The 72,089-nt window shown below is 35.5% G+C and overlaps 1 protein-coding gene, 1 long non-coding RNA gene, 1 other non-coding gene and 1 pseudogene across 6 annotated transcripts; 3 read left to right on the forward strand and 1 right to left on the reverse strand.

Annotated features, from left to right (window-relative positions):
* Positions 1–14,974: 14,974 nt before the first annotated feature.
* Positions 14,975–19,198, forward strand: LOC139847198 (probable serine/threonine-protein kinase At1g54610). The gene is made up of 8 exons (XM_071836835.1): positions 14,975–15,905; positions 15,989–16,273; positions 16,372–16,689; positions 16,875–17,102; positions 17,187–17,287; positions 17,451–17,565; positions 17,792–18,184; positions 18,681–19,198. The coding sequence occupies exons 1-8, from the start codon at positions 15,522–15,524 to the stop codon at positions 18,822–18,824; spliced, it is 1,968 nt and encodes a 655-aa protein (XP_071692936.1). The 5' UTR covers positions 14,975–15,521; the 3' UTR covers positions 18,825–19,198.
* Positions 19,199–20,823: 1,625 nt separating this feature from the next.
* On the forward strand, positions 20,824–23,362 carry LOC139849836 (heat shock cognate 70 kDa protein-like; annotated as a pseudogene).
* A 34-nt stretch (positions 23,363–23,396) lies between these two features.
* LOC139847347 (uncharacterized) lies at positions 23,397–28,371 on the forward strand. Of its 4 annotated transcripts, none has more exons than XR_011759460.1 (8): positions 23,397–24,150; positions 24,774–24,945; positions 25,738–25,901; positions 26,220–26,277; positions 26,458–26,649; positions 27,046–27,180; positions 27,418–27,498; positions 27,942–28,371. It is a non-coding gene; the product is annotated as an uncharacterized lncRNA (long non-coding RNA). The 4 variants fall into 4 exon arrangements; XR_011759457.1 differs by having other exon boundaries at positions 26,593–26,649; XR_011759459.1 differs by having other exon boundaries at positions 25,804–25,901; positions 26,593–26,649.
* A 3,049-nt stretch (positions 28,372–31,420) lies between these two features.
* Positions 31,421–31,518, reverse strand: LOC139850964 (small nucleolar RNA snoR31/Z110/Z27). The gene has a single exon (XR_011760335.1). It is a non-coding gene; the product is annotated as a small nucleolar RNA snoR31/Z110/Z27 (small nucleolar RNA).
* Between the last annotated feature and the right edge of the window lie 40,571 nt (positions 31,519–72,089).

A 72,089-nucleotide genomic window follows, 5' to 3' on the forward strand; every position in this document is an offset into this window, starting at 1 on the left:
TCGCACTTTATATTTATAACTGATGGACTGTTATGGACAAAAACCAGACAGAAATATTGAATAATCCAGGACAAAGGACAATTAACCCATGGTAATAAACTAAAATCAACACGTCAAACATCATGATTACGGAAGTTTAAATACGCATAATTCCTTTATTTCATATTTAATTGCACTTTTAATTATCGCACTTTTATTTACTGTCATTTTATTTAAATGCACTTTTAATTATCGTACTTTTTAATTATCGCAATTTTATTTATCGTCATTTTATTTATCGCATTTTTATTTATCGCAATTTCATTATCGTTATTTACTTTACGCTTAAAATTAAGTTATATTTATTTTTAATATTTTACATTAGGTTTTAACTGCGACTAAAGTTTTAAAAATCGACAAACCGGTCATTAAACGGTAAAATCCCCCTTTTATAATAATAATACTACTTATATATATATTTATATTTATACAAATATAGTTTTAAAAATATAGAGTTAAACTTGGCTAAGATCCCTGTGGAACGAACCGGACTTACTAAAAACTACACTACTGTACGATTAGCTACACTGCCTATAAGTGTTGTAGCAAGGTTTAGGTATAACCACTCTATAAATAAATAAATAACTTGTGTAAAATTTTATCGTATTTAATAGTAATTCCTAGTAAAAATTAATACTATTTCGTATACACCTCGCATAACATCATTGACCTCTATATGATACATTTTACAAATATTGCATTCGTTTTTAAAAGACAAACTTTCATTACATCGAAAGTTAACGGCATGCATACCATTTCATAATATATCCAACTATAATTGACTTAATAATAATCTTGATGAACTCGACGACTCGAATGCAACGTCTTTTGAAATATGTCATGAATGACTCCAAGTAATATCTCTAAAATGAGCAAATGCACAGCGGAAGATTTCTTTAATACCTGAGAATAAACATGCTTTAAAGTGTCAACCAAAAGGTTGGTGAGTTCATTAGTTTATCATAATCGATCATTTCTATCATTTTAATAGACCACAAGATTTCATATTTTCATAAACATCATTCTCATATCAGGCATTTCGCAAACTGCATAGAGATAAAAATCATTCATATGGTGAACACCTGGTAACCGACCTTAACAAGATGCATATAGAATATCCCCATCATTCCGGGACTCCCTTTGGACATGATAAATTCGAAGTACTAAAGCATCCGGTACTTTGGATGGGGCTTGTTGGGCCCAATAGATCTATCTTTAGGATTCGCGTCAATTAGGGTGTCTGTTTCTTAATTCTTAGATTACCAGACTAAAAAGGGGCATATTCGGTTTAATAATCCAGCCATAGAATGTAGTTTTAAGTACTTGTGTCTATTTCGTCAAACATTTATAAAACAGCGCATGTATTCTCAGTCCCAAAAATATATATTGCAAAAGCATTTAAAAAGGGAGCAAATGAAACTCGCAATACTGTATTTTGTAGTAAAAATACATATGACGATATTGAACAATGCAGGGTTGGCCTCGGATTCACGAACCTATATCATTTGTGTATATATATTAATTCACATAATCATTATCGAAAGTTTATATATATAACCTATTAATGATATTATTTTTATATTAATAATATATTTATATTTCGTATATTCTTTTTATATAATAAAATATTTTGTTATGTTAAGTGTTAAATATATATATTTATGTATTTCATTTGTTTATCAAAATAGTCATTCTAATTATACTAAGTTAATATTAGTAAAATAATGATAATAACATTAATATTATACTTATGTTAATAATAACTCTATTAATGATAATAACAATGATATTAATAATCATACTTTGTAAAATATTACTTTTACTGTTAATGATAGTTATGATACTTATTTTAGTAATTACATAATAATAATACTCGTGATAATATAAATAATAATACTTATGTTGATATTAACAATTCTATTATTTAAAAAAAAATTACTAATACTAATATTTACGAAAATAATAATAATTTATATTATTTTCATAATGATAATAAACCTTTTCATAATAATAATAATAATATTAAAGTTTTAAAATTAATAATAATATCATAGATAATACTTATAGTAGTAATAATAATAGATATAGTACTTAATTCTTAATAAATATAATATTTATAAAAATATATATTTTGTTAATGATGATAATCAGTTTAATTATAACCATACTAATAATCATATTAACGATAATAACGAATTATTACTAATACTTTTGTTGATAATAACAATAATAATACTTACAATTTATAAAATTATACTAATGATAATATTTATAATAATAAGTTGTATTATGTTCATAATAATGATAATAATAATAATGATCATAATTATAATAATAATAATAATACATATATTAATATTAGCAATAATAATAATAATAATAATACTAATTAATGATAATAATATTAATAATAATAACAATTATAACAATAATATTTAATACTAGCAATAACAATAACAATCATAATCATAATAATAATAATAATAATAATAATAATAATAATAATAATAATAATAATAATAATAATAATAATAATAATAATAATAATAATAATAATAATAATAATAATAATAAAAATAAAAATTGACTTCCTTCAAAAACAAGCTTTAAAAAAATAACCGGCATCGCCTAGACTCGAACTCGAGACCTCCCGTTATGACAAACACCCACACAACCGTCTGATCTGTCACTCTTTTCTGAATTAATACATCACAGAAATATATATACCCCGGATTAAAATGTTTTATTTTCTTCTCCTTCTTTACTCAATTCACAAGTCGATCAAAGACTTATATATCACCAAAGCATTAAGGTTTTAATTAAGACTGAAGATTATTTATAACAGACCTTTATCGAATACATATGTTCAACAGATAAAAAAAAATTAAAAATTGCTGTAACAGTGTTCGAAGAACACCTTTTAACTCAAATCTTGATTTTAAGTTTAAGATCGTTTCAGAAAATACTTACTACATAAAATATGTTATAAATCGTTTCCATAAACTTTCCGAACCTTCAATTTAATAGGAAACACAAAAACGAATCCGAATTTTAAAGATGAACATTCAGTTGACTTTTTGATTTATAATTTTGACTTCAAAATTCGAGCTTGATACGATGAATTGGAAGTTGGAATTTTTCAGAAAGTTTGTTTGAGGGATTCCTAACAAGACTACATTGTTAGATTTTTAAATTCGATTCGTAATCGAGCTTTTTGACAAAAAGTTACAAGAACAGAGTTACTGTTCTGTGTTCTTCAGTTTTTAATTAAATTTTTCTGTTTTATTTTTAAATCCTCAGACATAATTGGATATAGTAATGGTATTGAATACTTCTCATTTTATAAAGCGAGCTAACTAATAGTTTTATGGCTAATTGGCCTCGACAGCAAAATCACCTAAGCAGACAAGCATAAAAGAAACGAATAAAAAAAAGTTTGATACTGATTAGTAACTGATTTTGTCTGTCTGCTTAGTATAATCCATCGAATTTCAAAAGGAATAGAGATTGATAACGAAATGTATAACTTGAGTCCGTGATTATCTGCCTTTTCCTATATTAATAATTATAGATTTATTAATAATAATGATAACTATAAATATAATAAGGATTTTAATAAATATAATAATAATTTCTAATGATAATGGTAACTATAAAAATAATAATACAAAAAATGGTAGTTGTATTAATATCTAATAATAATATAACAATTTACATGTACTTAATTTCTTATTTATGTATATTAATAATACTGATTTTAATAATAATAATAATAATAATAATAATAATAATAATAATAATAATAATAATAATAATAATAATTAAGGTAATAATAATATTACCAATACGTCTATATTTACAATTTATAATTTACATTTAATATATTAACATTATATATTATAACTATACAATATATATTATATGATAACATTTGTTGAATATTTAATATTTATACATTTAGATATAAACACATTATATAATATGTGTTTGAGTATTAAGTATGAAAATATAATCGTCTTATATATATATATATATATATATATATATATATATATATATATATATATTAAATTAAAATATTATATTATTTCATCATAGAAAAATTTCAACATATAATATTTATAACTTATATATATATATATATTCTAATATACATATAATAATAATTATGTATATAAATCATATATAGATATAGATTCGTTTTAATAACAACTTACTTATTTTGTATATTATTTCACATTCCCAATTCTGATGATTTAATTGTATTCTAAAATTTTCAAATTATTATATATACTTATATTTATATATACTTATATATATACATATTTATTTATAAACAATTGTTCGTGAGTCGTTCGGGAGTAGTCAAGGTCAAATGATATTATGAATATAGTTTACAAACTTTATTACTCAACATAACAGGCTTTGCTCATTATGTCGAAATTAAATAAGAATTAAGTTTAAATTTGATCGGAAATTTCCGGGTCGTCACATCATACAAACTTACTGAAATTAAATCACACTAATAACGACAAGCATATGAATTATTTGGAAAACTTATTAATGAAACACTACTACGACAACGAGGATGACTACGAGCATCTGACCTAGCGGACGAATATTCAGAACCTCAGCTCGATGCTGTCGATGTTTCGGCAACAAAGGACCTGTCGATAGGTAACGTAGTTATCGGATGTCGTCTCGACCTTCAACCACACCAATATTAGTAAATACATGATTCAGGAAAGGTTCTGTACGAAATATGAGGTCTTGTTTCTGCATAACGAAGCTGATTCATACGGGAAGCGACCAAATGAGCAATATTTACTTTAACGAACAATATTTGCTTTAATGTTTGTGAGTCTTATTTATGCGAATATCTGATGAAGTATAGTTGAATGCTGAGGTAAAAGCAAGTTTGACTAAGGAAGTCACGGAAAGTTCACAAAAGTCCGTCACACAAACCATGAAACAAACGACGCAAAATGTGATGAAAAGGTTCTTAAATATATGGTGGTGGAAGTTCTAGTGGGTCAAAGAAAAAGAAGGATAAGGGTAAAGGAAGACAACCCATGTTGGTGGATGAAGAGTCGGATGATCCGGGACTTCATGAGTTGGATGACAATAATAATGATGATGCATGGATGGACGAAATTTGAAAAGGGCGGATAGTTTGTGTAGCTTGCTTAGTGTTTATTGTTGTTATAGCTGCTATAAAATGGTATGAGACAGGTTTCGGAAAAACGCCCAGAATTTCGGGTGGAATGCTGCAAATACAGCAGTATCCTGCTTCCTGGTGCGGGTAGCTTTTGCGGCGAAGGTCGCCGCAAAAGAAACCTGACAGTTTAGCCTGTCAGATACACTTACTTGCCGCAAATTAGTCGATGCATTTGTTTTGCCGGAAAATCTTGGCGCCACCATCTCGTCGCAAAAGAATCGCCACAATAAATAATTTCACTTTTCTTTTTTCTTTTTCTTAATAAATGTGGGTGCCACTTTCCTTCGCAGTAAAACCTCGACGCAAAAGACTTAAGGCAGCGAACCTACGGTGACGAGGTATAATGCGGCGAGACCTCGCCGCAAATGACCTACAGCGGCGAGGTACCCGATTTAATGCGGCAAGTTTCCTCGCCACAAAAGAGGGATTTTTTTGTAGTGAGTTACTTTTGGTTGAAAAGGGCAACATCAAAGACGTAGCCTTATTTTTATAGAAGCTACTTGATCTGAAATGGGGGAGAAAGGAAGAAGTAGTAGATTCATTGGAGTTAGATTTACTTAAATTTACTCTAGAGATCACTAAAATTTAATTTAGATAAAGATTATGGTGTCATAATCAAATACGAGGGGTATTGCATATGGCTCAAGTTGAAGATTTTCTTTTACTAGAAAATAAAATGTAGCATTGAGATAGCTACAATGGGGAGCCACAAACACAGACCCAGACCCAGCTTTGAGATGGTGAGATTTTATATCCTTTAAATAAGTAAAGTGGTTAATTTCTTATACGATATCTTCTTTTTTATCATTTTCTGTTTGTATTTGGCCAACAATAATATTTCTAGACTTGCCTAAATTATGTCTTCCATACTTCTTATACGGAGTACTATATACTATTTTTCTTAACATAAATTCTTATCTAAAGAAACATGTTAAAATACAGAGACTTGAATTAAGAAGTCTTTTTAGAATGCAAGTAGGTTGCTAAGATTAATGTTAGGGTAACTATTGAAGATATGTTTTTAAGTTGTGTATACGCATTTTTAAATTACTTTTATTTTTGTTCTCATTCCTTCCAAATTTCAGTAGTTTTGACTTTTGACAGCTTGATTGTATTTTGCAGGGGTTAAATATTAATGTTTTTACCATCTTTAATCGTTGTAGATAAAAAACTGGTAATTAATGTTGAAATTATCACAAATCAGTTTCTTTCTTTTATTATGTGTTTATGTTTATTCTTTTTGATTAATTTTTCTTCGCTAGCGTTGTAATATTTAATTTCTCAATCAACACTTACGTGTGAAGTTTAATATTTTTATAGGTTTGAAAGTTTTCATGGTTGATTTTTATATAATTTGCTCAAGTGGATAAGGCCACTTGCAATGGTGCCGTGAGCAGCTCTGCCAGAATCCGCCACCCACTCACCGCCATCACCAGCAATCCGCCATTGAAGTCGCTAGTGGAGCTTGCAACGACCTTGGCGGAATATATGTGGGTCCCACATGTTGGGTTTTGGCTTTTTAATTCATTCCATTGCCTACGGAGATAACTTAGGGACCAAGTATCTTGATGAACTTGAAGAGCAAGTTTATGAGTAAATATTGTATAGATATAATTACCATATATTGTTGTATTTAACTTATTCTCCAAGTTATGTATGTATTATAAATATGAATGAAATCTATCCCACAATGTGTGGGATTTTAACCCTAATATGGTATCAGCCTAAATATCGATCCTTCTAAATTCTTTTTCTCATCCATTCGTTTTATCCTATATTTTCAACCCGAACAGTTGGTCACAAACCTATCAATTACCTTGTCTATGTTTTTGTTGCTTCTTTCCGAACATTCAAATCTCTCAAATATCAATAGTTTAATCAATTGCCACTCAATGCAACATGTTTGTTTCAGATTTTGGAGGTCTTTTACCTTGTTTCAGGTTTGAAGATTAATTTGGTCAAATCTCATGTTTTTGGTATAGGGGTGGACGATATTGAGGTTACTTCATTTGCTAATGAGGTAGGTTGTCGTGCGGGGTCGTTTCCTTCTACTTATCTTGGAGTTCCGATTGGTGCAAAGATGAAGTTGGTAAGAAATTGGAACACTTTAGTTGATAAGTATAGAGCTAGACTTTCGTCTTGGAAAGCTAGTTTGATTTCATCGGGTGGGAGATTGACTCTTATCAAATCGGTAATGGGTAGCCTTGGTATTTATTTCTTGTCCTTGTTTAAATGTCCCGAAACTATTCTGAAGCGATTGGAGGCCATCCGGTCTAGATTTTTTTGGGGAGGTAACACATCTACTAGAAAAATGGCGTGGGTTAAGTGGAGTTTAATCTTGGCACCTTTCGATAAGGGTGGGTTGAATGTTGGTAGCCTTAAAGCTTTCAACCTAGCTTTGCTTAACAAATGGAGATGGAGATATCTTGTTAACCCGGGTGATCTTTGGGTTTCGATAATCAAAGCTATTCATGGGGTTCGGTTTGACATGTGTTCAGGAAGTTCGAGCAGCCCTTGGGCTGCAATTGTTTCGGCCTGTAATGATGCATCGTCTACTTCTTTACTTCCGAATGATTCGTTCCGCATGGAAGTCGGTAATGGTAGAGTGGTTAGTTTTTGGTTTGATACATGGTGCGGAAACTCCTGTTTTTTCTCTCGTTTCAATCGTTTATTCCATCTTGATTTAAATAAAAATGATACTATAGCCGATAAATGGAGTAATGGTGAGTGGGTTTGGACCTGGTCCAGAGCCGATTTAGGTGCACGAAATCGTCAACTTCTTGAAGAAATGCAAGTTCTGTTAAGTTCGTACCAGGTTAGTGATCGTGAAGATTTTTGGAAGTTTAGTCTCTCTTCGGATGGTTTGTATTCAGTTAAGGTGGCGAGGGAGTACATGGATCGCAACCTGTTGTCATCATCAAATGTGGATACGTTATGGTTCAAGTTCATTCCGAGAAAGGTAAATATTTTTTTGTGGCGATTGAGATTAGACACGCTTCCTATTCGTTGGAATCTTTCCGCAAAAGGAATAGATATTAGCTCCATTGTGTGCCCGATTTGTCGTAATGGGACGGAGACTAATGACCATCTTTTCTTTCATTGTTCGTTTGCAAAGGAGATTTGGGTCAAGATTCGAGTTTGGTTAAATTGCAATATGCCTACCTTTGTTTCTTGGGAGTCTTTTTTAAGCTGGATAGAAGGATTTCAGATTGGGAAGGGCAAGAAGGAGCGGATTATTGGGATCGTCGCTACGTTGTTATGGGCTCTTTGGTATTTTCGGAACGGTATTGTTTTTAATGATTCTTTTTGTACTAGAAGTAGCCTGTTTGATGTAATTAGATCTTTTTCTTTTCGTTGGATTAATAGTAGAGGCCATTTAGTTTCTAATTGGAACTTATGGTTATCTACGCCGTTGTAATATCCTTTAGCGCCTTGCTAAGGATCGTTTTTTAATGTTATTCAGCTGTTTGCCGTTAAAAAAAAAAATGCAACATGTTTGTTTTTCCGCCCACTCTTAACTAAGTCTCTAACACACAATTGCTTTATGGCTTCCGAAATTTAATTGTTAGTTCTTCTTCTTGTCCGTCGTCAAGTACATTAATTAGGAGGCCACGGCTGGAATTTATTTTTTTAGGAAGTCGACTTTATTTAAAATTGGTTGATCACAATTTAATTTTTATATATTCTCCACCCGATCATTGAGTAATTATAATCATGATCGTAAACTTAATACCTTTGTCGAGCAAGTTTTTATCCAGAGATTGAGTCAGGCCTGTAACGACCCTGGATTTTCCAACGTTTAATTATTAATAATTTATTATTAATGCTTGCGTTTTAATAAACGTGTTCTTATACGTGTTACTTGTTACCGTATTTAACTTTACATGCCCGATTTGTCTTTGTGACACACGTACTTTACACGAATAATATTTTCGAATATTATTTACATTCATGATTATTTATTATTAATCATTTTTAATTAACTAAGATTACAAGTTAATTACTTGGGCTTTATTTGATTAATTGTTACATACTTGGACTTGGGCCTTTTATTATTTGAACATGGACTTGGAAGCCCACCCTACACACTTAATGGACTAGTTAGCCCATCATTAAGCTAATGAACTATTAAGATTAAGAACAAGGATTAATTAGTCATGAGGAATCTAGTTACAAGTATACTTACACCTTATTCCAACACCATTTAGCTTTATTACTTCTTCAAGCTCACACCATTCTCCAACACAAGAAAGTAGATTTGAACCCTTCCTCTTTGGTCCCTATGACCGTCGACTTTGGGAGATGGGAGGGGGAGTTCAATTTTTTTTTGTATACTTATTATCAAGTATTATTTTCTCATTTCTTCACACACAAAAATACTTACAACTTTCTCTCATCTTTTCTCTCCTTTCTTGTAAGTAACATGAATTATTTCTTCTTCTTTCTTTTCTTTAAAAACCGAAACATAAACCTAAACATCATCATCATTTGCTTGTTTTGTTACTTGTTCTTTTGTTGTTGTTGTTGTTACTTACTAGTTATAAGAATCAAACTCTCTAGTTTATTCTTCATATTATCTTGTTATTTCAAGAACAAACAAGAACCAAGTGAGGATCAAGTTTATAGTTTGATTCCTCCATAACACTTGTTAAAAAGAAAGTTCATGAGTTTTAAAATCATACTTGTGTTCATGTTTGTAAACTTAAGGTTTACTTTCTTAAAGATCAAAGCCTTGGATTGAATCTTTCTAAGTATGAACAACCATGAACTTATTACTTGTAGATTTAATTTATTTCTTCATTTTATGTACTTTAAAGTTGTGATATTGTTAAATTGGTCAGGTATTACTAGTTAATCTTGATCTCATTTTTCTTGAACTAAAGTTAACTTTATAAGTTCAAGAACATGGAAGTATAACTTTCTAGTTATAACTTCAAATACTTATGTTGGATCTAAGTTTATATAACTTATGGTCTCCTAATTTTGTTGTAAATAATAGTTTACAAGCTTACATACATTATTCAAGTTGAAAATCTAAGTTTCATAACTTATGGTTTCATTAAAGTGTAGATCAAGTTTTGTAACTTAGGATCTAACTTAAGAACACTAGATTTAGACTTTCTAGTCTAGGATCTTTAAGATCTAGCTAAGATCTAAGTTCTACAACTTATGATCTTGATTATTTAGTTTACTTTCAAGTTTATAGCTTAATATTACTTTTGTAACTCATGTATGTGTCGGATCTAAGATCTTGATGTAACTTTGGTTCATCAAACTACTTACAACTCTTAAGTGAGTTGTTCTACTTATCTTAGACTTACACTAGTGTTATGATGGTCACACCTTGGTTAAGATGATGCAAACCCATCAACGAGTTGTACACTTGAAGCTATACGCATCAAGGATGAGAACCGTGATGAGCATCAAGCACCAAGAACCCATCGGAACACCTTTATTACTGTTTCTGGAACTGATCAGACTACCTGGGCTACTGGAAAGTTGATTTTCAGTTAGTTCGGTTTGAGTAGATGATTTTCTGTTTAGACCTCGTCTTAAGTCGAGTTACGGTTTAGGATCTATGGCCTCCCGAAAGTCACTACACCCTATTAACGTTGTGCTGAAATTTCTGACCTACTCGCACTTAAACCGTCACCACGGTCAAACAAAGAGGAGTTTGGTTCTAGAAATTGGTCAGTACCTAGGGAACTCATATACGGAGCCATGGCCACTGGTCTCACCTCATTTAAGTTTGTATAGAGGTCGTGGCGACTGAGAGAAGTCAGCCTTTATTTCAAACCCTAGTCTTGACTTAAAACTTACTTTACACTTTTGTTTAATGATGAATGATGATGCTACTTAAGACCTAATTTACATACATTTGAACCTTTGAGAACGATTTACTGACTTAATAACTTTTGACTTAGGTTGAGGACCTTTCGGACCAACCACTTGCTTACTTTTCCCGCGTATCGACTTTTACTACGGTTGAGGACCTTTCGGACCAACCACTTGCTTACTTTTCCCGCGTATCGACTTTTACTACTTTCCACTGTGAGTTATAGCATCCCTTTTTACTTTAACTATTTTGGGAACTGAGAATACATGCGCATTTTACGTTTTACATACTAGGCATGCGTACTTAAACTTTATATATGTGTGGGTTATACAACGGCATAAACTTTCCCCTTAGCTCGGTAAGGTTTAGTCATTGGTCTTTGAACCGGTGAACGCGAATCTCAGATATGGATCCATAGGGTTTTACATCCCCACTCGGGCTAGTAGCGCTAGCATTTAACGGGTGTTTAATACTTCGTAAACATACGCACTCGCCAAGTGTTTTTTTAGGGGGTGTTATTTACGTTAAGTTAGTTACCAAGTGCCCACGGTTATACATATACTTTTCATACTGTTTCGAAACGCTGTTTGAAGCACTGAAATCTCGTGGCCTACCTTACATTACTGTTATACTTAAACTATAGCTCACCAACCTTTGTGTTGACGTTTTTAAGCATGTTTTTCTCAGGTGCTTAAGGTTTGCTTGCTTCCGCTGTACTAGTCATGCTTTGTAGACACCCGATGCGCTTAATAGAGATGTCACCGCATGAAACGTTTATTTTGCATTCAAACAATATTACTTTTGAAACGATGTATTTTGTAACGACCTATGGGTCACGTACTATTATTGCTTGCTATTCGTAGAAGCATACTTTTGGTTGTTAAACATTTGACGTTGGTTAAAACGTCACTTCATTTTATGAATGCAACTTATTTTGAAACAACATATATTATTTGACCTTGTAATGACCCTGTTGTTGATGATTCGTACACGATGGTTTTGTACGGGGCATCACAAGGCCCCTATGTGTGCGCCGCCATCTCTACAGCGAGTCCGAGTCAGACCCCCATATATGTGCCGTCGTCGCTACATTGAGACCGATTCAGGCTATCTCTTGCCGCCGTCTCTTTACACCGCCAACACATCTAACTTCTTTTTCTCTCTTCTTCTTTTTCTTGAATCTCAACTTTCTTCAATTTCTTTTGTAAAAAAAAAAAAAAAAAAAAAAAACCTTCTACATATATATATATATATATATATATATATATATATATATATATATATATATATATATATTTTTTTTTTTGTCATGCTCGTTTTGTCCACCACAGTGTCGTTAGGATAACCTTGGAAGAAGCACCGTCTGAAATGCTCGGTTTGCACATCACTCGTGAAGTTAGGACAACCTTAAAAGAAGCATTTTCAAGAGCTTGTATTGTTCGCTGTTCAAGTCTTTCCACACCAAGTTCGAGTTGGTTTCCCACCTCTTCGCTTAAGGGGGGGTATTAGAGGTATTAGAGATAACTTAGGGACCAAGTATCTTGATGAACTTGGAGAGCAAGTTTATGAGTAAATATTGTATAGATATAGTTACCATATATTGTTGTATTTATCTTATTCTCCAAGTTATGTATGTATTATAAATATGAATGAAATCTATCCCACAATGTGTGGAGAATTATTTTCTAATAATATTATTATTTAAATATTAATTTAATAATAATTTAAATGGTTTAAAGTTTGTGTTGAGGTGTAAGACTAATACTAACTCAGCGTCACTTTTTCCCCGTCATCCCACATGGCAAGCTGTTTGACGCCCTTGACGCTCCTAACGCGGCGTCAAAATTTGACGCCCGGGGCGTCACTTTAGTTTCAGCCAATCAGATTTTTTCGAATATTTTTATATATTATTAATTAATATATTTTATACCCAACTACCAATAATATTTTACCACATCACCCATTCACACATTTAACCCTCAAATTTGACACTCCCCTTTATTTAACTTCATCTCTTGACCTTGCCACATCACCAAAAAGTACATCACTTGACTTTGATGTCACCGCCACGTTTAGAAACAGTCTAAGGGTTTAGTGAAAGGAATGTGAAAGAAATGTTAAAGTGTTTGTGCTGATGCGGCGGTGACGTGGAGGGTAAATGTTGTGTTAAAATTTAGTACCATTGCATGTGGCCTAAGTGGTAATATAGTTGCAATTCACTACATCAAGCTGATAAGTTCTAATGATATAAATAAATGTTAAATGTACCATTAAAAGTGTTGTAATTCACTAGTCACTACATCAAGATAAGTGGATTGTGATAATATATTATTCTCCATTGTAACTCAAGATGTTTTTACTTGTAATTCTTTCGCTTTAACGAAAATAATGTACTCCGTATTGATGTATGTATTTGTTATATACTTATGTATAAAAGGTTTTGTTACATCGTAACTATCCATATGTAATTGGATTTGGTATCTAGTGCAAGTCATGTTAATGTTGAGGTGCTATGCCGACAGCGGCGGAACTTGAACTCGGATACATGTGGGGCGGGTGTAAATTTTTTTTTAAATCTTTCATATTCAGCAAGGACGAACACTAAAAAAAACCTTATTTTTTAGTAATTTTTTTTTAGTGTAAAAATTTTTGTTCCGTAAAATTCAGGGTGGACGAATACCCACCTTGGGTTACTCTATGTTCCGCCTCTGTATGCCGATATTATTCTTGGATTAAAATTTAGTTTTTTTATGTTGGTTTTTGTAGTAATTCTATTTGGTAGCCACAATGCAACTAGGAAACAGGACAAGGAACAGAGAAGAAGCTTCTATTCACTTTTGTTTAGAAAAATTTCATTCATGGTTGAGATATTATCAATATAAAAGTGAATAATGATCATTGTTTACGTTGATTTAGCAAGTCTAAATAATAATGAAATGCAGTAAATCAGTTATTGATTGTGAAATGCAATAAAATTATAAGAAGCCTATAGTTTTGAGTATTTAACAATAATAACAAGAATTTTTTTTTTTTTTTTTTTTACATAGTTGAAGTTTATTTGTGAGTGAGATCATACAAACTAATTGACCAAAAACATATTTTTTACTTTGTGTTTGCATCAATGTTAGGAACTAGAGACTTACCCATTCTCAAGGAAAGCTTGATGTTTTTGGGTGGAGGAGAGACAAAATTCATGCTTTTTATTTATTTATTTTTTAATTTTCTATAGCTATAGCCTATAGCTATACCGAAATATTTACTTTAGAATATTTAATCACTATAATAAGTTTAATATTATATAGTGTAAAATAAGATTGAAATTATATCGCAAATTTTCTTCCTCAAACCCGTAAATTCACGGCTCATTAACTAGTTTATATTCTCAAAACATATCTTATCTTATATTGAAACAATAATTATATAATATGAATATATAAAAAATTTAGGGACTATCACAATATATATGCAATATCAACAACTCCCAATTCATAACCTTTACCTAATCTGATTAGAGTTGGACAGCATACCTAATTAAGTGTAGTTGATGAACTAACTTTTTATGAGTCAAACACATATAATCATACTGTCTTCATCACATAGGCAAAGTTAGCTTCCAAACCAAGTTACTTATATTAGTTTAAGGAAATTGGGAAAAAGAATAATTCAAAAATCGTTTCAAAATCCAATTCAATAGATGCATGCATGCATGCGTGCTTACATGTTTATAGTAGTTCAAAAACATTCTTAAAAAGAATATTCACAAAAAAAGAAAAGTTATAATTTTTGATAATTTTTAATATTTTTTTAATAAAGGGTTGTGGAGTAGATTCTTTTTTTACAACATGCCAAGAAAGTATCTTGGTTTTTATAACAAAACAGTCATAATTGATTCCAGAGAGTGACACTGGCCCTGTTCCAACATCATCATCAACATATAAATCCCCTGTTCTTTAGGGTTTCATTTCCATTTCATTATTTCTATTTTTTATTCTGATTGCTTCTGTTTAGTGATTTTTCATCAATTCATATCTTCAATTTATAAACCCGTACGTTAATTTTTCAAATTTTAATTTCAACTTATACGGTTTAATTCTCTTTGATTGAGTTCCGCCGGCAAATTCGTCTCTGTATTGTATTTAATCTTATATATTTCTTGTCTTGTATGTATATACCGTGCGTATAGTACAATAAATTGTTGAATTATTTGAAGAATTTTAGGGTTCTGATCGTAATTTGCTTCCGCCGTCCAAACCCTAATTTTGGGCTTTAGGGATGTTTTTATTCAATTAATTTCAAGGCATACTACATAAGTTCCTTCAAATTCATATCAATTAGCATCTAATTTGGTAGTTATATTAGTTAAAAGTTACCAATTTTGATTATTACTGTTAAGAGTGTAGTGTAGTGTAGTTGTTTGTTGGTAAATTAATGGGTGGGATTTGTGTTAAGCCTTCTGGTGGTAGTCCATGGGAGATTAGGTCTAGTAAGTTTTCATCGGACTCGCGTGTTTCGCGATCGAGAAGGGCCGAAAGTTTTAGGGTTAAAAATCGAACCGAAGTTAGAACGGGTTCGATTGATAGGAGATTGAATTCGTCTAGACGTGTAGGTGATGATAATGATCATTTCGAAAAGATCCATAGAGAAGGTTCTAGAATCATTCTATCGAATAGTTTGAGTATTGGTAGTATACCGAAATCTATACAAGGGGAGCAAGTTGTTGCAGGTTGGCCTTCGTGGCTTGCTGATGTCGCCGGTGAAGCGATTAATGGATGGTTACCTCGCCGTGCAGATACGTTTGAAAAATTAGATAAGGTTTGTTTTTTTTTTTTTTTTTTTCTAATATTTTGTTGAAGTTTGATAAGTTAACTGTCTTATGATGCCTTAAATTGGTGTAGATTGGTCAAGGAACGTATAGCAATGTATATAAAGCTCGTGATCTCACGAACGATAAAATTGTTGCGTTGAAAAGAGTGCGATTTGATAATAAGGATAGCGAAAGCGTTATTTTTATGGCAAGGGAAATAGTTATTTTGAGAAGGCTTAATCATCCAAATATTATTAAACTGGAAGGATTAATTACCTCAAGGACTTCATGTAGTTTATACCTTGTTTTTGAGTATATGGAACATGATTTAACTGGACTTATATCACTACCTGGGGTTAAGTTTACAGAACAACAGGTAAGTATTGGAAAATATTATTGATCTTATTAAAGTAAAGTATTATATATTATATATATCTTTCATAATTAAAATATTTTACCATTCTTTATATTCAGGTGAAATGTTACATGAAGCAGCTGTTAAGTGGACTTGATCATTGTCACAGTAATGGTGTATTGCATAGGGACATAAAGGGGTCAAATCTTTTGATTGATAATTGTGGAAATTTAAAAATTGCAGATTTTGGTCTGGCGAATTTTTTTAACCGTGGTCGAAGTGTGCAATTGACGAGTCGGGTTGTGACACTTTGGTATCGACCACCGGAACTTTTACTCGGAGCAACTCGATACGGAGTTGCTGTCGATATGTGGAGTGCGGGTTGCATTCTCGGAGAATTATATGCCGGCAAACCTATCATGCCTGGTCGAACGGAGGTACTATAATAACGACAACACGTTTTCTGATTTTTCAAATTTTAGGACCTCTTTGAGAAAAATGTTTACTAAAATGTGATTGCTCAAATTATAGAGACTTAAATACTCTTCGGGAAACTTTAGAATTGTTTGAGGTATTTCTTTTTTTAAGCAAATCTAATTATTCAGTGAAATGTATTTTGTAGGTTGAGCAACTGCATAGAATATTTAAGCTTTGTGGCTCACCAACCGAAAGTTATTGGATGAAATCAAAATTACCCCACTCCACGGTGTTTAAACCGGCCGAGCCTTATAAACGACGAATTGCGGAAGTTTTTAAAGAATTCCCGTCACCTGCTATTGCCCTTATGGAGAAATTGCTTGCGATAGATCCCGAACAAAGGGGAACCGCAGCGCTAGCTCTCAAGAGTGAGGTAACTTTTGTTATCAGTATCGAATACTACCTATATTGTTTAGTACTATGAACATTTTATGTAACTACTTTATTTTCCCCTCAGTTATTTACGACCGAACCATGTGCTTGTGATCCTTCAAGTTTGCCAAAATATCCCCCGAGCAAAGAGATTGATGCGAAAATGAGAGACGATGAAGCAAAAAAGTATGTGCATATTTGGCTAGATAATCAATCACTTGTTTCTCAATCTTTTCAAATTAAAGTTCCGTATTGTCGTTGTTCATATAGTAATATTATTTTGAATACTACACAACTTCTTGATTACTCAAATTGAACCTATGTTTGTCGTATCTATTTTCGTGTGTAGAAAAAGAGCAGCGAGAATGACGGGTCAAGAGTTTGACAAAGAAAGCAGGAGACCGAAAGAAACTCGTGCAGTGCCAGCTCCCGATGCTAATGCCGAGTTGGTCACATCAATGCAGGTACTATTACTATTCTAATAACCCTCACATGTTTGGCACATGATAAGACTTAATGGAAAAAATGAACGGTCGTCATCTGGAGGGACGAGCCGTGCAAAAAAATGAAACCATGAGCACGAATAATGTCAAAAAGTTTAATGACTCAGAATGCAATATCATACAAAGCACAGGGACGAGCTGTGTAATTTTGACCTTTAAATTTTGATGTAACTCGTTTGTTTTACAGAGAAGGCGAGACCATCGAAGTTCACACAGTAGAAGTGAGTTTTTCAATAAGCAAGACGATGCTTCCAGTTTTCCTATTGACCAACCTACGACGCAAAAAACTTCAAAAGACGATGTCAAAAGTGTCAAACGTTCTCCTTTGAAGGGAGGTTATTCAGGCCCATTAACGGCAGGTAGTGAATGGACACAAGTGCGGAAGAAATACAGTGAGATGTCGTATGATAAAGATGACGTTCCTGCATCCAAACAAACAAAATATCAAGTTGGTAGGTCGTCCGAATCAACTGAAGAATATGTGCGTACAAGAACGCATGAGCGGAGGGATGTTCCTCGAAACATCGGTGGACCTTTCCGTACAGTAAGCGGAAGAGATAGTAACAAGGAACCAGTTTTGGTGAGCCTCCAACTCCTTTATTATTTTTAGAGTAAATTACTAAATTATACCGATAGTCCTTGTGGTTTACATGAAATTACACCAACCGTCCTTATCTTTCAAAAATTAAAGTCAAAAATTAAAGCGGTCGTTCCCGTGGTCTTAATAAAATTACACTAGTCATCTTTATCTTTTAAAACTTACGGTGATTGTTCCTGACTTATATAATATAATAGTGTACGTTGATGCGCTCATGACTTATTCAAAATGTGCGTTAATAGGAGGGACCAATAACGTACACTTGTAGGTAAATCGGGGACGATTAGTGTAATTTTAAAATGATTAGGACGATTGGTGTAATTTCATGAAAAGTAGAGGGGCTGTTGCTGTAGTTTTTAATAAATAAGGTCGATTGGTGTAATTTCATGTAAACAGCTATTGGTATAATATATACTCTCTTATTTTTATATACATGGCTTCTATAAATAAAACGTTAAATGGTGTATTCTGGTTTTAGAATGGTCAAGGATACATGGGAAACAAGATCCAGTTCTCGGGCCCCTTGGCTTCATCGAATGTGGATCAGATGCTAAAAGATCATGATCGGCATATTCAAGAAGCTGCAAGGAGAGCGCGTCTTGAGAAGACGAGGGTTCGATGAGTTATGTCTGCAAATAATGATAAATGCATGTGACTACCTCTTCCATGTGACCAAATGGCTTTGTGTATAGCAATTTGTTGACTTTATTATTTCATTTTCTCTTTGGAATTTGAGAAAATGAAATTTGTTAGAAAAGTACAGCACAAGTAATAGGATGATTTTTGAAGCAGGAACTGGTATTTGTTTAGTATTTCAAGTTTTGATAAATGCTAAATAATGCTGAAAAAAGCTACGTGAAGTTACCAATCGTGTGTTTAATAGTTGTAGATGATGTTGAAGGCTTCATTAACGTGAGAGCGCATTTTCAAGATCTGATTCGACAAATTCAGCACGCAACAATTTATACTATGTTACTGTATAAAATTAAGAAAATTGGTGGATATAAATGCATTGGTTGGTGATCAAATATATACAAACTTAAGTTATAAAATATCAGGATGTTTTTAATTAGCTATGATGTATTGATAAGTGACATCAATTAAATTCAAAACCCATGGAAACCCATTAAACGACTCTATTGAGTCGACATCAATCGTCGATTTATTGGCGACTTGACTTGACCGACTTTTAGAGTCTAAATTAAATTCCTGACAGGATTTAAAACCTATGGAAATTTGATTCTACCATTTTCATGGCGTTTATTATTATATTTTTTTATAGTATTTTTATTTTTTATTTTTAACTTTTTCCTACTTAAAGGCCGGAGGTCCTCTCGGAAGCAATATCTTAATCCGTCGAATAAATAAAGGGATACTCTTGATAGTGTTTCACTCTGGGAGGAGAAATGACTTGTCTTTATTCTCGGATAGGGGAATGATTGTCTACATATCACCTCCCCATACACCACTCATGTGGTATTGGGTTTTGTTGTTGTTGTTGTATTGATAAGTTGCGATGAAGTCCGGTCTGGCTGTCCCGCCTAGTTTCGACTTTCGAGCGACCGACCTTATGTTGCTGTTTCTACATTGTCTATTCCCGACACTTAGGGTTACGACTGTCGTGTGATCACTACCCTTGGACTCGGTTACTTGTGTATCTTCATGTAAAGGAAGGTGTGTGAAGCCGAGTGTGAATGGTATGATAGAACACTGGACAACTTGACTGTTTCTAATAATGGCCAAGTTGGATTGTCATATCCAAGATATCTAAGATAAAGCTGGTGCATTGGATAGTGAGGTTGCTACTGTTGTGGGACGTTTAGTGATTTCATGGATGACGTAGAGGCGTTTGATTCTGCAAAATGGCGTCCCGTTTTTTCGGAGTATTCCTTTGTGTCTAGCTAGCATTCCTCTTGTAACATTCCTCCTTACCACGATCACAATATTATTCGCTTTGTCTGTAGGCGCACGAATTTTTCTTTAACTCCTCACAAGCTAAAGAAATGGACTAACCGGGTATCTCCAGGTTTCAACTAAAAACCACGTTGAGAGAAACTCCCTCCGTCCCAAATCTATTGTCTCAAGACAAAAAACACACAGTTTAAGAAAAAGTTCGACACATGTACTTTTCTCTTAACTTTTCAGTTTTACCCCTTACTTTTTACCTATCTTTTTATCTTATTATTCTTTATCACATTATTCTTTTTCATTTATAAAAGTAGACAATTAATTTGGGACACTCAAATAATGGAACAGTGGACAATAGATATAGGACGGAGGGAGTATTAATTAATCAAAACTGTGGAACGGGTTGTTATAAACTACCCCATTTAAATTCTTGGCGTCCTCTCAGGTCGAAACATAATCAATACCCAGGATTAGTCATGTACTCATGTCCACAAGTCAATGTGGGCTTCCCTTATAACTTTTTAACAGTGGAACTGCCCAATAGTGAACAAGCCCAAAGGCCGAAGCCTATTTAGAGATTCTCGGAGTTTATTGTTGGCCCACCATAGACCCCGGATTCCATTTAACTCAGAAGTTACCCTAAACTTATTCAGTAAGTTTAACATCAATAGAGAAAAAAAAAAAAAAAACCTAACATTTCAGGAGTTGATAAAATGGCGGGAAAAAGTGATTGTTTGCCGATTGGAATCGATTTAGGGACAACGTACTCGTGTGTTGCAATTTGGCAACACGAACGAGTAGAAATAATCGCAAATGAACAACAGGACCACACCTTCTTGTGTTTCTTTCACTGATACTGAGCGTTTGATAGGCGACGCTGCTAAAAACCAAGCGGCAATGAACCCTCCCAATACGGTTTTTGGTATATTATCTTATATATATATATATATATATATATATATATATATATATATATATATATATATATATATATATATATATATATATATATATATATATATTCATTCTATATCTTTAGTATCTCAGTCTAATGGTTTCATATTTCAGATTTTGCCGATGATGATAAAACATAGATTATTGCATTCTTTGAGACTTTAGTTTGACTAATTTGGACTTGACCTGGCAATCGATTTACAACGATGATATTGATCGATCAGCACAAGGGTTTAACCTCAAATTATACTCCGTACTAATTATTTATTTTTTATTTTAAGCTAAAAACAAGAACTTATATAAAAACACGTAGACTATCATCGAAAAGATGAAGCCACGTAACGATTACAAAGGCACCAAAGCCGCACAACGAAACCAACTCTAACATCAAAGCTACTACAAAGAACCAACCAATAAACGGGACCAAACTAACCAAAACAACACAATATTCGACAACTCAAGAATAAACACCACCACCTCGCGACACAAAAACGTATCTGATTTTTCATAACTGAGAAAGTTATAGTATTATTTATCTACTTTTTATTCTAATCCTTAACAGATGTTTAATCTTTCATAAATTGATTAATACCATTTATTTCATTAGTATTTCTTTAGAAGTACGATTAGGATCAATAAAGGGAGTGAAAAGTTCTAACAAGGTCAAGTTAACCCGCCTGATCCCTGGTTTCTAAAGTTAGGTTAATTCTTTAAGGTTCTAATGTGAACCTTTCTCAAGGGCCACACCTCATGCAATGTTTTTAGTTGTTTCTTGTGAAATCGCGGGTAGTTGGTACTGAACCCGTGATTTAATTTTCAAAAGCCCTTCATTTCACAACTGATAGGGACGATATAATGTCAACTAAAGACTGTAACACTACACTACTGTACAAATGAAACCATCCGAAAGATAGTTTAGTATAAACACTCGCTAGCATGATATCTTGGGGGCAGTGGTGAAACCAGAAATTTTTTTTCACCGCGGGCGAAATTTTTTTAAAAACCGTTCACATTCACTGCTACTTTTTTTCTTCAATGAAAATAAACCTTTTGGGTTAGGGGTAAAATATGAAGGCTTCAAGGCCTGAAAAAAATCCACTAGGGACAAAATTAAAAGATTCAAAATTTTAAGCCTGAAAATTTTAAATCCACTGGGGCAGGTATTCCCCTGCCCCTTAGTATTTTAGCCCCTGATTGGGGATGACCATGATAATGGGTCGGAAACGGTTACGGTATAACCCGGATAGGTTGCGTAGATGTGAATAAAAATTACTCCCCTTTTCCGGGTAGCCTTAAATGGGAAACTCTATCCATTTAGCGTTACATTTTACATTACAAATGATACTAGTTTTGTCTTCTATGTTAGATTTAATCTTGAATATAAGGTCAACATGCTTTTTTGCGGTTTGAAATCTTCAGATGCTAAGCGATTGATAGGAAGGGAGTATGGTGATGCTACTGTGCAGAGTGACATGAGAGTTTGGCCTTTTAAAATTGTGAAAGGAAAAAGTGGAAAGCCTATGATAGTAGCCACATACAAGGGTCATGAAAAGAAGTATTCTGCTGAAGAAATTTCTTCCATGGTTCTTTTTAAGATGAAAGAGGTAGCTAATATGTATCTGAACACCAACGTGGATACTGCAGTGATCACTGTCCCGGCATATTTTAATGATTCACAACGTCTAGCAACCAAGAATGCAGCTAGTGTTCCCGGTCTTCATGTTTTGAGACTACTAAATGAACCCACAGCAGCTGCAATAGCCTACGGGTTATACCAAAAGACTGGTGAAAGAAATGTTCTTATCTTCGATTTGGGTGGTGGTACATTTGATGTCTCTCTTCTCACTATTGACAATGGGAGGTTTGAGGTGAAGGCGGCTGCTGGTGACACTCATTTAGGAGGTGAGGACTTTGATAATCGAATGGTGGAATATTTTGTTTCTGAGTTTAATAGGAAATACAGGAAAGATATTAGCAATAACTCTAGAGCTTTGGGGAGGTTGAGGGTTGCTTCTGAGAGAGCTAAAACGACCCAGACTTCTATAGAAATTGATTGCTTGTGTGATGGTATTGATTTTTATTCAAAAATAACACGGGCTAAATTTGAGGAGTTAAATATGGATTTTTTCAACAAGTGTATGGAAACAAACAGTCCAAATGTGTTTGGATGATGTGAATATGGAGAAGAGTAGGGTGAATGAGGTGGTTCTAGTTGGTGGATCGACACGGATTCCAAAGGTTCAAAAAATACACATGAACCCTAATAATCAACATTATGACCTCGTAATCACACCTTGATTAGTTGTTTGATTTCTAATTTACATTTGGACGGAAGAAAACTAAAAAAAAAAATAGGTTTCAGACTCCTCCATCCCTTTTAAGGGTTTTCCCTGATCTCAAACCCTATCTCAATTTTACTTTCATATTGAAATCACGCGCATGATTAATCTTTCTTATTTTGTTGCGATTGAGCAGTTGTTTCTTTTTCGCGATTCATTATAATCGAGTGAAGATCTGGGAAGAAAATTAGGGTTCAAATCGAGTGAAAATTTGGGAAGAAAATTAAGGTTCAAATCGAGTGAAGTTTTGTGCGGAAATTCGGGCTTCGATCGATTAAATTAAACTTTGAGGCTGTTGTAGTCACCGTCGCCGCTGTAAACAATTCGATTAACGATTAAGGGATTAATGTTTCATGTATAATTCAAGGTTACGGATGGAGTTCTCATTCGTCCAAAAAATACACATGAACCCTAATTTCCTCTCAAATGAAAAAAACCTCAATCCTCTAAATTCAACGATAATCTAATCCATTGAATCTTCCTTTACATACATTAATCTGTAAGCACATTCAACAAAAAAAATCCCTGGGAGTCATCCCCAAAATCGTCGACATTTCATGAGAATACAGGATCGGTGTCGCCCAAAATCGTCGACAAATTGATGAGAACACAAGATGCTGATTTTCAATGTTATTTTGGATATCTATGAGATCGTTCTAGCGAATATTAATCAATTAAAAGAAATAACTTCGGCGATTGTTGATGCTTATGATGCGTATTTTTGAACCCTAATCTCTTGGGAATCAGGTAATCATTTAAGTTTTTAGCATGATTTGAAGGAGTAATCTTTTCATTATCATTTATAGTTTTCATTATGCATATCATGTATATAAGCAATCTCTTCATTGTCATTTTTAGTTTTTAGCATTAAGCCCCTGTAGTACAAATTAATTATTAGATTACTAAACACCCCTTAAAAAATTCAATCTTTAGTTGATCTGGGACTACTGCGATTCGTAGGTGACAACATTTGTTATAGTACTGAAGATTCCTAATATTATGTGTTTGGATAGTTATAGTTTTCTGATTTCAATTCTAACAAAAGAAACCGCTTTATATAACATGAATGACATTCGTTACAAATTGTGTGCAAGTTGTCTCAAAGTTCATGTAGTGTAGGTTGCTGCGTGTGCTTGAAATGCATTGTTGGATAGGGTCAAGGATAACAAAGAAGATGCGGTTCTCATTTTTAGCATTGTTTATATTTTATTAAATTTTTTATGTTATTTACTTCATGAATCTTATGTTATTTTCCAATAGTAATCATAAGTTTTCCATGTGTTCATTCAATGAGCTTAACATTTGTTGCACTTTTTTTTACATCCAACGGAAATGTTATCGTGTATCTTAAGAGTATCTTTTTCTTGCAGAAAAATCTAGATCGTACTTGATGAAGATTGCAATGACCGTGTTGAGCTCTTAAATCCTTTCTCATCGTTTGATCTTTTTGATAATGCCAACAATTTGTATATTCGGAAGGATCAAAGATCAAAAAAGATGATAACACTGGAAGGTCGATTTGCAGATGATATACCCATTGAGGTTAGTTTCCTAATCTGTATGCATACACTACTACAAAAGTTTTTAATAATACATCACAATCAAGGTAGGTACATAAACATGATGTCAAGACTCAAGAGTATATTAATAACCCTGACCTATAACAAAAAGTAGCTTACAAACCTAAATGACTAAAATTTAGATTTGCAAAAGGGGTTCAAATGGCGCCTATTGATGGGTCTAAACCAGTCTGGTAATGGAATATAGTGTCTAAATGGGTACTGCATTTTTTAATCACTTGTACATGGCTATATCTCCCTGTTTTCAAATGGTTTGAAGTACGAAACGTGTTTACTAAAAGTGGTAATTTAGACACATTTACCTATAGATTGGTTGATTTTGGTTCATTATTAAATGGGTTGATTTTGGTTAATTTCAACACATTAGCGGTTTGAATATATCTAATTAATTAAAAGGAAGCATGTCGAATGGGTTGAAATGGCATTCAAAGTGTATACAAGACATATTAATTATACTGATATACATGGGTAGTGAAAGTTGGCCAATTTTATTAAAGTATCATTTTAGTAATTAACGTTTGCACATTTTTAAACTATAGATGTTATGGAAATGAATAAATAAATGGGACATGATATGTGTCGGATGTGGTATTATTAGATATTCAATATGTAATTAACCCAATTAGAAGCATTGTTTTGATCAGACTGGTAACCAGCACCAAAAATTAATTTCTTTACGGTTATGCATCTTTAATCAGGTTCATTGTTATGCAATTTATTTATGTTATGTTTTGGGTGTTTCATTATTTTGTAGGTTATGTTTATAACCTTTTGATTTTGGGTGATTCATTGTTTGAAGATGTTTTTGACTCTGGTCCAGGATAAGGTCATCATGACCATCAAAAGGGTTGGTTGATTGAGAAGGTTTCAAGGATATGTATATATTTTCAAAGGCGCTTAAAATGAATCGGGGTTCTGGTAAGTTGATGCATATATATGATTGCTATAGTGTGGTCTTCTGAAAGTGTGCTTGATATGTCAAAATATCAGCACGGGTTAGGTAATGGTACAAATTGGTAATTTTTTATTGATTTGGTCATGTATACCCGCAAGCTCTCTTTTCAAAATTGGTATTTTATAATAATGTCGTGAAGTTACAACTTTGTACATACTAATAACATATTATTTTTGTTCAGTGTAACTTACATTTCATTTTATATATTTCTAATTTTTTGGAGGATTTCAATATGTGTTTCAACATAGTGGGACTAATGTTTCTCGTGTTTATTCTTTCAGGATTTCGGAGTTAACACGATATGGGTAGTGGTGGCCCATCAGATTAAGGATATGCAGAGTATGTACTTGCACTCCTTTTGATTCTCTTAAAGCTTTAGTTTTCATTGTTTCGAGTTTATGTTTCTATTGCTCGTGTGTAGTGTTTGAGTTCACTTTCGATAATATTTGCTTATGTTGGTACTTAATTCCGAAATTTATGCGTACACCGTTAATTCGATAATACCACTGTTACTTGCAGGTTCATGTTTTATTAAGAAACCCAAATGTTGCTTGCAGCCATAATTCCATAGGATTATCCTCTTCCGTTTTATAGATCTCTGAGATATATCATTTGTTCTTAATTTCATTCTTAAATAAAAGTGTCATCTAACAGGTTTTGTAGAGCGAGTGGATAATGGTCATCGACTGGGCAAACACAAGTATACACATTGTGAGTTGTACTTTTGTAATTTACTGTTGAATCTTAAAGTGCTGTCATTTATTCATTTTGAAATCTACACAACTCCTATCTGTCTACCCGATCATATAACGAATATGATTAAGTGGGAAATTTGGTCTAGCCTGAGAAGAAATATATCATAAATGTAAACTATTGATTATCATTAGCTAAATGAGTTAGATAATTTAGTAAATATTTGTGGTATCATTGTAGTAAAGTCTTAATAATAATAATCTTGTGTTTGATACTAATATCAAAATGTGTCATTGTTCACAAATTAGTGGTACTAATAAGTGAAACTAAAATTTCCTATACTACAACTATAATGGTCTAAACGTTTTGCATGTCATGATGTTGCCGCATTTTCAATCCATTTTCATTGAATAGGTTGCAGTTAATGTCATATGTGCAAATGAAAGAGTTTTGCAATAAGAAATCTGCAACACCTCTGTTGATTTCCTTTGATGTTGAGGATGTAAGAAAACAAACTTCATCTTCATCTTCCATAACAGTTTGAAAAAGGTACTTAATGCTTATATATTGAAATGAATATAAAAAGTGATCACCCATCTCAATAGTTAAAATTAGTTAAGGTTATTACTCGCAGTAAAAAATGTAGGTTTCATTATGCACTTTAAATAAACTTCGCATGAATTTCAGTCTGTTTGCATTTGATTTTTGGTGACTTTTGACCATTTGGCCTTGCTTAATTAGGAGTACTACTTAATAACTATACCTCCTGAACAATGATTATTGCAGGTTGTTGACGAAAAAGTTGTCACAAGTTGTTATCTTATAACACTCGACGTGTGCTACAATGGATACTATCAAAGGTAAAAGGTAAGTATATAGAAAGACGGACTAATCGTAGAAACTATATTACATGAATTCTTAGCAAAATACTTCAGAATGTCTATTTTTATGTCTGCATGTGTGAAAAAATGCCGAAATCATTTTTTAGTTGGGCTTCAGAACCATTTAGTTTTAAGTTGATTATTTTAAGTTAATCACATAATTTTTGTGCCGCATATAATGAGACGGACGAGTTAAATATTGGGTCGCTTAAAGAAAAAAATCAAGCTCTTTTGGTGAAATGGTGTCGACGTTTTAAAAACAAAATTATGTGTTATGGGTGTGAAATATAAAGAAAATATATGGTGAATGGGTGGTCTTGAGGAGAATTCTGACCTCAACAGTTCCTTCTCAGGAACTACATGGGCGACTATTGTTAAAAATGGCTTAAGCTTTAATGACTTTGGTTTAAACTTTACTAACTCCTTCAGAAAAGAAATTGGTCAAGGGAGGAACACTAAATCTTGTGAGGATATTCGGCTCGGAGAAACCCAATTAAAATGCAAGTATAGAAGACTATTCGCGTTGGAATCTGCGAAAGAAGTGCAGGTGCAAGATAGAATTTCTTGAGATGGATCTCATTGGCTGTTCTTTCCTCACTCCCTCACACCAACACATGAGAATGCTCTTATAATTCAAAAGAAATCTTTTCAACCAGATGCCTTGCTAATCTGAATGATAGACTGACTTTAAATGGTTAAGATTTCTTCTGATGATGCTCGGTGGAAAAAAAAAAACTGTCAATAAACATGAGACACTTAATTTCATTTTTTTTTTTACTTTTGTTTATGTTTAAATTTTGATGTAATCACTATAGTTTATTTGAAGCTCCGAATTGCTATTGCTGAATAACAACATAATAAGTACTATATAAAATATAATTATTCTGGGAAATCAATTTTCATTCGTCCTTAAAAAAATCCCGCAAATTCGCGGGTCTTAAGCTAGTGTTACTGTATAAAATTAAGAAAATTGGGGGATATAAATGGCTAAATGCATTGGTTGGTGATCAAATGTATACAAAATTAAGTTATAAAATATCATAATGTTTTTAATTAGCTATGATGTATTGATACGTGGTGGTGGAGTCCGATCTGGCTATGTCGCTGTCCCACCTAGTTTCGACTTTCGAGCGACCGACCGACCTTAATGTTGCTGTTCCTACGCTGCCTATTCCCAGACAGTTAAGATTACGACTGTTGTGTCACTACCCTTGGACTCGGTTACCTTCATGTAAAGGAAGTTGTGTGAAGCCAAGTGTGAATGGTATGATAGAACACTAAACAACTTAACTGTTTCTAATAATGGCTAAGTTGGATTATTATTGTTATATCCAAGATATCTAAGATGAAGCTGTTGCATTGGATAGTGAGGCTGCTAGTGTTGTTTTGGATGTCCATGGCTCTGATTTGCTGAATCTTTGAAGACTTGTTGCTGTCGTGAAAGCAGCGAGTTCGAAGGAGATTGATGTTGGTTCGTCTATGGTGGTGTCGTTTTTTCATTTGGTTGATATCGGGTCAGGCATGAAAGATTATTGGTTCTTGTTGGGTTTTTTCAACTCATTTATGGTGGATTTTAAGGTTGCTGATGTTTCATCAATCTCCTGGCCCTTGCTTAACTCCTTGTTCCGTAAACCGGTCGCTGGTTGATCTGATCGGACCCCGGACACGCGTTGCGGCCCTAAGTAGCTATGGGGTGTTGATGTACTTGGAACCTAGACCGGTTACCTGAGTATGGCGGTTCGGTAGCCGTTCAATGATAGCACGAGATCCTCGCTTCGGTAAGTTACAAGGATGAATGCAAAGGAAAGATCATCAAGTCTAAACCGAAGTCAAATATGTCGAATGCCAAGAAGAAAAAGAGGATGCAGGTTACTGAATTGGAGACGTTTAGTGATTTCATGGATGACGTATGGCGACTCGTTTTTCCTCTGTAGGCGCACGAATTTTTCTTTAGCTCCTCACAAGTTAAAGAAATGGACTAACCGGGTATCTCCAAGTTTCAACTAAAAACCATAGTGAGAGATATTAATTAACCACAACTTTAAGTTAATATGAGACCAATATTTTATTTCTCTATCCGATGTGGGACGGGTTGTTATAAACTACCCCACTTAAATTCTTGGTGTCTCGTTTGGTCGAAACATAATCAATACACAGGATCAGTCATGTCTACGAGTCAATGTGGGATTTGCCTAAACTCATCGTCTTCGAAAAGGTTTGTCCCACCACCCCGAGCGGCACATGAGTGGATCTAATACCATATGATACGACCGTCGAATTAGCCCCAAGAGATGCACGAGCCGCATGGCCGTCATAACCGAGAGACAATCGCTCCTCGCAAGTTAAAGAAGTGTGATAACCGGGTATCTCCAAGTTTCAAACAAAAACTATAGTGAAAGATATTAGTTAACCACAACTTTAAGCTTATAACGGATCGATATTTTTTTCTCAGAGTCTGATGTGGGACGGTAGGCTATTCTTGAGGCTGGAACCTCCAACAATTTTAGTAGCCTTGGTTCGTAAAGGGTTCTCATCTTGAACAAACGTTTTGATCTAGACTTCAAGATTCATATTCTTCCGCATCAAGAGTACCCACACATCTTAAACTCACCTTTTTCTCAACAATCCATGATGAATAGAGGGGAACAAGTGGGAGCTGTTACAACAAGCAACAAGGGCAGGTAAAACGATAAGGTTTGTTCTTTGCAGCTTGATTTTTGTGCGAGTCTGTTTCAAGTTCTTTTGCTTATTGTTGGATGATTTTCAAACCGAGTTTTTTTGTTCATTGTTAGATGATCTCTATTTTGGAGGATGGAATTCGCTCAAGGGGGTTGCAGATGTTTCAAGTTTGGTTAGTTGCTTTTGTCTTGGTTATATTTTTTCTTTTTTCAAACCTAATTAATTTTTTAAATGTTTGCAAGTTTGTGTGATGCTTTAGACCTATTTGTTCCTTTGTAGAGAGGGCAGGCTTGTACTTTTTTGTTGCAATTTGTATTCGGACTTTAATTTTGACATAAAATCAAGGTTTGTCACAAAATTCAATTGTCAATGTACTTTTTTCATCAAATATAGGCCTTGTCATTTGATACTCATCGCAGATGGTTTATGGTGATAACGATATTTAGTTTACCCAGTTACATGACATGATGGGTTAATCACGTAATGTCTTGTTTGATCATTTTATGTTAATATTATATACAAAACACTTTGGTTAGAATTTCACATAAAACAAACGCATTTTATGTGATGTATTAACATGTAAAATGAAACACGACATCACGTGATTAACAAGTAATGTTAATGCCAATTAACTGAGTCAATGAAATATATCGATGATTAGTTTGCAAACTACAAATACCGTTTTTGATGGAAAAAAAATAAGAACAAAAACTACCTATGATTTTTGTGACAAAACACATAGACCATCTTTTATTTTATTTATAATCTTCTTTTTACTCTAAAAAAATATTTTTTATAAGTGGATTATTGAACATCTTTATCTGGTTTATAGCAAATAAGAAGAAATACTCCCCTTCAAAAATTAATAATCATTGATAAATCTAGTCATTTCATTTGCTTGTTATTATCTTTCTTACAAAGAGAAAAAAAAGTAACTCCGTTAAATGAAAGCTAACTGCATTACAACTAAAATGTTGACTACTAACAACAACAAAAAGCCTGTATAACCTCACTTTTTAACCATTCACAAAAACACAAAGAATAATAAAAAATAATCTGAACATTCAAAAACACTCATTTAGAGTTTGAAAAGATACCATCTGTTAGAACTCGAAAGAAAAAAAAAAAAAAAAAAAAAAAAAACACTATGTTTCAATACAACATTTTTTAATTACAAATATAACAATAACGACGAATAAACAAAACATAGAAATTAATAAAAAGAAATCTTGAAAATCAGAAAGATAAAAATGTTATTCTCATACATAGCATTGTCAGACCATGTCAGAAGGTGTCCTAAGATTTTTATAATTTCATCATCTTTCAAGATTTCTTTGATCCTCAAAATTCACCTTAAATATAATGCTTAAATAAAAAGATAAATCAAAAATATATGAAGATATATGAATCAGAAAGAACGTAGCAAGGAGATATTCGGATCATTTGATTTTGTATCATATCCGCTCCATTTTCCTCATCTCATAATCTTTTAAAATCAAGCAATCAATCAATTGAACTAATAAAACCGAAAAAAAATAATTACAGATCCGGAATTTAGAAGAAAAATATTAGGGTTTGAAATAAATTGAATGGAGGATGAAAAACTGGTATTTATAGGGGATACACAAATTAAGATATTTATGAAACCCTAGCGGCTGCTGAAAGTTTGAGACGAAGTAACCTGGTGTTTGGTTACGTATGTATTGCTATCCTTCACCCGGCTTTAGTTATTTATGGATTCTATTACTCCGTGTGTGGAATTACTTTTAGACCATTTCAACTTAATTATTTATTTTCATAAATTCATAAAAAAAAAAAAATTGAAAAGCAAGGTGTTGTATTATATACTTAAAACCGGAGTACAGATAAGGGGGCAACGGCCAAAGAATTGAGCCGCGTCAACCAAGAAATCACGAGTACACGGGTGCAAAGATTGCAACCCACACGAACTTAACTAACTAACTAAATACAATGAAGGACTAACGAGTCAATTATGCCAATCAATACTACTTAAAGCCTAGGTGAGATCCGTTCATATGACAAGAATTGAATTTCATTAAACACGCCCGGAGCAATTGTAAGACCCTAATATTTATTGTACAGAGATGTAAATAGGATGCATGAAGTGTGGGTGACATTGTGTAATTAAACAGAAGTCGGAAACTGTCCAGCACGTTGTGCGCGCCGCGCACACCTAAGGGAGCGCGCCGCGCACCCTTACTCTAGCCGAATTCTGTTTCTTATAATGAGATATTTTGGAAGGGCTATTTGGTAAATTCATTTGAGAACGAGTTAAAGGCCACTAGATCTGTTTGAGGAGTGTCATAACTCCATTAACACCTACCTTTATCCATTTTACTTAAATTCTAGAGAGAGAAGAGTTCTTGAGTGAGAAAGCTCAAATCCAAGAGGAAGAAGTTGATTTCGGGTCAAAGCGCATGTGTTAGAGTTATTCATCTAATCACTAGCTACGTTGTGATTGTGGTGGTATGCTCTAATCTTGATTTTCCTTATTTTAATTTGTTGAGGGTTAGGGTTTGAGTTAGTGATGAACATAAAACCCATATTTGGTGATTTTGAGTGTTCCTGGGTAAGATTGAGTCATGAAGACTCAATAGTAACTAACCTAGAGTTTCAAAGTGTTAATTGAGATTTATGAGCCTAAAATGGGTTAGTTAATTACTAGCACACCTAGATGTTTAGTAAATGGGTGTATGTGGGTTTGCGAATGACCCGAAATTGGTGTGTTGATCTTAAAGTGGTCAAGTGGGTGATAATTGACCTAATTGAAATAGATGGGTATGAAACACCCAAATTATGTATTAATTAGGGTTGTTAGACATAAATCACTAGCTTTTAGTGATATGTGGTGGTTTTGACCTTAATGGTCGGTTTTGGTGAAAATGGGGCATTTAATGCATTAAGTCATTAATTGCACATGTGTAAGTTGTTGGCTTTTAGCCCAACTAGTTTGTGTGTTGATCGAGTACTTATTGTATTAGGTACTTTGCTTTGTGGCTTGCGAAAGTTAAAATCGTCACCGAATCGTTAAGGTGAGTGGAATAAGTATACATGTATGTATATAATGTATTTATTTGTAGGGACGGATATGTGTTGTCCTAGTTAGTGATATATGTTGTTGTACACTAACGGTTTCTAAGAACGGATATGTGTTGTCCGAGTTAGTGATATATGTTGTTGTACACTAACGACTTTTATGAACAGATATGTGTTGTCCTAGTTAGTGATATATGTCGTTGTACACTAACGGTTTTATGAACGGATATGTGTTGTCGTTCCGCCAAGGGTTAGTGATATATGTTGTTGTACGCTAACGGTTGTTATGAACACCGATGGGAAATTAGAGTACCATTCCTTTGTACGATTGGTTATCCATGGTTGTGTGAATTTTTGTACTAGCATATTTAATTATGAACTATATGCTTTTGGAATCGCTAGCTTATTATGATTGCGGATATTGGTATATGCATAATGTTTGCATAGTTGTCGAATTGCTAGCTTGTATGCGGTATTGTGTAAGTGTTTGCAAGTAAGTAAGTTATATATGTGTATGTATAATTATTGCATTCACTAAGCGTTTTGCTTACCCTCTCGTTGTTTACCTTTTTATAGGCTCGGGCGTTGACAAGGGTAAGGGCGTACGATTGGATTAGAGATTCCGCTTGTTTTGATAGGGGACGCTTTCGGATGTGTTAGCTTTTGAAGTTTGACCGAGAGTTGGGTAGTTTAACCCCCAAACATCATGCTCTAGTGTCGTTTGGAATTTAAACTAATTCGGTTGAAACTTATACTTTTGTACGAAACTCGTATTACGGCATATGTGGGCTCGGTTTCGTAAAACTTATTTTATCATTGAATCGTGTGAGTTTTAACTATTATATCATGTTGTGAAAAGCGTTTCGTCTAAATATGTCGGGAAGTGGGAGATCTTTATTTGAAAATTGACAAAATCGGACAGAACTGATTTGGGCCTGTGCGCGCCGCGCACCCAGAGGTGGTGCGCGTGGCGCACCCTTCTGACTAAAAAAAAAAAATTATTTCTCGTATTCGCTTGGTTATTGGTTTGGGTTGTTACAAGTGGTATCAGAGCATGGTCTAAGGGATTTAGGCGACTTGAGATAGGTGCCTAGACTTAGACTTTATTGTGTGTGCGCTTTATGCGGGACTTGTAGGACTTCGGGTCGGATCGGGTTTGGTTAGTGCATAGGTTTATGTGAACTAACCTTGCGCTATTTGTTTTGTGTGGTAATTGCAATCATCAAGCGTGTAACGACCCTGGATTTTCCAACGTTTACTTATTAATAATTATTATTAATACTTGTGATTTAATGAATGTATTGTTTATATACATTACTTGTTACCATGCTTGACTTTTAAATGCCCGAAACGTCTTTGTGACACACGTACTTTACACGAATAATATTTTCAAATATTATTTACATTCATGATTAAGTTTTATTAATTATTTTTAATTAACTATGGTTACTAGTTAATTACTTGGGCTTTGTTAGATTTAATTGTTAATTAATGGAACTTAGGCTTTTATTAATGTTAATGGACTTAAGAAGCCCACCCTACTTCTTTAATGGACTAGTTAGCCCATTCCTTTATGCAAGTAATACTTTCAAACATAACTAGATGGATTAAGTTGCATGGAGAATCTAGTTACAACTCTTTCCCATGAAAACACATCTATTAACCACCTTTTAAGCCAAATGCATGATGTAATCTTGTGGACAACTCTCTCCCCCTCTCTTCTCCCAAAAACCGTCGGCCTACTAGGCCTTGGAGTGTGTTTTTTATTACGGGGCATATAGTGTTTGACCTTGTAATGATCCTGTTGTTGATGGTCCGTACATGTTGATTTAGTATGGGGCGTCACATTTGGTATCAGAGCATTGGTTGTAGGGAATTAGGCTGCATTAGTGAGTCTAAGACCGACCCGAGTAGGATTCACTAATAGGACTAATCTACAACTTGCTAGTTTACTTGTTTTCGCTGAACTTACTGCATGCTGCTGCTTACTTTTACTGCTATATGTCGTATGCTATTATGTGATTTCACTACTGCATGCTATTATCTGCTTTCGATTGCATGATACTTGTCATTATTGCCATGCTACTTACTGTTATACATGATCTAGACTGTTGTAGTTACTTGGCCTAATACGTGCTTGCTTTATGACTTACTGACATGGAAAATTTATTTTTCCTTGTTCAGATGTCGGATACTCCACCTGCTATCATTTTGGGCAGTTCAGACACTCCAGCCACTTCACCTGCCACTGTTGCCGATCCACCGATCCCGTCGGCGACACCCTCTAGTGACTTAGGCGCTTCTTCTTTCGGAGCTAGCAGCCATGCGCCTGCCCCAGTGGGTACTGCAGACGGAGCCCAGGACCTCCCGGAGATTCCAGCTCCACCTGCCCCGGTACCTCAGGAGCCACAGCACCATCCCGGTAGTGTTGTGATTCCTGCGGAATTTGGGGAGGGTCCATTCCGTAATCAGTATCGTCATTGGTGTCGACGCGCTCCTGATGGACGACTTGTGCCGATCCCGCCTTTTAGATACCGACAGATGATGGCCGCCCGAGGAGAGCCCGTGCAGCCACCCGTGCAGCCACCCCCACATGATTCAGATGACTCCTCATCCGATGATTCATCCACAGACGACTCGAGTGACGATAACTCCGACGAGGAGGACCCCGATGATGTACCTGTTTAGCCACCCTCCACCCCGCCGAAGAAGCGGTACCGTTTCGACGGCACCATTATTCTGGGGAATCAACGGAGGTCGAGCATTCACTAACGCATTTGGTAGTCGTCGTAGGGTTACCGCCCGTAAGCGGCTTGTGCCGTATCCTGCTGATCCCTTCATCCGTAAGCCTTACCGCTTCGCAGCCTCTACCTCTGGAGCCGGACCGTCTGCACCGCCAGCTCCACCAGCACCACCCGTACCGACTGCACCGCCTGCCCCACCCACTCCCTTTGTTGAGGAACTGATGAGGGAGGTGGAGATCCTCCGTGATCGGGTAACTGAGCTCGAGGACCAGATGTCTCTTGTATTGGACGTCCTACACCCACCTTCACCGTAGGACTTTTGTAGTAGATTTCATTATGTAATCTCATTTGTAGTTATATGTTTCACTTATGTATTGTACGAAACTATGTTGATGTATGCAACTTATTATTAATGAATGGAACTTTGCGTTATTTAATTCTTGTACGGTGTTCTATTTACGTTACTGTATGATTCTGTGGTATTTGTACCTAGATGCGTTACTTAATAAACATGTGATGTGTTGATTCCATGTTGGTTGTTGTATACTGTATTATTACTATTTGAATACTGGATTTTGACTGGAGTAAAAAAAAAATTTTAGAACAGCATGGCCAACGGACGATCAACATCAACACCTACCGCAGCCCAAATCGAGGAGATGATCAATGAGCGAGTCACCGCAGCTTTAGCAGAAAGAAACCTCCAAGCTCCACCACCACCGCCACCGGCTATTCAACCCATTCGTAATGGGTGCACGTACAAAGAGTTCCAAAGCTGCAAACCCCACAACTTCAGTGGAACAGAGGGGCCGGTTGGTCTCACTAGATGGTTCGAGAAATTAGAATCTGTGTTTCGAGTTAGTAACTGTTCCGAGGTGAATAAAACCAAGTTTGCTTCATGCACTCTGTCTGACGGCGTACTAACGTGGTGGAACACGTTGGCTCAAGCAAAAGGTATTGATGAGGTGTTTGCTACTCCATGGGAGGAATTCAAAGGGGCCCTGATTGAGGAATATTGCCCTAGGACCGAGATCCAGAAGATGGAGATTGAGTTTATGCAGTTAAAGATTCTGGGAAACGACCTCGATGGCTACAATCGTAGATATTTGGAACTAGACCTGATGTGTCCTACCATGGTCACCCCGGAATTCAAGCGTATGGAGAGATATTTGTGGGGACTTCCTAAGTCCATTAAGGGAAACGTCACCTCGTCCAAGCCGCCCAATGTCCCGAAAGCGATGCGCATGGCGCATACTTTAATGAACCAAATTATCATTGATGAACCGGAGAAGGCTAAGTCTGAAGCAGGTAGTAGTGAGAAGCGCAAATGGGATAACAACAGGGGAAGGACCTATGATCAAAATTCGGCGAAATGACATGAGGGTTTCAGAGGAAACAACAACGGTGGAAACCCCAATCCGAACACCAACTCAAACCCGAACTACAAGGGAACCTTACCACAATGCAAGCTGTGCTACAAGCACCATACTGGGTATTGTAACGTTGTTTGTGAAAAGTGCCAACGGACTGGACATATCGGTAAAGACTGCAAGGTCACCACTTTGAATGGGAAGCCGAACACCAATGGACCGAAAAAGTGCTACGAATTCGGACAGACGGGCCATTTCAGAAATGCGTGTCCTAACAAGCGAAAGGACGGCGGACCACCCCGTGGTAGAGTTTTCAACGTTAATGCAAGGGATGCACGCGAGAATCCCGACTTGGTGATAGGTATATTCACTATCAACAATTTATTAGCTTCTGTCCTATTTGATACTGGTGCCGATAGAAGTTATGTATGTAGACACTTTTGCGATAAGATTAATTGGTCGTTAGTCCCTTTAAAAGAAAGTATGCTTGTCGAGGTCGCCAATGGAAAACTTGAGAAAGTTGACCATATTAGTCGAGGAGCTATTATCAACATAGCTGGTGTGGATTTCATGATTGACTTGATACCTATCAAATTGGGAAGTTTTGACGTGATCGTCGGTATGGATTGGTTGACCAAGATAAGGGCCGATATTATCTGTGGAGATAAAGCTCTTCGTATACCGCACGGAGATGGTGAACCACTGATCATTTACGAAGAGAGATATACCTCGAAGCTGAACCTCATTAGTTGCATGAAAGCGCAAAAGATTATGAAGAAGGGACGTCTTGCTATCCTAGCACATGTGAAAACGGTAGAAACCGAGGTAAATAATGTGAACGGCGTTCAAATTGTGAACGAATTTTCCGATGTCTTCCCAGAGGAATTGCCTGGATTGCCGCCACCAAGAGCAGTAGAGTTTCAGATCGACTTAGTGCCAGGAGCTGTACCTGTAGCTCGCGCACCTTATAGACTCGCACCTTCCGAGATGCAAGAATTACAGAGTCAACTACAAGAGCTGTTAGACCGTGGATTTATCCAACCAAGTTTCTCGCCTTGGGGCGCACCTGTGTTGTTTGTGAAGAAGAAGGATGGATCCTTACGTATGTGTATCGACTACCGTGAACTCAACAAATTGACAATCAAGAATCGGTATCCTCTTCCACTAATTGACGATCTTTTTGATCAACTACAAAGATCGAGCGTTTACTCAAAGATCGATTTGCGATCCGGTTATCACCAGTTGAGGGTGAAGGAAAGTGATATGATGAAGACTGTATTCAGAACCCGTTATGGTCATTATGAGTTTCTCGTGATGCCATTCGGTTTAACCAACGCACCTGCCGTATTCATGGATCTCATGAATCGTGTTTGCAAGCCGTACTTGGATAAGTTCGTTATCGTCTTCTTAGATGATATCCTCATCTACTCTAAGAGCGAAGAAGAACATGAGCAACACCTCCGGCTAGTACTTGAACTCTTGAGGCAAGAGCAACTGTATGCGAAATTTTCAAGTGTGAATTTTGGTTGAAGGAAGTCCAGTTTCTGGGTCATGTTGTGAGTGACCAGGGTATCAAAGTTGATCCCACCAAGATTTAAGCTATCAGCAAGTGGGAGACCCCCACTACCCCAACGCACATTCGCCAATTCCTAGGTCTCGCCGGTTACTACCGAAGGTTTATTGAAGGTTTCTCTCTGATTGCGCGTCCTTTGACCGCGCTGACTCATAAAGGGAAGAAGTTCATTTGGGAACCCGCACACGAATCAACATTTCAAACCTTGAAGAAGAAGTTAACCACCGCACCTATCTTATCACTTCCTGAAGGCAGTGACGATTTCATCGTTTATTGCGATGCATCGAAAAGTGGTTTTGGTTGTGTACTAATGCAAAGATCAAAGGTTATTACCTACGCTTCTCGTCAACTGAAGATTCACGAGCGGAACTACACTACACACGATCTTGAACTTGGAGCCGTTGTCTTTGCGCTCAAATTGTGGAGACACTATCTTTATGGAACTAAGAGCACTATCTTCACCGACCACAAGAGTCTCCAGCACATCTTTGATCAGAAGTAACTGAATATGAGACAGCGTCGATGGATCGAGACGCTGAACGACTATGATTGTGAACTTCGCTATCACCCTGACAAGGCCAATGTTGTAGCTGACGCTTTAAGCCGAAAGGAGTGGACGGAACCTCTTCGTGTTAGGGCTCTGAACTTCACCATCCATTCGAATCTCAATAGTCAGATTCGAGTAGCCCAAGATGAGGCTCTCAAGGAGGAGAATATATCTCATGAACATTTGAACATTCTTGTCTCTCGATTCGAGGTTAGGGAGTCTGGACTCCGATGTTATGCCGGAAGAATTTGGGTACCTTGTTATGGAGATCTACGGAACCTTATACTTGATGAAGCACACAAATCGAGATATTCGATTCATCCCGGAGCGGGCAAAATGTACCACGATCTTAAAGAACAGTATTGGTGGCCGAATCTTAAGAAAGACGTTGCAACTTATGTTGGCAAGTGTTTGACTTGCTCGAAGGTTAAAGCCGAGCATCAAAGACCTTCTGGGTTACTTCAACAACCGAAAATCCCACAATGGAAGTGGGAAAGGATAACAATGGATTTCATCACCAAGCTACCAAAGACGGTGGGCGGATACGATACTATTTGGGTTATTGTTGACCGCCTTACTAAATCTGCACATTTCTTAGCTATGAAGGAAACGGATACAATGGAGATGCTCGCTCAACTATATATCAAGGAGGTTGTATCTCGTCATGGTGTACCTTTATCAATCATCTCAGATCGCGATCCCCGTTCTGCTTCCAGATTTTGGCGTTCTTTGCAAGAAGCCATGGGAACCCATCTCGACATGTGTACTGCATATCATCCACAGACCGACGGGCAAAGTGAACGAACGATTTAGACATTGGAGGACATGTTGCGTGCATGTGTCATTGATTTCGAAAGGGCCTGGGAAAGGCATTTGCCACTCGCCGAATTTTCTTACAATAACAGTTATCACTCGAGTATTAATGCCGCACCTTTTGAAGCATTGTATGGCCGCAAGTGCCGATCTCCTATTTATTGGGCCGAAGTAGGCGAAAAGCAAATCACCGGACCCGAGGTAGTCCATGAAACAACGGAGAAGATTGCTCAGATTCAAGCTAGACTTAAGACTGCTCGTGATCGTCAAAAGAGTTATGTTGACCTTAAACGTAAAGACTTTGAATTCAACGTGGGAGACCGTGTAATGTTGAAGGTTGCACCTTGGAAAGGTGTGATCCGTTTTGGAAAACGCGGAAAGTTGAACCCGCGATACATTGGTCCTTTCAAAATTTTGGAGCATGTTGGACCCATTGCTTACCGTTTGGATCTACCAGCCCAATTGAGCTTAGTTCATCCTACCTTCCACGTGTCAAACTTGAAGAAGTGTCTTGCTGCACCCGAACTTATCATACCACTTGAAGAACTTACTATTGATGACAAACTCCACTTCGTGGAAGAACCTGTCGAGATTATGGACCGTGAGGTCAAGACTTTGAAACACAACAAGATTCCGATCGTCCGAGTACGATGGAATGCCAAACGAGGACCTGAGTTTACTTGGGAGCGAGAGGATCAAATGATGCAGAAGTATCCTCACCTTTTCCCGACTCCTCCATCTACCTCAGCTTAAAATTTCGGGACGAAATTTTCTTTAACAGGTGGTTAATGTAACGACCCTGGATTTTCCAACGTTTACTTATTAATAATTATTATTAATACTTGTGATTTAATGAATGTATTGTTTATATACATTTACTTATACCATGCTTGACTTTTAAATGCCCGAAACGTCTTTGTGACACACGTACTTTACACGAATAATATTTTCAAATATTATTTACATTCATGATTAAGTTTTATTAATCATTTTTAATTAACTATGGTTACTAGTTAATTACTTGGGCTTTGTTGGATTTAATTGTTAATTAATGGAACTTGGGCTTTTATTAGTGTTAATGGACTTAAGAAGCCCACCCTACTTCTTTAATGGACTAGTTAGCCCATTCCTTTATGCAAGTAATACTTTCAAACATAACTAGATGGATTAAGTTGCATGGAGAATCTAGTTACAACTCTTTCCCATGAAAACACATCTATTAACCACCTTTTAAGCCAAATGCATGATGTAATCTTGTGGACAACTCCCTCCCCCTCTCTTCTCCCAAAAACCGTCGGCCTACTAGGCCTTGGAGTGTGTTTTTTGTTTCAATTTTTGTTAACATATCAACTAGTATCCTTCATTCACTTCACACACATTCTTACTTGCATTTTCTCTCAAACATTTTCTCTCCTTTTTCTCTCCATTCTTGTAAGAAAATTGAACAATTATTTCTCTTCTTTCTTTGCCTAAAAACCGAAGCAAAACACTTCATCATCATCAATCTTTGTTGTTGTTTTGTTACTTGTTCTTGTTTGTAGATTAATTACTTGTTGTAGTAGTTGTTTCTTACTAGTTACTAAGAACCAAACTCTTTAGTTTGTTCTTCATATTGTCTTGTATTTACAAGAACTAAACTCTCTAGTTTATGTTCTACATTTAATGTTTGAAAGATTGTAAGTTCATGTGTTGTTAAAATCATACTTGAAGCTCATGTTGTAAACTTAAAAGTTTACTTCCTAAAGATCAAGACTATGGCTTGAATCTTTAAAGTATGAACAACCATGAATTAGTTACTTGTTTATTTATATTATTTCTTCATTTTATGTACTTTATGTTGTTCTTGATCAAGTGTTACTAGTTAACTTTGATCTCATTTTTCTTGAACAAAAGTTAACTTTAAAAGTTCAAGAACATGGAAGTATAACTTTTTAGTTATAACTTCATACACTTGTGTTAGATTTAACTTAATAACTTTAGATCTAGACCTTTGGGTCTTGGATCTTCAAGATCTAACTAAGAACTATGTTCTACATCTTAAGATCTTGATTAGTTAGTTTACTTTCAAGTTTGTAATTCAATATTACTTTTATAGTTCATGTATGTGTTAAATCTAAGACTTTGATGTAACTTTGGTTCATCAAACTACATACAACACTTAATTGAGTCGTGCTACATGTCTTAGACTTACACAAGTGTTATGATGGTGAAACCTTGGTTAAGATGATGCAAACACATCAACAAGTTGTACACTTGAAGCTATATGCATCAAGGATGAGAACCGTGATAAGCATCGAGTACCAAGAAAACCCACCGGAACCTACTGTTTTACTGTTTCTGGGTCTGATCAGTACGACCTGGGCTACTGTAAAGATGATTTTCAGTTAGCTCTGTTCAAGTAGATAACTTTTCATTTAGGACTCGTCTTAATCCGAGTTACGGTTTAGGATTTATGGCCCTCCGATCGTCACTATGTCCTTTTAACGTTGTGCTGAAAATTCTGACCTACTCGTACTTAGACCGTCGCCACGGTCAAACGAAGACGAGTTTGCTTCTGGAATTTTTACCAAAACTAAAGGACTCATATACAGAGCCATGGCCACTGGTCTCACCTTATTTCAGTAGGTATAGAGGTTGTGGTGACTGACCGAAGTCAGCCTTTGTTTTAAACTCTTTTCATGAACGAAACTTACTTTACACCTTTTGTTTGATGATGAATGATGATGACCTTTAAGACCTAATTTACATACATTTAAACCTATTGGGACGATTTACTGACTTAGTACTATTTGACTTAGGTTGAGGACTTTCCAGACCTACGTACTTGCTTATTTCCTGACTCGACTTTACCACTACTTTACCACTGTGAGTTATAGCATTCCCTTTTTACTTTAACTATTTTGGGAACTAAGAATACATGCGCATTTTACGTTTTACATACTAGGCACGAGTACTTAAACTTATATATGTGTGGGTTATACAACGGCATAAACATTCCCTTTAGCTCGGTAACGTTTAGTCATTGGTTTTTGAACCGGTGAACGCGAATCTTAGATATGGATCCATAGGGTTTGACATCCCCACTCGGGCTAGTCGCGCTAGCATTTAACGAGTGTTTAATACTTCGTAAACATACGCACTCGCCAAGTGTACTTTCAGGGGGTATAAACATTAAGTTAGTTACCAAGTGCCCACGGTTAAACATATACTTTATCATACTGTTTTGAAACGCTCTTTGTAGCACTGAAATCTCGTGGCCTACCTTACATACTGTTATACTTAAACTATAGCTCACCAACCTTTGTGTTGACATTTTAAGCATGTTTTTCTCAGGTGCTTAAGGTTGCTAGCTTCCGCTGTTGCACTAGTCTTGCTGTAGACACCCGCTGCTTTAGAGATGTCACTGCATGAACGTTTATTTGCATTCAAACATTATTACTTTTGAAACTATGATCTGTAACGACCTAAGGGTCACGCACTATTATATTTGCTTCTATTCATTGAAGCATAATTTGGTTGTAAAACATTTGACGTTAGTTATGACGTCACCTTTTATCTTGAATGCAAACTTGTTTTGAAAACGCATATAGTGTTTGACCTTGTAATGATCCTGTTGTTGATGGTCCGTACATGTTGATTTAGTACGGGGCGTCACAAAGTGAGATGGACGTTGTACTAGTGAGTTAATGCGATGTGCTCGCGTGGTAATGACTAGCTACCATTATTACGGGTGCAAATCGCGTCAAACAAGCGATGTACGACGATTGTTGAGCAAGATGGGGCGATACGATGTATATGTGTATATATGTGTCAAGTCCTTTGTTTCGTTGTTTAATCTCTTTCGTTTTATAGAATGAAGATGAGAAATGGACACGACACCAATGACGGAAGTACGAGTGAGGACGTTGAGTTCATGGCCAAAGTTGAGGCCATCTTTAAACGTCAAAAAGTGGAGTTAAGAAGATGTTTCTAGATACGATCGACGAGCAACTAGTTAATGTGGTTAGGGAACAAGTTAAGCTTGTTCTACAAGAGGATAATGTGGGGAGGCGGGACTTCTCTTATAAGAATTTCAAGGACTCTCAACCTCCCACCTTCGATGGTGAACGGGACCCACTTAAGAGTGCCCATTAGATCTCCGATATGGAGGGGTCTTTTCGTACATGTGAATGCCCTCTCGATAAAAAGATGAGGTATTGTTGTAGCATGTTAAGAGGTGATGCTAAATTGTGGTGGGACTCGAAGATCCAACTTTATGGCGAAGAACAATGCATGGAATTCACTTGGGATGAATTCAAGAAGGAGTTTTTCGACGAATACCGAACTTCGGCCGATCTTACTAGACTCAAGGACGAGTTGCGTTCCTTGAGGCAAGGGTCGATGGATTTGAACACTCTCAAATCCGTTTTCTTGTCAAAGACCCAATTTTGCCCGGAGTATGTCGGGAATGATAAAATGTTGAAAGAAGATTTTTACCGAATCTTGAACGATAACTATCAAGAAAAGATTAGTGTAAGTGTGGTAAAAAGTTTTGATGATTTGTTCAACATGGAAAAGGGTTTTGAGGCGCTCATTTTGAGAAAGAGTGGCTTTACTTTCGGCAAAAGAAAGTTTGAGGGTTCGAGTCATTCGAACTTTTCAAACAAGAATAACAAGAAGGGCTCCGAAAGCGTTGGTAGTGTGAAGAGGGGAAATTCCGGTGGTCACGTGGTCACTTGCTACAATTGTGGGCACAAAGGTCACATCTCTCGTGATTGCCCGCAATTATCATCTACACCCAAGCTCACTTGTTATAATTGTGGTAAAGAAGGGCACAAGAGGCCGGAATGTCCCGATTTGAATAATGACCATGTTAAGAAGTTAGAGAAGGCGGCGGGTACGGCTAGGGGTCGCAATTAATTAATGACCAATGATGAGGCCAAGCAATCCAATGAAGTCGTCTCAGGTACTTTCATGGTTAACTCTAATCCGACACGGATACTTTTTGATAGTGGTGCTAATTTGTCCTTTGTGTCACCTCGATTTGTGCCTAAGTTAAATAAACCGCTAGCTAAGTTAAGTCATCCGGTAGAAGTCGAAATAGCGGATGGTAAAACGGTGCTAGGGGTTGATGTTTGTAAAAATTGTAATGTGGTATTTGGTTCCGAAACTTTTGAAATCGATCTCATTCCGATGACTTTGGGTGATTTTGATATTGTCATTGGTATGGATTGGCTCGATCATTACAGAGCCGATATTGCATGTGTAGCGACCCCGACAAATCGTCAAATGACGGCGTCAGCTACCTACGGTCCCATTACATGGTTATAAGTATTTATAACAAGGTTTGACTGAAAATATGTCGCACTCATTTCATAAAAGGATGTTTCAACGTTTACAAAGTAATTCCCAAGACAAGTACACAACAAAGTTATAGTTCATATGAAACACGTGCGACATAGTTTAAAGAAGCCAAAAAGACGCTCCACGTATGCAATTATACTCGACATCCAAAGCAAGTATCAAAAAGTATGAGCGGAAGCATGTATCACCTAAGTTCAAGGACCTGAGAAAAACATAGAGAATCTGTCAACGAAAACGTTGGTAAAATCATAGGTTTAAGTAAGTAAGTGAGCAAAAGTAAGTAAGTCGAACCACAAGATTTGCAAAGTTGAAATAATAGTAAATCATTCTAAAAGTTAATATTCACGAGCACCCAATTATCAAAGCTTAACATTCCATCCATTGTATACCCCATCCATAGTGCTAGAACAAACACTGATTCTCGAAAATATATTTCATCCGTAGACGGTAGCGAACCGTCAAAGATGAGGGTTGTCAACCCATATGGCCATATAACATAAGTTCTCGCTTACACCCGTCAAGTGTAACTAATGATAATCGAATTGAGGCTTTTTGTTCTAAACTCGTATGTAGAATGTTTGTTTTCCCGTTCTTGTGTTCACTTAGTTCAAAAGAATCGTTTATGTTTTCTCATCCCAAATATAAGTTCAAAAAGAGTAAAAGTGGGACTATGATCTCACCTTTGATTGCAAGAGTGAAATAGTACTTCAACAAGTAAACGTGCAAAGAACAATGCTAGTCTCGACCTAAACAATTAGGTTGTATCAACAACGATAGTCACGAAGGGTCAAAGATGTTCAATTAGTCCTACGGCTCAATACGACTCGATTAATATAGCATGTGAAGCAAATTGTCAAGTTTCATGCAAGATACAAGTATAAAAGCATGTTAGGAAGATTGCATAATTAATTGGTTAAGTTTGACAAAAAGTCAAACTTGGTCGGGTCAAAGTCAACGAAAAAGTCAACATGTTCGGGTCGGGTCCCGGACAAATTTTCCATGCTAATTATTCATATACAAGTATATTAAAACAAGTTTCATGTGAATCGGAGGTCGGTAGCTAGTCAAACATTTCACGTTAAAAGGGACATGGAGGTCAGAATCTGTCCAGGCCATTTGGCGCGCCGCGCGGGGTAGGGTGCGCGCCGCGCGACCTGTAGTTCAGCTATTTTTCTGTCTTTCAAACTATGCACGAGCCAAAACCAATTCTAACACAACTCTTGACCCGCAAACACTTATAACGCCTATCATACATCGTTGGAAAGGTATTTTGACGAGGAATGCAACTAAACACATATCATCAATCAAACTTCCACTTATAACAACCAAAAACCACAATTAATGTTCCCCATTCAATGCATACAAGTCATAAATGCAATTTAATGATTTGGTAACCAAATTACACGAACGATATGCCGTAGCGAAGGTAATTAAGCATACAACACAACCTAACACTTACAATCGACATTTTCAAGCATTTAAAGCATCAAAAATCCATTCCTAGTTCATGAAACCCTAACCAAAAATCACCAAATTTCATAATCAAGTTTAAGAGGTTTCTTTGATAAATCTTTACATCCAAATGAAGCTAGTAACCCTAGGAACAAGATTAAAACATGAACTCTTAACATCAAACAACATATAACCACTTAAAATTCAAGATTAAGCATGTGAACTTTCAATGTGAACTAGTTACATTAAAATAGCAAGAACAAGCATACAAAACACATAATCAAACTAGACTTGAGCCATAGACACTAATTAACAACCTTTTAATTCAAAAATCTCAAGAACACATAAAATTAGTGATTTTAGAAAGTTACCCAAATTTGATGAGGTCGGTATGGAATCGAAGAGGAGATCACGAGGAGTTCAAATATGTAATTTGTTTGGCAAGATGACCGCTAGCTCGATTTTGGATGATGAATCTTTGTATGGAAGTTGAGAGAAAAGTTGAAGTAGTAAGAGTGAAAGAGATGAGATTGAATGGATGAGGATGAGGGTTGACTCTTTGACCTAGTCAAAAGTTTCAACCCTTGGCAAGTTTGGTCCCTTAACTTTAAAACGGGTGTGGGAATTACCTAAACAAGATAATTCAAACACGTATCAACGAGACGTGTTATAAACATATAACAGAACATAAATAGTTAAACGGAAAAGTTGACGGAAAAAGGCGGGATGTTACATTACCTACACCTTAAAAGAAATTTCGTCCCGAAATTTAGGTAGGCGTAGTAGTCGTTGTTTCTTCCTCGGAATCTGACGTTTCCAGAACCGGGAATAGATGAGGGTGTTTCTTTCGCATTTGATCTTCTCTTTCCCAAGTAAACTCGGGTCCTCTTTTGGCGTTCCAACGAACCTTAACAATCGGGATCCGGCTTTGTTTTAATTCCTTCTCGACGTAGTCCACAATTTCAACCGGTTCCTCCACAAAATGGAGTTTGTCGTTAATAGTGAGTTCCTCAAGAGGAACGACGATATCGGGCTCGGCAAGACATTTCTTCAAGTTAGATACGTGAAATGTAGGGTGGACGGAGCTTAGTTGCGGCGGAAGATCCAAACGATACGCAACGGTTCCAACACGCTCTAAGATTTCGAAAGGGCCAACATACCGCGGATTTAGTTTCCCACGTTTCCTAAAACGAATGACACCCTTCCAAGGTGCGACCTTTAACATGACGCGGTCACCGACTTGAAATTCGAGGTCTTTGCGTCTTTTGTCGGTATAGCATTTTTGACGACTCCGGGCCGTCTGAAGCTTATCTCGGATTTGAAGAATCTTCTCGGTTGTTTCGTGAATGAGTTCGGGCCCGGAAATTTGCACGTCACCCACTTCGGCCCAACAAAGAGGAGAGTGACATTTTCGACCATACAACGCTTCAAAAGGTGCGGCCTGGATACTCGCATGATAACTATTGTTGTAAGAGAATTCGGCGAGAGGTAAGTGCTTGTCCCAAGCTTTTCCAAAATCAACAACACAAGCTCGTAGCATGTCCTCCAAGGTTTGTATCGTACGTTCACTTTGCCCATCGGTTTGAGGATGATATGCGGTGCTCATGTCTAAACGCGTTCCCAACGCTTCTTGTAAAGTACGCCAAAATCTAGAAACGAAACGACCATCTCGGTCGGAGATAATCGATAAAGGTACACCGTGACGGGCTACGATCTCCTTGATGTAAAGTTGTGCAAGTTTCTCCATTTTGTCGGTCTCTTTCATGGCGATAAAGTGCGCGGATTTGGTGAGGCGATCGACAATGACCCAAATAGTATCATAACCGCCCGACGTTTTCGGTAATTTGGTGATAAAATCCATCGTGATCCTTTCCCACTTCCATTGTGGGATCTCGGGTTGTTGAAGTAACCCGGACGGTCTTTGGTGTTCGGCTTTGACTTTAGCGCAAGTCAAACATTTGGCAACGTATCTAGCAACCTCCTTTTTAATATTCGGCCACCAATATTGTTCTTTAAGGTCATGGTACATCTTATTGGCGCCGGGATGAATCGAATATCGTGATTTGTGGGCTTCGTCTAGGATGAGGTTTCGTAAGTCGCCATATCTAGGCACCCAAATTCTTCCGGCGTAATATCGAAGTCCGTTCTCCTTAACTTCGAATCGAGAGACAAGGATGTTTAAAAGTTCACGTCCGATGTGGTTGTCTTTAAGAGCCTCCTCTTGGGCTACACGAATTTGGCTATTAAGGTTTGAGTGGATGGTGATGTTTAATGCTCGGACGCGAAGAGGCACCGCTCTTTCCTTTCGACTTAAGGCATCGGCCACTACATTTGCCTTTCCGGGGTGATAACGAAGCTCGCAATTATAATCGTTCAAGGTCTCAATCCACCTTCGTTGTCTCATGTTTAGTTGCTTTTGATCGAAGATATGTTGGAGACTTTTGTGATCGGTAAAGATAGTACTCTTGGTACCAAGAAGATGATGTCTCCATAGCTTAAGTGCAAAGATGACGGCACCGAGTTCAAGATCATGTGTCGTGTAGTTTCGTTCGTGAACTTTGAGTTGTCGAGAGGCATAAGCAATGACTTTCTTTCGTTGCATTAGTACACACCCATAACCGTTTTTCGAGGCATCACAATATACAACAAAATCATCATTGCCTTCGGGAAGTGACAAGATAGGAGCGGTGGTTAGCTTGGTTTTCAAGATTTGAAAAGCGGTTTCTTGTTCGGATGACCAAATGAACTTTCGGTCCTTGTGAGTTAACGCGGTTAAAGGGCGAGCGATTAAGGAAAAGTCCTTGATGAATTTACGATAGTATCCGGCGAGACCCAAGAATTGACGAATTTGAGTAGGAGTAGTAGGAGTCTCCCATTTACTAATGGCTTCGATTTTCGCGGGATCGACTTTAATGCCTTGATCACTTACAACATGACCGAGGAATTGAACTTCCTTCAACCAAAATTCACACTTGGAGAACTTGGCATAGAGTTGTTCTTTTCTCAAGAGTTCAAGCACGAGTCGGAGATGTTCTTTATGTTCCTCTTCGTTTTTAGAATAGACCAAAATATCATCGATGAACACGATAACGAATTTGTCGAGGTAAGGTTTGCACACGCGGTTCATGAGATCCATGAACACCGCCGGTGCGTTAGTGAGACCGAAAGGCATGACAAGGAATTCATAACTACCATAACGAGTCCGGAAAGCGGTTTTGGAGATATCTTCCCCCTTAACCCTTAGTTGATGATAACTCGAACGGAGATCGATTTTTGAATATACACGAGAACCTTGTAGTTGATCAAAGAGGTCATCGATGCGAGGAAGAGGATATCGGTTCTTAACCGTCAATTTGTTTAGTTCACGATAATCAATGCACATTCGTAGGGATCCGTCTTTCTTCTTGACGAACAAAATCGGAGCGCCCCATGGTGAATGGCTAGGTTGAATGAAACCACGGTCGAGTAACTCTTGGATTTGACTTTGCAATTCTTGCAATTCGGATGGAGCGAGTCTATATGGTGCACGCGCTACGGGTGCGGCCCCTGGAATAAGATCGATTTGAAATTCAACCGGTCGATGAGGTGGAAGACCCGGTAGTTCGTCGGGAAACACATCGGAAAAGTCACTAACAATCGGCACATCATCGATGCGTTTCTCGTCGGCCTCGACTTTCTTAACGTGGGCAAGAATCGCGAAACAACCCTTGCGAAGTAGCTTTCGAACTTTAAGGCACGAAACGAGATTGAGTCCGGTGCAATTTTTGTCGCCATAGACAATCAATGGTTCACCATTCTCGATAGGAATTCGGATTGCGTGAAGATCGCAAAGAATGTGAGATTTATTTTTGACCATCCAATTCATACCGATTATTACATCAAAACTCCCTAGTTCTATGGGTATCAAGTCAATTTCAAATTCATTACCCAAAATGTTCAAAGTACACCCCCGGTAATATGTGTCGGCACTTAAGAGTTTTCCATCGGCCACTTCAATGGAGTAAGTAGTATCTAAAGGGTGTGGTGGAGTGCAAAGAGTAGGAGCCAAAGTCTTAGACACAAAACATTTATCGGCACCCGAATCGAATAAGCATGTAACATAAGTGTTGTTGAGAAGAAACGTACCCGTGACTAATTCGTTGTCATCTCGGGCTTCCTCGGTGTTGATGTTAAAGGCTCGGCCTCGGTTGTTGGGATTGGCTTTCTTCTTCGGGCATTCGTTCCTATAGTGACCCGGTTGACCACATTCATAACAAGTGGCCGTTCTTGGAGGATTGGGCCCCTTTCGAGCGACGGGGGCGGCGCTTGTGCAATTGTTGGACCTATGACCAACTCCTTGGCAACGGTGACAAACTAGCTTGTTACATTCGCCGTAATGATGCTTGTGGCATTTGTTGCAAAGAGGTAAGTTTTCGACATAACCCTTCTTGCCGTCGTTGTTGAAAGGCTTTTTGGTGAAGGTGTTGTTGTAGTTGATTGATGGAGTGGCTTCCCATTTCCTTTTGTTGCCACCCGACTTGTCCTCGGCCTTAGGAGCCGGCACTACGATTTCGTCAACCGTTTCAATTAATTGGCGAGCCATGTTCATAGCGGCTTGATGAGTAGTGGGTTTGGATGACATCACCCCTTGTTTGATGCTTTTTGGAAGACCGAGCATGTAGAGCTCAATCCTTTGAGATTCGGGGTTAACAAGATTAGGACACATTAAGGATAGTTCGGCGAAGCGTTGATTATAAGCTTTAAGATCGTTTCCGACCGCTTTCAAAGCTCTTAGTTCTTCCTCAAGCTTTCGGGTTTCCTCGCGCGGAAAATATTCAACAATCATCTTTTCCCTTAGATCGGCCCAAGAGAGGGCATGAGCTTCATCGGTACCCACTGATTGAACATAGGTGTTCCACCATGTTAGAGCAATCCCGGAGAAAGTGTGGGTGGAGTATTTGACCTTGTCTTGATCCCGACAACCGCTTATGCTAAAGACGGCCTCGGTTTGTTCAAACCAACGAGTAAGCACAACCGGTCCACCGGTCCCATCATAAGAGTGAGGTTTGCACCCCATGAAAGCTTTGTAGGAGCACCCTTCGCTAGAGTTACCGGCTCCTTGGTTGTTGTTGTTGTTATTATTGTTGTTGTTGGACGAGTGACCGGCCATGGCCGCATCCACGGCGGTGGCTATCATGCGTTGCAAAGCTTGTTCGGGAGTTTCGGGAGGGGCGCGTCGACGAGCCATGTTCCTTCAAAACACAAGAATACCGTTGGTTAGTATTCTAAATAATACTAACCGTGATATGGAATAAAGATAAAGAGAAAATTATCCTTGACTTGCCTTAAATTCTTTATGTCATAATGTCGGTATGTTCATATGAGTCACCGTAATATAATTTCCGGGAATTATATTACCCTAATTCATATGTGCATTCGACATTACATCATATAGTCAAGGTGGCGTGTCAATTAAATTATACAACGCAAGATTTAGATAGAATAAGAGTAGATATGAGTGAGAGAGTTCGAATATAAATGCACAAGTAGTCAAGTAATTCCTATGTCAAGTCTATATGCCGGTTGTAGTCTAGACTCACCAATGTACCCTATGACTCGGGGTTGACACCAATGAACTCTAAATCCCTACAACCAAGGCTCTGATACCACTTAAAATTCAAGATTAAGCATGTGAACTTTCAATGTGAACTAGTTACATTAAAATAGCAAGAACAAGCATACAAAACACATAATCAAACTAGACTTGAGCCATAGACACTAATTAACAACCTTTTAATTCAAAAATCTCAAGAACACATAAAATTAGTGATTTTAGAAAGTTACCCAAATTTGATGAGGTCGGTATGGAATCGAAGAGGAGATCACGAGGAGTTCAAATATGTAATTTGTTTGGCAAGATGACCGCTAGCTCGATTTTGGATGATGAATCTTTGTATGGAAGTTGAGAGAAAAGTTGAAGTAGTAAGAGTGAAAGAGATGAGATTGAATGGATGAGGATGAGGGTTGACTCTTTGACCTAGTCAAAAGTTTCAACCCTTGGCAAGTTTGGTCCCTTAACTTTAAAACGGGTGTGGGAATTACCTAAACAAGATAATTCAAACACGTATCAACGAGACGTGTTATAAACATATAACGGAACATAAATAGTTAAACGGAAAAATTGACGGAAAAAGGCGGGATGTTACAGCATGCCATGAAAAATCTATTCGTGTGAAGACCCCAAGTGGGGGAGAGTTAATTATTCATGGCGATAAGCGAAGAAGACTTGCGCTGATATGCACTTTTGCACGGGCACGTCGTTTCCTTGTTAGTGGTGGCATGGCTTTTCTTGCCCATGTTGTTGATTCTAGTGATGAGCCACCACCCATTCGTGAAATTTCGGTTGTAAATGAATTCGAAGACGTTTTTCCGGATGAATTTCGCATTGAGTTGGTTCCGGGGGCTACCCCCATTGCTAAAACTCCTTATCGTTTAGCACCAACGGAAATGCAAGAGTTGTTAAATCAAACCCAATAGTTGCTTGAAAAGGGTTTTATTCGACCGAGTGCTTCTCCATGGGGCGCTACGGTTTTATTCGTGAAGAAGAAGGATGGTAGTATGCGGATGTGCATCGATTATCAGGAGTTGAACAAAGTGACGATCAAGAATCGTTATTCATTGCCTAGGATTGATGATTTGTTTGACCAACTCCAAGGTGCAACGTATTTCTCTAAAATCGAACTACGGTCCGGCTATCACCAAATTCGGGTCCGTGAGGAAGATATCGAGAAAACGGCTTTTCGAACGCGTTATGGGCATTTTGAATTCGTAGTTATGCCTTTTGGCCTTACAAATGCACCGGCGGCGTTCATGGATCTTATGAACCGAGTGTGCCAACCTATGTTGGACAAGTCGGTAATTGTGTTCATTGACGACATACTTGTTTATTCGAAGAGTATGAAGGAACATGAACATCATTTGCGTGGTGTGTTAAAGACGTTGCGGAAGGAGAAGTTGTATGCTAAATTCTCCAAATGTGAATTTTGGCTAAAGGAAGTTCAATTCCTTGGTCATATTGTGAACAAAGACGGTATTCAAGTAGATCCGGGGAAAATAGAGACGGTGAAGAGTTGGGGACGACCGACTACGCCTACAGAAATCCGAAGTTTTCTCGGATTGGCCGGTTATTATCGTCGGTTTATCCAAGACTTTTCCAAGATCGCTTCTCCATTGACGAAGTTGACGAGAAAGAACACGAGATTTAATTGGGAGAACAAGCAAGAAATTGCTTATCAATTGTTAAAAGAAAAGTTGTGTCGAGCTCCGGTGTTAGTATTGCCGGAAGGGGTGGAAGACATGACGGTTTATTGTGATGCTTCTTTAAATGGGCTCGGGTGTGTTCTAATGCAAAGGGGTAAAGTCATCGCTTATGCCTCTCGACAATTAAAGGAACACGAAACGAGATATACGACTCATGATCTTGAGTTGGTGGCGGTTGTGCATGCTTGAAAATTTGGCGCCATTACTTATATGGTGTCAAGTGTACGATTTATTCGGATCACAAGAGTTTGAAACACCTTTTCGATCAACGAGATTAGAATTATCGTCAACGTAGATGGATGGATGTGGTGAAAGACTATGATTGTGAAATACTTTATCATCCGGGTAAGGCGAATGTGGTCGCGTATGCGTTAAGTCGAAAGAGTCAACATCCGGCGATACGAGTAGGATCGTTACGCATGATTATTACTAACGATTTTCTTGTAAAGCTTGGCGAGACTCAAATCGAAGCTTTTGTTAACAATAAGCATGAGGAACGAATCGTGGGACAAACGGAGTTTATTACCCTAGGTCCGCATGGTTTGTTATCTTTTCAAGGAAAAGTGTGGGTGCCTAAAATGGGTGATCATCGACGAGTGCTACTTGATGAAGCACATAAGTCAAAGTATTCCATTCACCCGGGCGCTACGAAAATGTATCTTGATTTGAAGAAGGAGTATTGGTGGCCGGGCATGAAACATGATGTTGTAAAGTATGTTGAACAATGTGTCACGTGTTTGCAAGTTAAAGCCGAACACCAAAAGTCGTATGGTATGTTACAACCGTTAGAAATCCCGAAATGGAAATGGGAGCACATTACCATGGATTTCATCACAAAGTTACCTAAGGCGGTGAGAACCCAATTCGATTCAATTTGGATAATAGTTGATCGATTAACGAAGAGTGCCTTGTTTCTTCCCATTCGGGAAGCTATATCGTCGAAAACTTTGGCTAAGTTGTTTATCAAGGAGGTGATATCGAGACACGGGGTTCCTATATCTATTATTTCAGATCGAGATACTCGTTTCACATCTCGGTTTTGGGAAAAGTTTCATGAAGATATGGGCACACAATTGAAATTGAGCACGGCGTATCATCCTCAAACGGACGGTCAAACCGAACGTACGAATCAAACTTTGGAGGATATGTTACGGGCATGTATTATTGATTTCGGTGGTAGTTGGGATGAGCACTTACCTTTGGTGAAATTCTCGTACAATAATAGTTATCATACTAGTATCGGGATGCCACCTTATGAGACAACCCGTCCTAATCCATAAGGACGAATACAATAACATATGGATACATTGCGAGGCATTTGACCTCTATATGATAAATTTTACAAACATTGCATTCGTTTTTAAGAGACAAACTTTCATTTCATCGAAAGTTGACAGGCATGCATACCATTTCATAATATCCAAACTTTAAATGACCTAATCTGTCATTTACTTTAATTATAATCTTTATTGAACTCAACGACTTGAATGCAACGTCTTTTGAAATATGCCATAAGTGACTCCAAGTAATATCTTTAAAATGAGCTAATGCACAGCGGAAGATTTCTTTAATACCTGAGAATAAACATGCTTTCAAGTGTCAACCAAAAGGTTGGTGAGTTCATTAGTTTATCGAAAACAATCATTTCCATAATTTTAATAGACCACAAGATTTCATCTTTCAATAGCATGCAATCTGCATAAAAATCATTCATATGGATTGAACACCTTGTAATCGACATTAACAAAATGCATCTAGAATATCCCCAAACATATAAACATCGAAGTACTAAAGCAGTTCAAATTCTCTGACTGGGGCGTGTCAAAGCCCATAGATCTATCTTTAGGATTCGCGTCAATTGGTGACAATTATAATAAACACCGATTCTTAGGCTACCAAGTTCAACAAGGGCGATATCCGGTATAACAATTCAACCATAGAATGTAGTTTCAATTACTTGTGTCTATTTCGTCAAACATTTAAAAAAGCGCATGTATTCTCAGTATATATTGCAAAAGCATTTAAAAAGGGAGCAAATGAAACTTACGATACTGTATTTTGTAGTAAAAATACATATGACGTTATTGAACAAGTGTAGGGTTAGCCTCGGATTCACGAACCTATATTAATTATATATATTCATATGTTGGTCAATATCTGTGTAACCATTTAGGTCAAGTCGTAGTGTATCACAATCCTAATGCTCGAGATCGATATGCAAAAGTCAACAAAAGTCCACTTGACCCAAAATGACCTCCAAAATATATACATGTTTATTATATAACTTAAATATAGTCATTTAATATATTTAAATATATTTATCATATTTTATTAGAGTAAATAATATAAGTCATTTTATTAATAAATGAAAATTTATATTAAAATTTATATATGATATAAATATACTTTTATATATCTCAAGTACTAAAATTTATACAGTTCATTCAATATCATAAAAATATAGTGGTATGTATTATTAATGTAATTATATTACGTGTGATAAAAATATCTTTGTAACACATATTTATTTGATAAAATAATATTGATAATAATAATAATAAGTAAAAGTTGTATTATTTTGTAATAATAATAATTATTATTATTCTACTAATAATAATAACAATATTTATATTTACTAATGATGATATTAGTTATGATAAAATGATAATTCTAATCATGATAATTTTAATAATAACGATACTTTTTAATATTAACTGTAATAATAATAATATTTCATAAAAATAATAATTCTATTCAAAGTGATAATTTTTAATAATAATAATACTAAAATGATACTAAAAATGATATCTTATAATAACAATGATATTTATATTAAAAATGATAATTTTAATAGAATGATAGTTTTAATATTAATGATACTTTTAATAATAATAATAATAATAATAATAATAATAATAATAATAATAATAATAATAATAATAATAATAATAATAATGATAAAAATAATGAAAAAAATATTTTTATTTAAATCAGTATATCACAATATTTTAATTTCTTCATTTATTATAATGTATTAATGATAAAAATTTATGTTAATATATAGTAAAAATATATTTTTATATAGTAAGTATTATAATTTGTATAATGTTCTCATAATATATTTTTAATGATAAAAATGTAGTGATATATATCATAAATATATATTTGTATCAAGTATTTATTTGATTAAATAATATAATATTAATAATAATAATAATGAACCAAAAGTTGTATTATTTTATAATAATAATAATATTAATTATTTTAATAATAATAATAATAATAATAATAATAATAATAATAATAATAATAATAATAATAATAATAATAACAATATTGATATTTACTAATGATAATAATAATTTTGATAACCAATAATAATCTTTTGTAGTAATACTAATGTTATAATAATATTACTAATAATGATAAAAATAATGAAAACGATATTTTTATCTAAATCATAATCTTAAAAATATTTTAACTGAATCATGATACTTATACTCATTATTTCCTAATCGACTTGTTTAATAGCTTTTAGTCCTCTTTTATATCGTATTCATAATAATGATAATAATAGTAATCATAATAATTAGATGATACTAATATTAGTTTTAATGATAATGATACTAATAAGTATTATAATAATTATAATAATAATAATAATAATGATAATATTAATAATAACCTTAATGATAATAACGATAGTAATAACAATAACAATAATAATACTTATATTAATAATGATAACGATATTAATAATAATAATAATAATTATTATTATTATTAAATAATAATAATAACGACGATAATAACGACGATAGTAATAATAATAATCCTTTTAATAATAATGATACTAAAATTAATAATAATTCAATTGATCGTATCTTTTAATCCGTTCATCGAAACCATAAGCTTTCTAAATGAAAAGTTATTAATTTTTCGCCAGCTTTCCAATGACATGCATATCATATACCTTATCTTAGTAGCATATGTATTAAATTCATGATTTATCATAAACTATTTAACGACAAAACTAAGCATACAAACATGCATAATCATATATACTCGAGCACTAGTCAGGGATACACTATTAATATATAAAAGATAAGATATGAATGCTCACGTATCAATATTGTGATTCAATATTGCAGGAAAGTACATAGACGCAATGAAAATGATAAACGTTAGGTTGACCTCACGAGCAATACCCTCCAACAATACCCATAACCTCCATAGCTATAACCCATAATTTCCTTAGCTCTATCTCATTTGAAAACTTATTTTGACATCGCCTGAACATAACTTCGTCGTAGTATTTTATGTATACTAATAATATCTTGAAATAATACTGAGTAAATATATATATGTAAATCGATTGAGAGAGTTTAGAGAAATATATTTTCAAGTTTCTATGAAATAATAAAACCTATTGAATTCTATTTATAATAGATTTTTGAATTATTAAAGTGAATTATTAAAGTATGAATTATTAAAGTGAATTATTAAAGTATGAATTATTAAAGTTAAAGTAAAGTAAAAGTAAAGTAAAGGTAAAGTTAAAGTATAGTAAAAGTATAAAACTATCTACGTATAATACGCGTATAAATATATATAATATTAATTTAAATCGTTATATATATTTAATAAAATAAAATATAAATATCATTATCTTTATCATACTGGTTAAGTAACGAGTTATCAAAAGTGGTTCTAGATATTTATAAAAGTTATATACATTTTAATAACAAAGTTCTTTTTAAACTGAAAACTTTTTTGTACGTTTAAAACTAAATCAAATAAATATGATAATATTATTTTCCAAAACTAAATATATTTAAGAATCATTTTGTTAAAAGGTTAAAATAATGGAGATCGTTATATCATAAAACGTTTAGAAAAGTAGAATTATATATTTTCATAATATGTTTCAAGCTTTTAAATTACAGTCTGTTGGTGAAGCATGGCATAAAGTCTAAAGGTTAAATAAACGTATGAAATTATCTTAATGAAAAATGTCGAGTTACTTAACTTGTCGATATCCATCATCTAAGTTATTTATGAAATGTCCCGTTCTTATTGATTAAAAACGTTCCATATTAATTGATTTCGTTGCGAGGTTTTGACCTCTATATGAGACGTTTTTTCAAAGACTGCATTCATTTTTAAAACAAACCATAACCTTTATTTCATAAATAAAGGTTTAAAAAGCTTTACGTAGATTATCAAATAATGATAATCTAAAATATTCTGTTTACACACGACCATTACATAATGGTTTACAATACAAATATGTTACATCGAAATCAGTTTCTTGAATGCAGTTTTTACACAATATCATACAAACATGGACTCCAAATCTTGTCCTTATTTTAGTATGCAACAGCGGAAGCTCTTAGTATTCACCTGAGAATAAACATGCTTTAAACGTCAACAAAAAATGTTGGTGAGTTATAGGCTTAACCTATATATATCAAATCGTAACAATAGACCACAAGATTTCATATTTCAATACACATCCCATACATAGAGATAAAAATCATTCATATGGTGAACACCTGGTAACCGACATTAACAAGATGCATATTTAAGAATATCCCCATCATTCCGGGACACCCTTCGGATATGATATAAATTTCGAAGTACTAAAGCATCCGGTACTTTGGATGGGGTTTGTTAGGCCCAATAGATCTATCTTTTGGATTCGCATCAATTAGGGTGTCTGTTCCCTAATTATTAGATTACAAGACTTCATAAAAAGGGGCATATTCGATTTCGATAATTCAACCATAGAATGTAGTTTCACGTACTTGTGTCTATTTTGTAAATCATTTATAAAACCTGCATGTATTCTCATCCCAAAAATATTAGATTTTAAAAGTGGGATTATAACTCACTTTCACAGATTTTTTTACTTCGTCGGGAAGTAAGACTTGGCCACTGGTCGATTCACGAACCTATAAAAAATATGTACATATATATCAAAGTATGTTCAAAATATATTTACAACACTTTTGATACATTTTGATGTTTTAAGTTTATTAAGTCAGTTGTCCTCGTTAGTAACCTACAACTAGTTGTCCACAATTAGATGTACAGAAATTAATCGATATATATTATCTTGAATCAATCCACGACCCAGTGTATACATATCTCAGTATTGATCACAACTCAAACTATATATATTTTGGAATCAACCTCAACCCTGTATAGCTAACTCCAACATTCACATATAGAGTGTCTATGGTTGTTCCGAGATGTGTCGACATGATAGGTTGAAACATTGTATACGTTTCTATGGTATCTCAAGATTACATAATATACAATACAAGTTGATTAAGTTATGGTTGGAATAGATTTGTTACCAATTTTCACGTAGCTAAAATGAGTAGTTTTTTCCAATTTTGTTTTGTTCGCCATTTCTTCGTTTCTAATCCGTTTTGAGTGATTTAAGTGGCCACGGTTTCGTATTGAACTTGATTTTATGAAACTAAACATAAAAGGTATAGGTTTATAGTCGGAAATACAAGTTAAAAGTTATTTTTGAAAGAGGTAGTCATTTCCGTCGAAAGAACGACATCTTGATGACTGTTTTGAAAAACATACTTTCACTTTGAGTTTAACCATGATTTTTGGATATGGTTTCATGTTCATAAGAAAAATCATTTTCCCAGAAGTATAGCTTTTAAATCAAAGTTTTTCATAGTTTTTAATTATCCAAACCAAAACAGCCCCCGGTTGTAACTACGACGGCGTAAATCCGGTTTTATGGTGTTTATCGTGTTTCCGGGTTTTAAATCATTAAGTTAGCATATCATATAGATATAGATCATGTGTATAGTTGATTTTAAAAGTATAGTTAGAAGGATTAACTTTATTTGCGAAGAAGTTTAGAATTAACTAAACTATGTTCTAGTGATTACTAGTTTACCACTTCAAATATGATAGCTTTTTATGTATGAATCGAATGATGTTATGAACATCATTACTACCTTAAGTTCCTTGGATAAACCTACTGGAAAAGAGAAAAATAGATCTAGCTTCAACGGATCCTTGGATGGCTCGAAGTTCTTGAAGCAGAATCATGACACGAAAACAAGTTCAAGTAAGATCATCACTTGAAATAAGATTGTTATAGTTATAGAAATTGAACCAAAGTTTGAATATGATTATTACCTTGTATTAGAATGATAACCTACTGTAAGAAATAAAGATTTCTTGAGGTTGGATGATCACCTTACAAGATTGGAAGTGAGCTAGCAAACTTGAAAGTATTCTTGATTTTATGTAACTAGAACTTGTAGAATTTATGAAGAACACTTAGAACTTGAAGTTAGAACTTGAGAGAGATTAATTAGATGAAGAAAATTGAAGAATGAAAGTGTTTGTAGGTGTTTTTGGTCGTTGGTGTATGGATTAGATATAAAGGATATGTAATTTTATTTTCATGTAAATAAGTCATGAATGATTACTCATATTTTTGTAATTTTATGAGATATTTTATGCTAGTTGCCAAATGATGGTTCCCACATGTGTTAGGTAACTCACATAGGCTGCTAAGAGCTGATCATTGGAGTGTATATACCAATAGTACATACATCTAAAAGCTGTGTATTGTACGAGTACGAATACGGGTGCATACGAGTAGAATTGTTGATGAAACTGAACGAGGATGTAATTGTAAGAATTTTTGTTAAGTAGAAGTATTTTGATAAGCGTATTGAAGTCTTTCAAAAGTGTATGATTACATATTAAAACAATACATGTATATACATTTTAACTGAGTCGTTAAGTCATCGTTAGTCGTTACATGTAAGTGTTGTTTTGAGACCTTTAGGTTAACGATCTTGTTAAATGTTGTTAACCCAAAGTTTATAATATCAAATGAGATTTTAAATTATTATATTATCATGATATTATGATATATTAATATATCTTAATATGATATATACATTTAAATGTCGTTACAACGATAATCGTTACATATATGTCTCGTTTCGAAATTCTTAAGTTAGTAGTCTTGTTTTTACTTATGTAGTTCATTGTTAATACACTTAATGATATATTTAATTATCATATTATCATGTTATATATAATATAACAATGTATTAATATGCTTCATATATATTTAGTAAGACGTGGTTATAACGATAATCGTTATATGTATCGTTTCGAGTTTCATACGTCAATAGTCTCCTTTTTAAGTATATAACTTATTGTTACTATTTTTTAATGAGATACTTGATGATCATTATATCATGTTAAACATATATATTTATTCATTTATGTATCATCATGTCATATACAACTTATAGCGTTCGTGAATCATTGGTCAAACTGGGTAATCAGACGTTTACAAAATTTCCGTTTCAATTAACCAAGTCTTAACAAGTTTGATTGCTTAACATGTCGGAAACATTTAATCATGTAAATATAGTTTTCATTAAACATATAATCATAGAAAGGTTCGGAAAAGTTCGGGTCACTACAATTTACACTCCACGTTCTTACTTTCATATTAAATAAAATGAAAGTTAACATAGTTATCTTATCAAGGTCACGAGAAAATATTATAAAACATGAATTGGAATTTAAACAGGAATTTCCACTAACCCTTGTCTGGTTCCCGTTAATTGACACATTTGTTCTTACTTATAAATCACTTTACCATTTTTCGAATATTGTCAAAAATAATAGATTTCTTAAATCACAATAGACCTCATAACCTAGACCCGTAATATCACAATGTATCTGATAATTCAATCATTTGATATTATCTTTTAATTTAGTCGGTAAATATATTAAACATATATTGAAACAAATACGTTTATGTAAAGTATTATTCATCTAATACTTTGTTAACGTTTTCAATTAATATAACTATATTATATATACATATCTATATACACATAAATGTTCGTGAATCGTCGAGCACAGTCAAAGGGTAATTGTTTACATGAATATAATTCCAAAACTTTCGAGACTCAACATTACAGACATTGCTTATCGTGTCGAAAACATATAAAGATCAAGTTTAAATTTGGTCGGAAATTTTCGGGTTGTCACAATACCTACCCGTTAAAGAAATTTCGTCCCAAAATTTGATTGGGATGGTCATGGCTGACAATAAGTATGTTTTCATGACGCATACGAGCTAGAAATTTGAGTTTTATCATCAGTGAGTGATTTGGATAAAACAATTTGTTTATGTGATGCGTGCGAGTGAAGTTATCACAAAAGAGTGAAACGAGAAGGGTAAAGTTTCGTCATATCTTTTGACATAGATAGGGTTGATTTCCAGAATTTAAGGGATTTGGAGAAAATCTTTGTAATAAAATTTGATTCTTCGGTAATTAAGGAAATTAGGATCTTCTTTGGTTAAATGTGATAATCTGTCTCAATTGTTCTGTCGGATATTTTTCTATAAATCCACCCCCCTTCGTTTCCTTATTTCCACAACTCACACCTTCTATTCTTTCTTCCTCAATCCATATTTTAAAGCATCCTCCAATATGCTTCATCAGGTTCTGATTCTTGATATACTCCTAACTTTCATATCTATCATTCTTCTTTTTCATCTGCCGCCGGAGGAATCTATTCACTTCTGCTATACTCTTGGTTTTATAGTGTTTTTAGTTCTCCCGTGTCTTTACGTTGCAATACTTATTGATATACACGGTTTGTAATTTATGCGTTGTCGTCGGGATTTATATCTTTTCTTATTTTTCGTAGTCCCTGCTCTTGTCTTTCTACAATCATTGACATCCACAGTTAATGCTTCCTTCTATTTGCTGCTATTTATACTCCTATTTCTATTATAGAGCTTTATTCTTTCGTTTCCTCTTCTTGCGATTAAGCATCGCTTGTAATGGTCTAGAATTCGCAGATATGAATTTTTGGAATGAACATAGTCAATTTTTTAAGAAGGAAATCGTAATGGCACGATTTTGATTTGTTAAATTACTAGAATACCCTGGAAAAGACCGAATCATCAAGAAATATTTTCTTGATATTTTAGAGGTTAAATAGAATATAAGAGTCGTGTAACATGGCTCATGATGACGTTATAATCTGTGAATCCTCACTTTCCATTTAGAAACTCAGCATGACTTACTGTAATATAATCACGTTGATCAAGTGTCATTATATTATACTAACTCATGCTTCAGTTCCCAACACTACTTCAAAAACATTCTTATCTTAAACTCGAAGGTTTCAGATTTTAGAAATTAAAATAATTTCTTTTATGATGTAATGCAGATAGCGCGAAAAGGTAAATGATTTCAGATAAGAATAATTATGGAAATATCTTCAGAAATATGGAGGATATTTATAATGAAAGATACGATGATATCTTAGAATTTCTAATATCAGAGGATGATGAAGAATATTGTCCGCAAGGGTTTAGAGTCAGGAGCAAGGTATTCGTTAATGACTTCAGCAGAAACTGAATCATTTGGATTCTTTGAAGGCAGGTTTAGTCTTTGTGATTTGTCCACCGCCTCCTTCATACTTTGCTCAATCCGTTTTCCAGTTCCAAACCTTCTCTTTTTCTAAGCTTTACCAACACTCTATTCTTTATCATCAAACTTTTTACTGTTAAGGTCGTTTACAGTTTTTACTGCTTCATCAGCATTTCGAGAACTAGTTCGCAGTTTGGGATGTTTTTTAGAAACTTCACATTCAAAGTATGTAAGTCCAGGAGATAGACGTTATATGTACACATATAACTGTTGGCGTAGACATGCGGCGAGATTTCAAAATACTGATTGTTAATTCCCGATGATTCGTATGGCAATTCTCGTTACAAGATGCAGATGAGTAAATGATGAGGTTTTGATAAATATAACGATATTTTGGAAAATTACGGTTGCTGATAAGTTTACTACTAATGTGGTGGAATATAAACGGTTCTCCGGTAACAATGGCGAAAGGGCAACATATATATCAAGGTTATAGTAAGGCTGTTTCGACTGAAGAATCGAAGTTGACTTGCTGGAGCTGTGACAAAACTGAATACTTTGGAAAGGGATTGAAAAGTTATTTTAGCTAATAAATACCAAAGGGTCTGACATAGATACGTGTTAAACTATGACTTTGGTTTCGAGAGTTTTTCAGTGTATAACTGTGGGTAACATGTGGTTGGATCATCATCTCGATTGTTCATTGTTTGAAGTGTATTTCGGAATTTCAGAGGGTTTGAACACAGGTTGTAATCGTTAATATACATATGATGTTCTAACGCAGTTTTGAAGTCAAAGTATAGCTTTGAAAAATGTAAGGATCTAAGAGTGATGATTTTGGTTATATCTCGAATTGAATTTTGCGATTTCAAAATCAGAATATGTATTTGAAATTGAATGAGTATGGTTGTTTTGCTTTCTATGAAAGAATGTATATTGTTGTGAAAGTAGGGAGTATAATGGATGATTTGTTGAATCAGATTCTAAGAATGTAACATATTAATTGTGAATTTATATATCTCTCGGATATTACCTACCCGATAAAAAAAATTCACAATTAATATTTTGTACAAAAGAATTTTATTATAGTCTTTATGAAAATGTATATGTGTATATTTTCTTCAGATGTAACATAGATTTAATGAGTTAATATTAAATTAAACTCATTTGATTTACGGTTGAAACTAGAATTGAATAATCCCTAAAGGCTTTAGAAATTACATAACTTTTACGGAGTATTTCTTCAATGAAATTGAAATTATGAATCAATACTTCGTTATTTGTTGATGCATTATGTTGGTGTTCGTGGAGTTCTTGTGAACTTCGTAAGGTACGAATGATGTTATGTGAAAAGTTTCGAGTACATCGATGATGAAAGTATAAAATCAAACATATATTTGAATAATACACTTGATTTATTATGAAACGAAATTCATTGTATTAAAACAGAGATTGTAGTTAACGATGGTTAAGTTGCTGACGAAGGACGTACATCATTGCATATTCGTAATATGAATTAACCGAGTAGTTAAGATTCACACATAATAGCTTAGTATGGAAAGACTTATTATGGTTTAAAATTTTATATATATAAGATATACATATAAATCCTTCAATGGAAATGTGTTAATACTTCATAACTCGTTAATACACTATAATTGTTGTTGATTCGTAATAATGTACACAGTGATTCTTGAACTGGCGGAGTTTGTGATGTTATAGGTGCCGCTGATTCTGACGATGCTGACGGCACTGACTGTGCTGGTGATGCTAACGGTACTATTGATGCTGCTGGTAAAACAAATCTAGCTTGTAAATCACGCATCATTCTTGTCAGGATTTCTATTCTTCCTTCTATCATTTTGGTTCATTCATCTAATTTATGATTAGGGCTAGAATAGATAATATCTAAGACTTTGGAGATTACATAATCGCCGCGGAATGTTTCTCCAATGAAGTTATGAATCAATACTTCATCGGTCATTGTTGTTGGTACTCCTTGTTATCTACGGTACGTATGACGTTGATGTTCGAGGTACAGATTGTGATGTCGAGGTGTGGGATGCGGATGTTGTTGTTGGGGGTGGTAATGATACCGTTGGTGTTGATGATGGTGGTGCTGTTGATGCCGGTGTTGATGCTAGTGCTTGTAACCTTTGCACTATATTCTCCAAGACCACTACTCGAGCGCGAAGTTCATTAACTTCTTCTATTACACCAGGGTGATTGTCGGTTTGGATGAGTGGATGAATAAGATCTAGAATTTGAGATAATATGTAGTCGTGACGAGACACTCTGGAAATGAGAGAGAAAATGGTGTCTCGGATAGGTTCGCCGGTAAGTGCTTCAGGTTCTTCGTCAAGAGGGCAATGTGGTGGATGGAAGGGATCACCTTCTTCTTGTCTCCAATAATTTAGTAGACTACAAACCTATCCCCAATTCATCCAGAATAGATAATGGCTAATTGGTTGATCCATTCCGGTTACACTGCTTTCGGAGTTCGAGTGAAACTCCATATCGGAATTCTAGGGACTCGAACTAGTGGAGAGTTCCATTTCGTACGATTGAATAAAGGATTTTTTTCGATATGAAATGATTTACGGCTATCAGATGATATTCTAATTACCTAGAATATCTATATATATAGAACAAAAGATTTCGTAGACTACGGAGTAATTTACGGAATATGCCAGGCAAAGTTTACAGTAACAGATACATTAGGATACGAATTAGCAGATACGATAAGATATGAATGTTGTCTATACATTATCTATGCAATGAATGCAGTAAGACGTGTTTAGACTTAAGATGATAAGCAGGTAATTTCTGACAAAAATGATAAGCAAAACTTTTGACATGCAGACACGGTCAAAGTCCAGACTCATTAATGGATCTTAATATCTATCAGTTAGACACACTAATGCAGGACCTGGTTCGCTAAGACCACCGCTCTGATACCACATGAGACAACCCGTCCTAATCTATAAGGACGAATACAATAACTGTAACATCCCGTTTTCCTCGAATATGACTCAAAGTGCGTATTTAACCTCGTGTATGTTTAAAATTGCATCTATGATCATTTGTTTATAGTTTAAATGTTATAAAATGTTGAAAATGGTGTGATTAGGCCTCCTGTCATGTCTGGGCACTATGTATCGCGTTTCAGCTCGTCGCGATACGCGACAGGTGAAGCTGGAACGCGACAGGTTAAAATCCTTCAACCTGTCCACTTTGTCGCGTTCTGGTAAGGATTGTCGCATTCTGGTTGTCGCGTAATGCGAATGATTGTTGCAAAACGCGACATAGGATGCTGTTTTACTTTTTTGTCCATTTTAAATGGAATCTTTTGGGGGTGTTTAGGTCTTTTCACTTATGTCCGATTTTGGAGACTTAAAGGCTAGTTCAAGCTTATCCTAAAACATTAAACACTTTCTCAACCACATCCCATTCAATTTTAGAGAGAGAGCTAGGGTTTAGTGAGAGAAAGCTCATTTGGAGAAGTAGAAGACCGAATCTCGCCCGAACCCAAGTTTTAAAGTTGTTCCTTACGTCTCTAGCTATACTTTGATAGTCTTGGTAAGTCTTAACTCTATGTTTTGAGTTTTAATTAGTTTATGCTAGGGTTTGGTTCATTTGGAACTTGTATGACCAATTTGGAGGTTAAATGGGTGGGTTTTGGGTTAGATTGATGAAAGTAAACCCTAATAGCCATAATCTAGGGTTTGTTCTCATGAATTGAGATTTGTAAGGGTTAATTGTGTTGTTAGGCATTAAAACACTTGTTTAATGTTGAAAGAGTTGTAAATGGGTCATGTTTGACCAAGTTTGTGGGTATAAGTGTTAAAATGGGTCAAATGGGTAATGATTGACCTAATTGGGTGAAATGGGTATGAAATACCCTAAGTTGGTGTTAGTTGGTGTTAGTGGACTCTAATCACTAGCTTTTAGTGATTAATAATGAGTCTCGGCCTTTGATGGGCGATTTTGGTGTAAATGGGTCATTTAATGCATTTGGGTCATCAAATGCTCAAGAGTTAAGTAATGTGGTTAGTTCCACTAGTTGTGTATTGAATGTGTGCTTATGTATTAGGTACTTTTCTCGAAGCATACAGAAGCATTAAATCACCACCGAAGTGTTAAGGTGAGTGGAATAATTATGTGCGTGCATATATGATGTATTTATTTGTGAAGTATGAGTTGTGAAGTGTCGATGTGTTAAGACACCACTTCTCACGTGGTGAGTGAAGTGTCGATGTGTTAAGACACCACTCGGGAGTGAAGCATCGATGTGTTAAGATGCCACTTCGAGAGATGTAGCGAGTGAAGTGTCGATGTGCTAAGACACCACTAGGGGTGAAGTGTCGAAGTGTTAAGGCACCACTTGGGGTGAAGTGTCGAAGTGTTAAGGCACCACCCGGGGTGAAGTATCGATGTGTTAAGATACCACCCATGGGGTTAGTGTACGAGGTGTTAAGTGCACTAATGGTTGTTATGAACTCCGACGGTCCTTTAAATACCATTCCCTCATTTGATTGGTTAACCATGGTTGTGTGTGGATTGTAGCATATTATATTGTTTAAACTATATGTTATTGTTATGCTAGCTCGTATGGTAGAAGGTTTTGTATTATACTTGTGATGGTATGATTATTTATATTGCTAGCATGCATGTGGTAAATGCGTAAGTGATTGCAAGTAAGTAGGTTGTATATGTAATCATATAATTGTTGCACTTACTAAGCATTAGCTTACCCCTATCGTTGTTTATCTTTTTAGATGCAGGTGCGGACAAAGGGAAGGGGGTTATTGGATACTAGTTCCCCGTGTTTGATTAATGTGAAGCTTTTGAAGCTGGCCTAGCGTTTTGGGTAGTTTAGCCCCAAACCTTGCTCGAAGTGTTGTTTGGATTAAAACTATTGTTTTTGAATGGGTCAAACTTGTATTACATTTGTTGATGGCCTTCGTGCCTTGTGTAAAACGTTAAACTTGTTATATGTTCTAACGAAACATGGGGAGTGGTTTACATCATTTAATTGGCGCGTAAATGTGTATTATATAAAAAAAAATTTATCGTATGGAATACGGGTTCGGTTATTTCAAGTGGTATCAGAGCATGGTCTAAGGGATTTAGGCAACTTGAGATAGGTGCCTAGACTTAGACTTTATTGTGTGTGCGCTTTATGTGGGACTTATAGGGATTCGGGTCGAATCAGGAATTGTTAGTGCATAGGTTTATGTGAACTAACCTTGCGCTATTTGTTTGGTGTTGTATTTGCAATCATCAAGCGAGATAGACGTTGTACTAGTGAGTTAATGCGATGTGATCGCGTAGTAATGACTAGCTACCGTTATTACGGGTGCAAATTGTGTCAAACAAGCGATGTACGACGATTGTTGAGCAAGATGGGGCGGTACGATGTATACCTTTATATATGTGTCAAGTCTTTTGTTTCGTTGTTTAATCTCTTCCATTTTATAGAATGAAGATGAGAAACGGACACGACACCGAAAATGGGGGCACGAGCGAGGACCCCAAATTCACGGCCAAAGTTGAGGCCATTTTGAAAAGTCAACATGCGTCTTTCCTTGAAGATGTTAAGAAAATGTTTCTAGATACGATTGACGAGCAATTAGTTAACGTAGTAAAGGAGAAAATTAAAGTTGTCCTTCAAGGGGACAATGTCGGGAGACGAGACTTTTTCTATAAGAATTTTAAAGATGCTCAACCTCCTACTTTTGAGGGCGAAAGAGACCCGTTAAAGAGTGCCCGGTGGATCTCCGATATGGGGGGGGGGATTTTCGAACTTGTGAATGCCCTCTTGATAAAAAGGCGAGGTATGGTAGTAGCATGTTAAGAGGTGACGCTAAATTGTGGTGGGATGCAAAAATCTAACTTTATGGTGAAGAACAATGTATGGATTTTACTTGGGAAGAGTTTAAGGCAGAGTTTTTCCAAGAGTACCGAACTTCGGCCAATCTTACTAGACTTAAGGACGAGTTGCATTCCTTGAGGCAAGGGTCGATGGATTTGAACACTCTTAAATCCGTTTTCTTGTCAAAAACTCAGTTTTGCCCGGAGTATGTCGGGAATGATAAAATGTTGAAGGAAGACTTCTATCGAATCTTGAATGACAATTACCAAGAGAAGATTAGTGTGAACGTGGTGAAGAGTTTTGATGAGTTGTTTGATATGGCTAAAGGTTTCGAGTCGCTCATCTTGAGAAAGAGTGGCTTTACCTTAGGCAAAAAGAAGTTTGAAGCCACTAGTCATTCGAACTTTTCTAACAAGAAGCACAAGAAGGGCTCCGAGAGTGTTGGTAGTGTGAGGAAGGGTGCTTCCGGTGATTTTACTTATGCTTGCTATAATTGTGGGCAAAGGGGGCACATGGCTCGTGAGTTCCCGAAACCATCATCCACAACCAAAGAAGGGCATAAGAAGCCGGAGTGTCCCGATTTACGGGGTGATCATGTTAAGAGGTTAGAGAAGGCAGCGGGCACGGCAAAGGGGCGAAATTATTTGATGACAAATGACGAATCCAAGCAATCTAATGAAGTCGTCTCAGGTACTTTCATGGTTAACTCTAGTCCGACACGTATGCTTTTTGATAGTGGTGCTAACTTGTCATTTGTATATCCAAGATTTGTGCCTAAGTTAAATAAACCGCTAGCTAAGTTAAGTCATCCTGTAGAAGTCGAAATAGCGGATGGTAAGACGATGCTAGGGGTTGATGTTTGTAATGATTGTAATGTTGTGTTTGGTACCAAAACGTTTAAGATCGATCTCATTCCGATGACTTTGGGTGATTTCGATATTGTTGTTGGCATGGATTGGCTCGATCATTATAGAGCCGATATTGCATGCCATGATAAATTCATTTGTGTGAAGACCCCAAGTGGGGGAGAGTTAATTATTCATGGTGATAAGCGAAGAAGACTTGTGCCGATATGCACTTATGCACGGGCACGTTGTTTCCTTGTTAGTGGTGGCATGGCTTTTCTTACCCATGTTGTTGATACTCGTGATGAGCCACCATCCATTCGTGAAATTCCGGTGGTTAATGAATTTGAAGATGTTTTTCTGGATGAGTTACCGGGTGTTCCGGCGGAAAGACAAGTTGAATTTCGCATTGAGTTGGTTCCGGGGGCTACTCCCACTGCTAAAACTCCTTATCGTTTAGCGCCGATGAAAATGCAAGAATTGTTAAATCAAACCCAAGAGTTGCTTGAAAAGGGTTTTA

The sequence above is a fragment of the Rutidosis leptorrhynchoides genome, chromosome 5 (genome assembly GCF_046630445.1).
Source record: "Rutidosis leptorrhynchoides isolate AG116_Rl617_1_P2 chromosome 5, CSIRO_AGI_Rlap_v1, whole genome shotgun sequence".
In the NCBI taxonomy this organism is placed as follows: domain Eukaryota; kingdom Viridiplantae; phylum Streptophyta; class Magnoliopsida; order Asterales; family Asteraceae; genus Rutidosis; species Rutidosis leptorrhynchoides.

What these genes read in the sequence shown, in the direction of transcription:
- LOC139847198 (XM_071836835.1), top strand. Translation starts at nt 15,522, where the DNA reads ATGGGTGGGATTTGTGTTAAGCCTTCTGGTGGTAGTCCATGGGAGATT. An exon ending in TTAAGTTTACAGAACAACAG is followed by an intron (nt 16,274 to 16,371) that starts GTAAGTATTGGA and finishes CTTTATATTCAG; the next exon opens with GTGAAATGTTACATGAAGCA. An exon ending in TCATGCCTGGTCGAACGGAG is followed by an intron (nt 16,690 to 16,874) that starts GTACTATAATAA and finishes TGTATTTTGTAG; the next exon opens with GTTGAGCAACTGCATAGAAT.